The 56,271-nt window shown below is 37.8% G+C and overlaps 1 protein-coding gene across 1 annotated transcript; it reads left to right on the top strand.

Annotated features, from left to right (window-relative positions):
• The first annotated feature begins 1,338 nt into the window (after positions 1 to 1,338).
• On the top strand, positions 1,339 to 45,655 carry LOC146004604 (sialate O-acetylesterase-like). The gene is made up of 13 exons (XM_083143478.1): positions 1,339 to 1,367; positions 6,840 to 6,918; positions 7,460 to 7,603; positions 10,846 to 10,925; positions 12,636 to 12,722; positions 15,130 to 15,268; positions 19,671 to 19,839; positions 22,439 to 22,533; positions 24,775 to 24,902; positions 25,901 to 26,052; positions 27,689 to 27,788; positions 44,169 to 44,252; positions 45,357 to 45,655. The coding sequence occupies exons 2-13, from the start codon at positions 6,840 to 6,842 to the stop codon at positions 45,555 to 45,557; spliced, it is 1,458 nt and encodes a 485-aa protein (XP_082999604.1). The 5' UTR covers positions 1,339 to 1,367; the 3' UTR covers positions 45,558 to 45,655.
• Positions 45,656 to 56,271: the final 10,616 nt, after the last annotated feature.

The following is a 56,271-nucleotide window of genomic DNA, read 5'->3' as shown; positions in this document are numbered from 1 at the left end:
TGGCACTATTCTGTAGAAATCGTGATAAGGTTTTTGTCATGTGATGAGTGCGTGTTCCATTAGGAAGTACAGTGGGATCCATGAGTATTACTAAATTGTCCATCACCATGTTCGTGTACTTTATTCGACCCAATAAGAGCTTCAAGAATTAAAAGAAAACTCAGAACAAGCTGTTGACAAGTTCTGCACCAGCATACATAAAAATCCATCGCTTAAAAACACAGAGGATGTAAGAAAAAATATTGAAAATAGTCATCGTCAATTTGCACGGTAATACTCATGGATCCCACTGTACATTTGCATGAAGAGTATGTTTTCTTCTTCAAATATCTTATAAAAATATCAATCAACTTTTCTTGTAGACTAAACAATGCAACCTGCTTAGATCAAGATTAAAGAAATCAAAGAGGAGCCACTTTTGTTTTATATTTTATCTTTTGTATTATTCATGATACTTTGAGAGATCATGCCTCCTATTTTTGTCCTACGTTAATTCATTTGTAGCAAATTCTTATTTCACATGGAAGAATGTACAACAAACAAACGGTCGAAATATTAGTTCACTAAGCACTGGCGTACTCAGGATTTATTTTTCGGGAGGAGCTGAAATTTTATGGTGCATGCTCTCAGTGGTGCCAACTTAAGGAGCCTGTCGGGAGTTAGCGCACCTAATAATTTATCGTTATTATTATTATATTTGTTATGTTATATATTTGCGTTTTGAAATCAATGAATAACAGATTTAAAATAGCGAGTATGCTGTGCATTAATATTACAATTCATGGAGAATTTAAGATTTTTAAAACTTGTAAGAACCCAATGTTTTAAAAAAGTTGTCACCCCTGGCCGCTTTGTAGAGGTATACACAATATTTCATATATTTAGAACGTTCCACTCTCAAAAATGGCCAGTGGGGGTTATTTTATGGGGCTTGCGCTTAGTACTGGTTTTACCCTCGTTTTTATAGTGTTTTTATTTGAAAATGTTGATTTTTCATCATTTTGGAGAGGGCTGTAGTCCGTTCTGCATACGCGGGTGTCACTAAAGTATTATAAAATAGCGTTGTAATTCCATTTGTGTTTTGTGTCTAATAACCATTCCAATGTTTTGTATAACCGGCCCTTTACTATCGCTAATCGCTTCCTGAAACTTTATTTTTAAACACTGGTAATTGGAAACTGTTTATGTTATTTGAAATGAAGAAAATAGTCAACATGCTGATTAACTTCAACCGAATAAAGTCCTTCCATGGAAACAATGAATGTAATCTTGTTGTTATCTCCAGGTCAAGGATTATATTTATGGAGAAAACAGTATAAAAAGATCGAAAGGTCTGTCATTTGAAACTATTCTAGTGATTTGCCAAGGTGAGTATTCTGCACAAGACGTACAGAATAGATCTTCTGCAATGAGATTTTGCACATTTTAAAATTGATTTCGTCATTAGTTATTTAGCGTCGCTTTTGTCGCGATTATTAGGATGAGTGATGATTAGACCTCGGATTTCTAGGTTCTAAAATGTGTGCTTTAAGGTTCCTAAAATAGGCTCTGAAAATCCGAAAATGGGTTCTAAAAATCCTAAAATAGGTTCTAAAAATCTTAAATTAGGTTCCAAAAATCCTGCAAAAAGACTTAATTTGGTACAAAATTTCTGAAAAATACAGTTTACTTTATCTTAGTAGGCAAGGCTTAGAATTAAGAGTCTATAGTGCAGGGGTAAGAAAGTATGGGGGAACTCTCCTCTTTCTGATCTGCAGATAACAGTGACGTCAGACATTTTTTGTTTTGTTTAATGCTTTGATAAAAATCGTATACTTGGAGGGAAGGAAATCGACAGAAACCATGTTTCAAACACGCCAGTCATTGAATTATTTCACCACGAAACCTAGTAAATACTTCTGTGAGATATAGAAATCCTGTAAAACCTAAAAAAATATAAAAACCTAAAAAGATTTAATTTAGGCACATAAACCTAAAATAGGTTCTAACAAGCAAAATAGGTTATTTTAGGCACTATACAACTTCTTCAGTTGATTCGTTTTTTAATGAAACTGTGATATAACTTGTTATTTCTTATTTACCTTCAAAGAAAAAATAGGTTAAAAACCTAAATTCCGACGTCTAGTGATGATATGATATGAAGAATCAAGAATCTATATATTTTCCTGCGAGTTTGTCTTTCGGTCTTCTATTAGAAGAAATGTTTGTAAATAATATCAAATAGTGCCATTTTTTACTTATTTTTTGTTAATTTTCTATTCACTTTTGTGTTATTTTGTTACTTTTATTATTTTCAATATTTTTTGCTTATTATTATTATTATCATTGCATTTTCATTGTTGACAACTTCAGTGTAAAATGGCCACCTGTGCTGTATCTGGAATTTTCTCAATAAATAAATAATGTGATAAAGTTGATGAAGCAGAATCTACAAATAACGCTCTTGCCCATGCCTCTTGAACCCGGGAACTCGGTGGCGAGATCGAAAATTGACCACCCTACGTGCTCGCCCACTGGGCCTGTCTTTTAGATTCGAAGAACTGTAATTTACGTAGTTAATATCATGAAGGAGGGTTTCCGCAAGGTTCTTCCCTCGGCGGCAGCTGCGGAGCACTGTTGTCAACTTAGCTCTTTTGGAGCCCGATCTGGCTCTTTCGTGCACTAGTTTGACTGTGAAATGGGACGCCCGCTCCTTTACCCCACTGGCTCCGCCCAAATTTGCCATAAGTACCTATACATTTTGCAAGTGAAGTGATATTTTTATATTACTTGCCCCACCCCCCCTCTTTATAGCGCCTTGGCTGACGTGAAGGTGACGTAATACTGTTATCGGGGAGGCCAACATTTTTTATTTCGTACGACCATCGGTGGATTATTGAGATGGGTGATGCCGCCAGATCTGGACGGTGAAAACTAAGAATAAATTGTCATCACTTTGATAGCAGCGTTCCCCACTCCTCTGACACCTAAAATTACTACAGGATGCACTTTATCCATCCTTCGTTAATCTAGGTCCTTGAAAGTCAATTTTAGCTCTATTTAAGATGAAATGTATCTCTTATATGTGCATTAGTTTGGCAACACTGCCAGGATGGCCTCATCATTTCATTTGTTATTTTGAGAATATCAAGTATCCAATGGCGAACAAAAGTACTTTGGCGGAGAAAGGAAAAGTTGAACAATTTCTTGGTCGTAGGAAAAGTCGAAACTCCCATTTGATTAGACGTAACTTGAAGTTGAAGTTGATTTCCCATAAGGAATACATGCGATTCTGTAAATACTTATCATATTTTTCAAACATCATGCCTAGCTTAATAATCAACTTAAAGCAACCACCTCCACTTGAAATATGGAGGGAAATTCATACTCTCTTGTCCAGCCTTTTTTGTTTTTAAGTAGCAGCGCACATTCCAAGGATATTGAAATAAATGCACAACTGGTGTGAAACTGTCACTCTTTCCCTTAAGGTAAGGCGTCAAGCAGGATGATGTTTTTCTCTCATCTACTATCTCTCCATTCTAATGTCATTGTAAAATTAACATAACGGTGCGTAGGTAGGAGCATCATCATGCATCCTGACGTAGACAACTAATACCCTGAAGAAGATCACTTTCTTCTTAAATGGATTTTTTTCCACGCTATTGAATGGTTTCGCCTGAACAAGAATTTTTAGAAGGAGATCCACTCTTCCCCTTTCGTCCACTTGTTTTGACGAGATGACACTTTGGCTGTAGCAGACTCGACCTTGGACAAATTTGCGCATTGTCTGGATTCTGATGGGTTTCATTTGTAGGTGCTTTCTAGAGAGGGCGGTATAGACAATAAATTATTTCGAAATTACCAATATTTCGCATGTACCACTTTGGTTTTCCCGAGTTTTTACTGCTTTCATTTCAAAATTTTGATTTTCTCAAAATTCTGGAGTAGGTTGGAGCCCCATGAGCTCCTCCTGCATACGCCAGTGGTCTCTAGAGAAGCGAAATGGGAGACAGATTATTTCCTGTAAGACAGCAAGACATTTGAATTCCAGCTGACATTTAGAGACACTTGAGAAAGTCATGTATGAAGACAGTTCTTGTGTCTTAACATAAATTTGTTATCCTTATTACTCGGAAACACGTAACGTGTTCGTGTATGCATAGCTTTACATTTACTTTACACATACACAGAGTGATTCATAAGTGATGCTTCAAACTGTGAGGGCGAAAATTACTCACAAGTAGAAGCAAAGCATTTTCTGTAAACATGGGTCTGGAAATGAACCGTTTGCGAGATAATAGGAAATTCATGAATGCATTGTTAGGTTCTGCCACTCGTGTGGCTTATGCATGATGGTGAAGCAGCACATTTTGCTGTAACTGTGCGACGGCTTCTAACTCTGGATTATGGTCAGTCAACAATGGATCGGTAGATACAAGTCGAAGTCCTGATTCGAATGCCAGGTCGGTATCTTTGACATAGTTTCAAGAGAAAGCCGACCGGACGCGTATCTGGTTTGGAGCCAGCACCTGTTTGAGAAGCGCTCTTGTCGCTTTTACCTGCAGTGTTTAGAAATCCAACACGAAATGCGACGGCGTTACACTCCCAAAGTATCCACATTGTACAAAATAATAACACAATTTAGCAAAGAACACAACCGCAACCTTACGTTAAGAAATCTCTACAAAAACTGATTTGGTAACATCTCATTTACTCCACGTGGACTTGACAAGTACTGTCCGTTCCTAAAACGGACGCTATTGGTGGGAAAGGTTTGAGGGAATGGGCTCCAGGTGGACTTGGCATATGATTGTCAGAGGAAAACTGATCTTTCGGAACTTCCTTTGAAGTAAAGTGGCGTCAGGACTTCAATTACACCTTGGCCTCCAAGATCACCTGACTGACTGCGTTCATCTGAAAAGCGTAGTGTATGTACAGCTCTCTCGTTGAGACAATTTCAGAATTCCAGCACTGAATTGAGGTTGTTTTCCATCAATTAAGTAATTAAGCGGACGTGTTGTAAATAATTTGAAACTCAATGCTGAGAAGAATACAATGTTACATTGTAATTTCGAACACCTTTTGTAGCACGGTGTAACATATAGCCCTAACCTCTTGCTTTGTACAAGTTTGTGCACTTGATTGATTGATTGGGTGTTTTAAATCCACTTTATGCACGGTAATGCTAATCGGGACTGGACCTACAGTTTAAAGTGGGATCCGAACCACTATGTGACTAAACGGGATAGAACACGGGACCCCTTGATTACAAGGCGACGACGCTACCACTGGGATGGCCTTTGTGCACTTGAAATCGCACGTTTAATAAACACCGTTCTTAGCGAAATGTAGCATCTCTATATGGATTCTCCCAGCCAACACGCCAGTGATGGTAGTTTTTTTTTTTTATATATTTGGGACTCATCTAGTGCTAATGGCATTACTACAGCACCTAGCGGACACCTAGTGGGCAATTGAACAAGAAGAACAGCGCTTAATGAGCATTGGTGTCAACAAACATGAGAGTGCCGGATCCTAACAATACTTTCATACATTGTTAATTATTTCGCTGACGGTTCATTTGAGGACCCAGGTTTACCGAGACCTTTCTTACGTCAACTAGTGCGTACTCATCACCCTCAAAATCTGGACAATCGCTTGTGAATCGCTCTGTATAGATAGACAGGCAGAACAAAATTAATGTCAGTGTTAACCGTGAATAGGACAGAAAAAGCTCCCAGCTTTGTAATGAGGTCTTATTATGAGCAGAACGTTACTAACAAAAGTTGTTACATTGATATTCTCTATATGCTGTATGTATGTATATGTGCGTGTATCAAAATTTGAATGAATATCTATATCAAAGTGGACAAAGACAGCACATTTTTCATACTTTATTTTTTTATTATTGTTGTTGTTATTATTATCAGTAGTAGTAACAGCAGTAATATATCGATGCAATTTCGTAGGGGTCGAAACTATAGGCGAACACGGGTGGTGTCCTTCCAAAAATAAAAATGTAGAAACAACCATTAAAATAATGATCATAATAGCCTACTCGTGTTAAAAGAAGTAAGGAATTTCGTTTCATTTGAGATGCACCGCTCTCTCTTCCCACAAAACAATATGATAGTGTTTACTATAACAATCAATATTCACGTAGTAAAGAAGATGTTTTTCAATTTATAATCGCACAGAGCTCTTCCGCAAATCGGCCCTCACTTATCCCTCAGTAGTTGATGCAACCTTATTCAACTCTCAAGGCTCATTGTTTATTTACATTTATACATTACAAGAAAATTTCAGTGGCAATCGAAACTGCACCAACGAGAAAAAGAGGAGTTGGCTACTCTGTATCAAACTGATTTTCAATTGTTTACATTCATTATTTAAATTATATAAATATCGTTACAATGATAGAAAGCGTATTCTAAAGTGATAACTAAAATGTTAAAATTTCATCTTCATTTATCTGTAGTTTTGGTGAAAAAGATAAGACACTTCCTTGAGTGATAAAAAGGTAAAGGTAAAGTGTTCCCCTGTGCATAGCACCACGCCATGAAGGCGTATAGGGGGTGTGGGGGTAACGCCCCACACTTTCTTGATCCGGTCGTGAGTGGGGGTGATGTGATCAGCATCACGCCCCTGACCGCCTTTATCCCCCAGGGTTTCCCACAGGTACCCATGTTATTCGACGCTGGGTGGGCGCCGGGGCCGCTTCCATAGTTAGAAAAGTTCCCGGATTTGAACCGGCCGGGGATCGAACCCGGGACCTTTAGCATGGTAGTCAGACGCGTTACCGACTTAGCCACCGCGGCCTCCTTGAGTGACAGCAATCTAATAACTTTTTCCTTTTCTAGATGAAGGAGCAAACAGTGTTGCTATTGACTATTGCCGTCGTGGTGGCCACTGCCGGCCAAACGGACAAACAATCTAGAGGTAAGTGTACTAAAACCTGTTCGTCCCAGATACCCAGATGTTTCAACATTTCAAAATTAGTATGATGTAAGTATCATAAATAATAACATAAGATTAATTGAATTGTTCTTTCAAGTTCACTTTATGCACAAAAAGGCTGATCAGGACTGGACCCACAGTTTAAAGTGGGATCCGAACCACTGTGCCCCACCGGGTATCGAACCCGGTATTCCTTGATTGCAAGGCAACAACGTTACAACTACGCCACCGGGGAGGCCATCATGACATATGAAGAAAATATCGAAGGCGCTAAAATATCTAACTACGGGGCTGAGCATTTGATTTAAATATTGAAACATAAAAAGCGTGGAATAGAAAGCTATTTTTGCGGATTATGCTTAATATTCATTACTATTTCTCGGCACGCTCCTGAAAATTCTTAGTAGGTGGTTAATATATTGAGCTGTATGTAACGTATTTCATCAATATTATGGCAATTGTTGTATTCAACACTTGCAAAGAGATAAGAAAGAAAGTTAAGTCAACTCTGTGTTTCTTGCAGCTGCTTTTCGGCTGGCATCCTCCTATGCTTCCAGTATGGTCCTCCAGATGGCTCCAAAGTCTGCCAATGTCTGGGGCTACGGAGAGCCTGGCGCCACAGTCACCGTCAGCATAGATGGAGCAGACAACCAGGGACAGGTCGACAGTAAGTATCAAAAACGAGTTTCGATTAACTTTGATTAATCTAACTAAAACATAAATACAGTGCGATCAATTGAAGTGTGGACCGCGGCGTCGATGTTTACGCAATCGACAAACGAGGCACTAGCGGCCGTTTGTCGACATTGTACACTGTCGATGAAGCAAGCGCACAACGGTTTCCCTAATTATTTTAAAAGTTATTTTCTTACCAGATTTACAAAAGGAGGTGTTCGAACTAGTCGCATTCTATGCGCACATATTTTTAATACACAGCCACTAACGTAAGCTGCCAAGGGGGCTAGAAATAGGTTTTAACGGAGGTCCTTAAAGTAGACATGAAACTGTGAAGTGATAAGGGTCCTTGCTTTGTATTGTGCGGCCTGTTTATTAGTCTGACGTCTGTGAAGTGATAGGGTGCTTGTTACGTATTGTGTATTTTCTAGTGTATTCAATTGCAAAGTGTGTTATGGCTCAGCAAATGTTTTGTACTGCACAGCGTGTATTTATTTGTGATTTACATATGTTAACTCAATCGGCACGTGAAGTTCAAAGGCGATTTGAAACAAGATTTCCGGGTGTAAAATGTCCATGTCGTAAATAAATCAGTCTTTAAACTAGTTACGGAAACTTGCGTGCTTGAAACACAGTCTACAGTGCCGACATACTGCCGCAAGCGCCTCGCTTTGCCGATAGCGCAAGTACTGACGCTCTGTATTATGTAACTAAAACTAAATATTATATAATGAATATCCTAGTATTCAAGGGGTATTTGCAAGAGAAAAAGGGCTAAGTGTAATCAGTGATGAATGAACGACTTCCTTAAAACTGGAAGGAGGAGTGTGCAAGGGGAGGCAACCTGGATTTCTGGAGAGGGGCTTGTGCCCCCTGGCCTCCTTTATGTCGCCACTGAGCAGAAAAAGCTATTGATGCTCGTGTTTGTATATCTTATTTCGGTGTTACATAAAAATGTCTAGTCACTGGCTCTACTGTCTAGCATGGTGACAAAGCTTGCGTATTCGTTATTGTGTGTACCCATTGTGTGAAATGAATAGGTATTACAATATTAACACGCAGGACAAAAAAGAAAATGTTTTATCGCAATCGTGCGTACGCCTACTTATAGTTTTGAAATATACACATAAAAAATTCACCCTTCCTTCTTTAGTACGAGGTATCATTTTCTTAAGTTGTAGTTATAAGCTGAAATATCTCTTTAGCAGTAAAGCAGTGGTTCCCAGTCTTTCCTGTAGGCCAGCCATGACGTCCCAGGGCACCGCAGCGCACACTTTGGGAGCCACTGAACTGTAATAGAATAGCACTTCATTATCTCGTGTTAGCCACAGAATTCGTTTGAAACACTAGTGTGATGCTCGACGGCGACTATATCCCGGCTAGCTCAGTCGATAGAACACGAGACTCTTAATCTCAGGGTCGTGGGCTCGGACCCCACGTTGGGCGCCACGTTGTGATGCTCGGCGGCGACTGTAGCTCAGTAGACGCGCCGGTAGAGCATGGATTGATAAGCGAAAAGTCGCCAGAGTTTAAACAAATTTGATATGCTCGCCTACCTCACCAAGTCGCCAGCCGATGCCCACGACCTCTGCAGTAAAATAGGATGATGCATTGAAAAAAAAAAAAGCAAGTCGTCGACTTTGAATTTGTTTCAAACACTAGCTTCAGCGAAAGCATTATGATCGCAGGTTTCTTTATTAGTTTCATATGTTTTCCGACATACCAACATGAGCTCCAATTTAAATTGCATAGAAATGCTATTAATCTTGAAAGTCAAGAAGGCGATTCAGAAATGTGCACTGTTTGAATTTTCCGTAAAATATATAATATTATATTGTTAAAGTTTAACAGTGTGCATGTTAATTTACAACAGGACGCAACCGTTTTTATTTTAAATTTTAAATGTAAATATCATGCATAAAGATAGATAACGATTATAAATTACAGTTGCATGCACCATAAATGATGAAAAAAAGTGAACCCTTAAAATTACATAAATTAGGGTAACCACTATGTAATTGCCGTTAATTCTTTAAAAACGGTCATGAAATTTGTGTGTGGTAGTTGGATGGAAGTTGAAATTGACGGTCTTACACCATTATTTTTCAAGACAATTTTTTTACAGTGTAAAAATGTAGGAACATTATGAAAAATAGAAAGATAAAGTATGATTTGTGTTTTCTCGCGTATATGTTTTGATAATATTTAGGCACATGGTGCTTGCGTCTGCTGACAAAATTTCGACCTGCTAGTGTTGCCAGCTAAGGTGACATGTTCCTAAAATGGTAATTTTTCACTTAGCCCATATGATCGCCAGTCATAAATCCATGAAATGCTGCACATGACAAATATTGGTCGCAAATGACAGTTTGACATGTCATCAGTCACCAGACTTCTAATCATGACCCTTCGATAATTTCTTACATCTTGTTTTTCTCACCGAAAAGTGGCATTCTGGGAACGTTTTAACACCTTCTTCCGCCAGTTATTAATTTATGTAATTTTATGTATGAAGTAAACTGATAATGTTATGAGTTGGAAAATATCTCAATGGATGAGGCTTGATAATGCAAGGGAAAAAAACAGTGTAAACGTCTCTTGCAGTTTTGATGATTTAAATTTTCTCTAAACTTTCATTTCATTTTCAAAATGTTACTCATGATTTAATTACTTTTTAATGAATTTTAAATTTCATGGATTCTTGAGCTTGGAATACAAGACTCAAAATCCTTCAAAATGGCACAACAAAATTATATCCCACTTCCAAAAAGAGGTTAAGAGTAGATATGAATTTGAAGGGTACAGGGGAAAGAACAATCAAAGTCCACTTTTGGTGAAAATTGAGATTATGATACCATGGTATTATAGAGGTGGAGTACTACAACGTCACATGCCTAATTTTAGGAAAAACACTCATTCTCCTGTACAAATCAGCATTGAGAAATCCTTTTTCTGCTTCATTTTGTAGCATTTACAAACTTCAAATTGCATTCGTGTAAAAAGTTAAAAAGTGGACACTGATTGTCCCCCCACCCCCCCCGTACCCTTAATTTCATTTTGAAATATTTAAGATCTCTATGTGGCTGAGTCTATTAATTTTGAACTGTGATTTCATTTTTTTTACATCAGATGTAGAAAACAATTTTACATGTGACTTATTTAATTCAGTATCAACTATATATGCGGATTTTAAGACAGACAATTACATAATGTCATTTTGTTATTATTTACTAGGTAATGGTGTATGGAGCGTTCAATTAGATCCCCATGATCAAGGGGGACCCTACACACTCACTGCAGTTCAGGATTCAACGGTACGTTTATTTCTATTTTCATTATTGGTGTCGCTTTTCTGATACTTTTAGATTAATCGCGACGATGAGGATGACTGTTGATTTGAGTAAATTAATGAAGTAACAGAAACTTCGGTGATGTGTTAGAAAGTCGACTTTGCTAAGAATCCAGACCCAGTAGGTTTGTTGGCTGTAGTTTCTAGATAATAATAATATGTTCTATTTTTTGGATACTTTCAAGAAAATCTCTAGAATGCTGTGGTATATGGTTGGCTTGTCTATTTTATTAATGGTGATTAGATAAAGTTAGTTATTTCTGTAGGGAGGCTAATAGCAATCACTAGGCTTTGGATAATTACATGCACTAAAACATGGTCTTAAAATGCTCGAAATATGCTCTTTAAATGATCAAAATATGCATTTTTAATATTAGAAACTTACATCAAACTAAGAAAATTTAGCAATAGCTTGTAACTATTTATTAATACCATTGTTTACATAAGTAAAATAAATATGGTTTGGCTTACCTTATTGACAATTGACCATATTTTACATATGGTTTTTGTATACGTATCTATTATAAGTCCACTAACTGTTTCTGACTTCACTGAACGTCACGATTAGCAGAAGGTGGGATTTCACCAGCTGTCTCTCATTCTACTCAGCATTAAAGGTTACTATTGCACTTAATAACTACGTTGTTTCAGATGCTCAAAGTAAACTTATGCCTGCTATCCACGAGAATACTCTTTTACCCTGAAAACACTCTCTCCCCATCAAAAGAGACAACAGGCACATGTAATTTCAACAAATCGGAAACATGCAGTTCACTTGGAATGCCGTCCACATTTTGTTTCCCCTCATGAATAGAGCAAATGTCCTTTAGGAACGAGCTTGTAGCCAGAATTCTTCGCGAACACATCCTGAATCATGTTTCTGAATTGCTCCAAAGGAAAGGAAACTACAAATTTTCAGACAGATACAGCAAAATATGCATTTGTAAGATAAAATATGCAATATATCCTGAAGACACTGAAAATATGCATTTGCATATGCCATATGCAAAATGCATAACTATCCGAAGCCTAGTAATCACAGTTCGTGCAGTTTGATCAAGGTCAAATTACAAACTATTTATACGGTAACAGAGAAGACTTGTTCTGGATACCAAAATGTGTCTTCATATTAATACATATTCAACTATTATAACATAAAATATATCATAACTAAATTATATGAGTAACATTGTTTTTCTTTTATTTTGTTATATGTATGTAATTGTATATTATAAATAAAGAATATAAAGAAATGAAAATTGAAATGAAAATAAATTCGGAGCAACTGATGTCCACCCTCATACTCTCCAATGTCTTTCTCTTTATTAATTTTTTCAGTTTGATCAAGGATGTGTTTCCGTACACTCAACGGCAATAAAAATGACACACATATAGGTCTCAAATGCTCGCTTCCAATCAAGGCGTTATGTGGGTTGCCTAACTCAGCGGTCGAAAGTGGATTTTAATAGTAAAATTTCGATGGCAACTTCTACCACCACCGTATGAGTTATGGAAACACACATAACTCCTCGCAGGGAAGCGAACATTTCAGGATATAGGTGTCCCATTTATTATTGCCGGTGAGTGTACATGGTTTCGAAACTTTCTAATACAATGACGCTAAAGCTCAATTTCGATTATGTAAGAAATATGAAAACATCTGACTGTCTTTCAGGGAGAAAGCGTTGAGTTGCAGGACGTGTTGTATGGAGACGTATGGTTGTGCAGTGGACAAAGCAACATGCAGTTCTCTATGAACGACGTAAGTATACTGATAAATATTGTTTCTTATATTGTAGAGCTTTTGTTTTATATTCCCGATTCCCAATACTAAAATCTGTTCTACTTACGAGAAAATATCCTTACGTTAGAACTCCGTTGCAGCTGCTCACAGACACTCACACACTGCTTTCTGTATGTCATCTGGTAGCGTTGGCCTCGTAGCTGTTTCTTTACAAAACCGAACAGATGATAGTCGGAGGGTGCAATGTCGGGACTGTAGGGAGGGTGAGGCAGAACTTCCCACCCCATTTTCCCAATTTCCTCCCTGGTGAACTGAGTAGAGTGCGGGCGTGCATTATTATTATGTTGAAGGATGATTTTCTTTTCAGGACGCTTATTCTGCAATGTACGACGGATCTTGTGAAGGGTTTGGATATAACGGCGAGCATTTATGGTTTCCCCAATTTCAAGAAATTCAACCAGAATGCACCCCTCTACTTTTCATGTTGCATTCCGTGGAGGCAATTTGTGGACTACTGCTCCAAGGCTGATATTTGATGCTCATGTTTTCTTCTTTAAAATATTATACCCATTTACTAACACTGCTAGCATCCATGCATACATTTCTGTACGCACGCTGAAGTCTATTGTGAATTTCAGCAGCAGGAATTCCCTCTTTAACAAGGAATTCAATCACAGCACGTTGTCGAAACGAAAGATCACTGTCAGCCATTTTTAAACAACTGACTGCGCTCTCGCGATTGAAGCTAATGACGTCACACTACCTCGACGCGTTCAGTAAAGTCTATATTTTGTGATGATTTACTTCGTCTGCGTGTATTGATGGATTCTGATTTTCTTTTTAATGTTGCTCATTACTTTCAATGTACCCCTTGACAATAGAGATACGAAGGGAAGTCATTAAATACAGTAAAACCTCGTTAATCCGGACACCGATAAGCCGGACTTCGCTTAATCCGGACAGGCAAAAGGCCAAAAAAAAAAAAAAAAAAAAGCAGAATGTAAGGTTTTGAATGTGGCTAGAAGTCAACAATCGCATTCGTCATATTGCTCCGTAACGGCCAAGAATACGTACATCCAAGTATTGCTTTACATTTTACTGCTGTAGGCCTATGCCCTTCAAATGCACCATATTAAACGTGTTTTGTTGCTATAATCGGAGTTTTAATGCACTTTCTACTGTTCTTTTAGGTTATTTCTGTTAATCCGGTCTTTCGATAAACCGATCAACTTATCCCCCCCCATGAGTTCGGATTAACGAGGTTTTACTATAGGTCACAAACTGATGTGGAATAGTTGAAAATAGTAGTGAGTAGTTTCTAAAGGTGTCGTTAGGTGGCAGCACTATCCACCTTGATGAGATTCAGTTAGCAGTCGTAACAGACGCACGCATGGGCAGCTCCGCTTAAAATGGCGACCGTGCTCGAGGAGTGTATGTTAGTACATCAGGCGTGCTGTTGTGCGTTTTTGTTGTGGACTGTGAGTCCATTTTAAGAGGATGTTCGCTTCAAGGTCCTGCACCTTTCGAACACGGCCATAGCTAGAGGAGAAGATCTAAATATGGGCGAAGGTTTAAATATGGGTTTTGGAGTTATCAGCGCTCCCGGGTGTTGCAGCCTGGCAGAGGCTAAGGGAACTGATTATCTATCAAGGACAAACGTTGCGGTGCCAATTCGCCAGAGAAAGTGGTGGTTAGTTTCGGCCTTGGACGCTGCTATAGAATTGCGACCTCCGAAAACGTTTTGCAGGTATGTTTTAACTCAGCGTTTTCTGAATTCTCATCTTCTTTGTATAGGTTATGATATTAGCGGTACATAAAACAAATGTGAGATTCTATAATGCCATGATTTGTTTGTGAAATATGTACCACAGAGAGTGAAAATAAATTGAAGAAGAAAAAGCGTGATGGTCTAAATATGGGCTATGATATGAGGTCTAATGTTGAGATCACATTTTAAACAAATATTTGGATGTTTTTCTTCATTTCGATTTTTCCCATTCCGCGTGATTTTCAAAACAACAGATTATTCATAAATATGAATTTTATAATTTTTTAGCAGTAAGTTACCGTTTTTTTAAAATTTTAATTCCTTTTTGTGATATTGCCACTAGTAGCCCATATTTAGACCACAATTTTGAAATACATCATTTTACCATTTTTTGGAAATTGCTTTTTTTTAAAAAATTGAGACCTTCTATACTTTAGCATGCTATTACATTTAAGTATATATTTCGTAGATATGCATTTCAAAGGCAGGTGCTTGATATATTAATTTTTTTCCTCCAAAAGTGACAGCATAAAAAAGGGGGCCCCATATTTTGACCTTTTCCTCTAATTGTATATGCGTTGAAAAACAAGAATTTTCCTTAATCTTACACTTAAAAACCAGTAAAATATTACAAATCACTTACTTGTTCATTCTTAGATCTACAACTCAACTGAGGAGATTTCAGACGGCTCGGCTTACACCAGCGTTCGAATCATGAACGTGGGAGAAACATACTCCGAAACTCCGTTGGAAGACCTTGACAGTATTTGGATACCATGGGCAGTTCCGACTGCAAGTGAGTCTACATTAATATACCTCCATGCTTTTGTTTATTATAATTTCATAAATACGCATACTTATCCATATTATGAAAGTACACAGATTTATCATCTAAAAAAAAAAAACAGCCATCTAACTTAATGAGTTGTCCTTATGGAACTTTTTTCTATAATACATTATTGTGTAGATTTGAAAGACGAAAGTTTTAAAGTCGCCTGTTCAGATTCTTACAAGTCCGGTACCGACCTTACCCCTGGTGAACTGGGTAAAGAGAGGTCTTTGCGCTGAATGGTCGTACAAAGGGAAGAAAACTTAGAATTACGCTTATGGGAATATTATTTTAGTCGTTCTCTTGGAAATTCGCGATTAAAATTACCACCTGAGCGCTCGAGTCGCTTTCAATATGGTCGTTCTATGTAGAATAAAGCCCGAATCAAACGGAACTGGATATCAAGTTAGTTGGCGCTGATGGCTGCTAGGCTGGCTGCTTGACTGGTTTGGAGGAATAGGACATGCTCTAATTGCTACTGGCTTTCCTCAACTGGATTCTGTGGAACACCCAATCAAAGCAAAGTTTGGCCATGTGAAGATAATCTGTGAGTTTGCAAAGGAGCGATTTTTGTCTGTGGTTTCCGAGTGTTTGCTGTTTTTGTTAGTTTCTCGATAAAAAAAAGGAAAGAGATGACGTGCAGTGCATTCGTATTCAGTTCATTAATATGTAGGTATTTATGCAAAGCGATGAGATGTGTACAGTCACGGACACTTCTGGCTTGTAACGACCCTATTGAAGAAGCACTGAAGCAAGCCATCCATGTCTGGCCACCAAGCGCCTTGTGACTAGACAACCCAACCAACAGTGCAATTCTGCGGTTTGTATACCAGTCACGGGTATACATCTCTGTAAATTAAGTAGTGATGCCAAAGAGAAATACGAGATGAAGATTGTCGATCGTAATGTCTCGTGTTCTCGACATGGAATAATACTCGGTCCACGTTACTTTCCATTATTTAATGTTGTTTGGGAACGAACCTGACGGACTGGGTTTATATTTTCACTCCTTGCATTACAGTAAATTCCATATTTTACAATTATATTAATGCTTTGAACGATAATAATACCCAGAAAAAACATCGAACCCACGTGCACACCACTCTTCTCACACACATGCACGTGAAAACAATCACGCAAAGCTAAGTATTAACTTCCAAGTGAATTTCCAAATAACAGTAAATGGAGAAGCACGATGTGCGAAACATGGGATTTTTCACAGAAAGAATTCGTCAGTTTTTGACATACGTGGTTTCTATTAATAGACAATGAAACAATTATGAGAGAAATTAAGATGCATTTTCCTCTTCAGGTGTTGAAGAAAGAAACACACTGACTGGAAAAAATTCAACGTGGTGTTATTGATAGAGTGTTGGTTAGCGTACAGAGCTTTCACCAGTGAGACCTAGTTTCGATCCCCACCAAGGACAGTTTTTTTTATTCTTTTCTATTAGTGAAGAAGTATGTGCTATTGTTTTCTAGGCATTTTGACGAAAGGATACACATCAAATTTGTTCGTTTAATCTTTATTTTCATTCTTCTAATAAGTTCTCTATCACAAGGGGATATAGAGATTCTCTATCTAGGCGATAGATATCTTCTCAATGGTTCCGTAGCTACGATTCTACAGTCCCTTCCACCCACTTGTCTTATTTATTTACTTTATTCATATCAACTCACGAAATACCATGAATCTAACGAAAACACACAGATATAGATAGAACAAGAAACACACCTCGCGTCGAAGGTTCCAGACTCGAGTTCTGGCTTTTTTGCGAGGGTGATTATTCCTGTGTGTGTGTGTGTGTTTATCATCTTTGTCTAAAAAATATTCCTCATTATTGCCGTGATTAACCTAGGGAGAGACCAAAGCGACTGAAATAACAAAAGTACAGAAAATGCAAGACACACCTGCCTAGGCATGTTATACCTTGGGAATTAGCAATCTGAAAATTAACTTGCGTTTCAGTCGGCTACTTGTGAACGACTTTCGTGTTGTCTCGTTTGGAGTGTTGATTATCGTGTCGGACTAGCATGCGCGCAACCCGAGTTCGAGCCCAGCGGAAGGGAAGTTTTTTTTTTCTGTCTAATTTCATCCAATCTTATTTTTAAAACTGAGGTTTCTGCAAAACCTTTTGAATTGCATGCCACTTCGTATGTTGGTAATCTGAAAGCAGCAAAGATGAAAATTTGATGTTCCGAAGCGACGATGTATTTGTGTATGTGTTGAAAAAGCGCAGTTATTAATTACTGAAAATCATGCAGCCACGTGATCATTGAGAACGCTTCTTAGTTGTCAGTGCTGATATGGCAGTAGCTACAGTCTGTCAACACACACCAACTTTCATGTTTCCCGTAAAATGATTACCTTTCCACGTTTAAAAATCATGAGTGCTGTCTAAAGCAATACTTTGATACTTGCGTTTGCATGTTCGCATCCAAAGTAATACCAGAAATTTTTCCCCAGCAAATGACATTGAAACCATTAATAACTGTTCGCAATGTGATATCGATATCATATATGGAAAGAATAAAAATGGAGAATTTCGCTTAAAACAACTTATAAATATATTAAATTATGTGGGTACCTGATCTGAAACCTACGATGCACGATCAGAGAGCCTGAATGTTTCATTGAAAACTGCAGAGAACAATGACTGACTTATGAACAGTGAAAGGTTTTTCCATGCTCCAATGGGATTTTATTTATAACTATAAATAAACAAGGCAGAAAGACACAGGTTGGTATGATGAACTAAATTGTAAACTAAAAGTTTTAATTGAAGAAACAAAACACGTTCGTGGTTAAAAATAGGGAATTCAATTTCAGGCACATTACACTAACTGAAAGACTATTTTCAAAATTAATAATATTTGGATAACCGGCAAATCTAAACTTGATGTTAACCACGTAATAACCCCTGTTAACCCCTGTGCATAGCACTACGCCATGAAGGCGTATAGGGGGTGTGGGGGTAACCATATCCAGAAGATATGGTTTTTCAGAATTTAGAACATCGTAGCGGTTTCTCAAAAGAAGAAAAACGGTCGAAACGTTCTTCGCTGTCGTAGGCGAAAGGTCCAGGGGAACGCCTATTGCATTGAAATGAAGCAATATAATTTTTTTGTCAGATTGGATTTGCCCTTTCATCTTTTGGCCAATATGCGCATGAGGCCCGCTGTGGACGGAAGCATATCCTTTTACATTCTTGCTAGCATAAATGCTATGTAAATGCTTCCAAAAATCTTATAGCATACAGTACATTTCATGTAACATTTCTGTTAGATTTGCGATTACAATGTACGTATAATCTGTACAAAGCACGAAAGGCACCATCTATGGTGAGTGCACGATGTTTGCAATTGAAACAACTCAAATATTCTTCCATACGTGTACTGTATACGTTATAGAGTATGTATTAAGCAGCGCCATTGCTTTGCACCTAAAACCTTATGATAGGAGACATTATTCCTCTCGGTTGGATAGTTATCGGTTATTGAAAATTGAAGTGATACCTGACGCGCTTTCCAGATTTCAACTGTGGACGGGCTGATGCACCGCTGATGCACCCTTCGGCGTTCCGTATTTCACTAGGGCGCACCATAGCTTTCACCAGGTAAAGCCAAGACGTCATCAATTTATACCAGCCTCAAGAGCTGGTGCGACTGGTGAATTAAAATGGCGTCGTTTGCCCTGAAGCTTCTTCCGATTCGTGAAATGCGTTCTGTGGGAAGTAGTACGGAATGTCAGGCTGATTTTGTTGCACTGAAGGCGAATAAAGTGGATGCAGGCATAAACTGTAGACATTTTAAATACTACTGCTCCTTCACTTGCACGCAAAGTTAAATAAATTACGCCGATGGATAAAAACATGCGTCCATCTTCTGCTGCAACATGCAGGAAAGCATCCATTTGGAATATTCGATAATTTTTCAAAAGAATACCACTTAAATTCGTACTGCACATGCAAAATAAGATGTCGTTAAGTGAAAATATATAATATTCATGACATTTAGTCACCGATGGTGAATTTTTCCTGATAAACGCAGATATGCGTGCGCATTTCGAATCTAACTTTCATTTGTTTCAGTATGAAGCTTTCCGAATTTCACCAAATTTGACGTCATTCTTGGTGCACCAGTCTGATGCACGCTGGTGAATTCTGGCTTGTTTACTTCTCACACGGCCGCCATTAGAGCTGCACACGTGACCTAGAGCTTGCTCCTCATTGGTTATGCTAAGAAAAATGCTACGGAAATAGGACGGATTCTACCCTTGAGAAATTCCATAAGATTTTTTACTTTACACGGTAACATTTTGGTCATGGCATAAATGTTAAGAAAAATGCTTTCTTCTTTCTTTACACAGGTTCGCTGCCCGGATTCTCAGCCCTGTGCTTTCTGTATGGCCGTCGCTTGTACGACCAACTGCAGAGGCCCATAGGGTTGGTGGAGAGCAACTGGGGAGGCACTCGCATCGAGGCTTGGAGCTCTCCGGAGGCACTGGAAGTTTGTGGAGCATCGCGGAATACGGAAAGGTGAGGACTTCATCCATGTAAGCCTAGAGTTCAAGTCCCGATTCCAAAGCAACTTTCTTCAAAGAAAGATCTTTCCTTCTGGTACAGGAGCATAAACAACCCTACCCGTCACGTCCGCGTGGAGCCAACTATATCATTCCCTCAAACCTTTCCCACCAATAGCGTCCGTTTTTGGAACCGACAGTACATGTCAATTTCACGTGGAGTAAATGAGAATCCACGACTTTTGCGACACCGTCGTATGCGACACCAGCATTTCTGCCGTCATATGCGACACTGTATGGAAAATATATTCCATGACAGTTGCGACACCGTCATCTGCGACACAAAGTGGAAATAGCTTCCCGTCACACTTTATGCAGGCTTAGGACTGGCACCATCATAGAAGATGGTGTGTTTTTTAAAACCTTTATTAGTTTTCCTTCACACTGGCATCATGGAAGCTGGGTGTTTAAAAGCTGGATGTATTTATCCTTCGTCACTGACGGATTTTTTTAGATCCCTTGTCAGTATAGGAGCAGACTGCAATCCCTTGTCAATGTAGAAATGTAGAATGCGTCGTTTCTCTTGTAGTTGAACCAACATCTTACTATTTTCATTCTAATTTCTGAACGTACGCCATTCTCCTCAAAAAGCGCTTAAGATCTCTATGCATTTCATAATCGGCAAACGCTCTTTGTATTCTCTCATCTAATGTAATGTACGGACGTCGTCTACGTTTCCCTTTAAGATTAAAGGCCCTTCTCTGACATAAGTAGTCGTTGTACACAGCTTCTAATCTTAAAGTCTTCACTAATTGGTACACGTTAGGACTTGACTTTTCCGTCAATACATTAACTGTATGGTTCCATCCCTCGACTGCATTGTTAGTCCTGTGCCGCTGTTGGGAGCAGTTTCACACGGAAATGTCGAAAACAGAGTTCTTCATTCACTGTTCAACGAAATAATCCAAAAAAAATTCTCAATTTGTCGTGGTTTGGCGCATCTTTCATCACACACAGCCATCCATCATCGACGTCAGCCACAGGGAGGTAAGCCAGAGCTGAACACATTCTTATACAGAGCCGCACGTCTGGATCTGTTTTGTAATCGTTTGTCAGTCCCAACTCCTGCACCTTCCGCCACAAACATTGGTTAAAGTGATAATTACAACCACCGATCTGAGCCTCGGGAAATACTTTCCTCAGAGACGCTATTGCTGCTGCACGTACGCAAATGTCGCTAATTCTGGTAAACAAATTGGAAATCGTAGGGGGAAATCCAAGCAGTGTCGCTTACGACGGGAGAATACCAGTTTTTGCCTTTGTGTCGCAAATGACGGTGTCGGAAATGTCGGAACTTCAGTAAATGATATGTAGCTAATTCAGTTTGTTTAGAGATTTCATAACGTGAGGTTATCTTTGCTATGTCGTTTTACTGTGTTGTGCTTTTTCTTTATGTAATGTGGGGACCTTGGGAGTGTAACGTTGTTGCAGTTCGTGTTGAATGTCATAAACACTACAGGTAAAAGTTAACAATAGCGCTTCTCAGAAAAACAGGTGCTGGCTCAAAACTAGATACTCTACGCGCCCGGTCAACTTCCTCTAGAGCTACAATCACAATTACGTCAAAGATACCGAACTGATGTTCGAACCAGGACTTGAACCATAACAGTTAATCCATCCATCGGGTGAATTTACTCAGAGCGCGCAAGGGGATGCAAAAGGGGTGATTGCGAAACTCTTGTATTTCAGTGCCCCCTTCTGCACTCCGTTCATCTGAATTGTAATAATAACAGAAATAATAAATGCACATGTACGGAAGCATATACTGTAGTTCTAATGCAGTACAATTATTTGCTCCTACAATTAAATTAGATAACGATTTGCATGTCCAAAGTGCAATCGAGTCTCTATTAAGCTCTCTATATAATATCACTACTCTTTTTTTAAAAAAAATATTAAAACAATCGATTTTAAATCAGTAAGGCCGGATTGGACACGACACGACTAGTAATTTTTTATGCAAACCAACTCGGGCAATGTTTAACATAGGGCTCTTATGGGTGGCCACTGGACGAAACATTTGACTCGAGTAAACTCTAGTCACGTTGCGACGGTTTGCAACAAAAGAACGAAGGTGCGGATAATTTGGTCTCGCGAAGAGCACGGTATGACAAAAACGCTCTGCGCAGGCGTGAGTCCATTCTCTTCAAGGCGTTCCTCATGCCTTAGGAGCCTTCTGGCACCGTTTTCTCACATCTGGAAAATGAGATATTTGTTGCAATCATGCAGCAGGATTTTTTCCTGATGAAAGATAGTTTAAACACACCTTCACCATTGCATTTCTCATGAAATTATAGCCTGAATTTATATTTAACATCACCCTCTTCTCATTTTGAGTTGAATTCAATATGATGGACGTCCACTTGGAACACACCAATATCGTTCCCCAAGGCCTAACCTGTTTCTATCATGACCATTTGAACCCAGCCTAACTACTTTGCCTTTTTTAAGGGATGTTGAGGGACTTTTGGATCACCCTGTAAATTTGTTTTTCTTGTTTTTTTATTTTTATTTTATTTTAATATATTGTTAATAATCTTTCCCACCTATTTCAGTACGCCCCGAGATGCAAACAGTGCGTCCCAGCTGTGGAATGCCATGATTAACCCTCTGCTCAAGATGTCCATCAGAGGAGCCATTTGGTATCAAGGTATGAGCTGTACGACTTACAGTTAGTTAGACACATCTAAGTGTTAGTTGTCAGCTTTTGAAAGTAATCGCAGTTAATAATAGCTATTATAAATTATCTTCCAACTGAATAAATACATTAATTAGAACGCCATACACAATGTGAAGTGTCAGGGTGTGTATCATTTCATAAAAACAAAATTCCCTGACTTTTCCAGGTTTTTCAAACCAAGAAACAAAATTTTCCAGACCAAGCCATTAGGATTCTTGCATTTAAATATGTGTATAAAACGGTCACTATATTTTAGCTAATAGAATTCAACTGTACCGTGTTTTTATAATATTCACTTCACATGTTAAAAGTAATGATGAGAAAAGAAACTGAACAGAAATTGACGGGAGTGAGCTTTTATGAAATACTTGCCATATTGACTACTGTTTAACAGCTTCGTTATAAAAAATCAAAACAAGTATAGCATAAATAATGCATACTACATAAAAATATACTAAAGTTTAGTAATATATGTATTAATCCTACATCCTAATATCTATCAAACACAACCCAAAAATTGCAATAAAAGAATGGTAAATTTCAATAGCCACTTAGTGTAGTAGATTTCTATTAGTTCAAAACATGACCCCTTTTCTTTGAGCGTTTACTGTAGAATATTTACTGCAACTACTGTTACATCAAACTGAGATATAGTGTGCACACAACCAATAAAAAAATTCTTGCTTGTCCTATTTTTCTTTGCTCAAAAACCAATTTTTAGTGCACTACTACAAAAATGTAGTTTTTTTCCAGAAAAAAATAAATTTCCCTGACATTTTCAGTCAAAATAAATTGCTTGAATTTTCCAGGATTCCCAGACCTGTAGACACCCTGAGTGTAATTCTAAGATGCTATGCAATTCATCTTCATTTTTCAAGTTATATACTTGTTTATTACATGTACACATCACATAACAATAACAGTAACAATAACGACGACAGTATAACCAGTATTATTAACTCTTCAGCTGTTTGATGTTTTAAAATTTGGTTGGAGAGATGGAACCCTGTATGGCCATTTTATGAATTGCATAGAGTTTCAAGGCTATAAAGAAGTGAATTGACCTATGTACCCTAGGGACAGTCTTGGTGCTTTTGTGGGAAAGAAGTTGTGGCATTTGGTGTTGATACGTGGGATCTGATTGTCAAAAAGTGACAAGAGTACACCTAGTGGAGAGTTGTCCATTCATGATTTTGAAAATATATGTGAAATCTGAAACTTGACGGTGAGGAGAAAGATCGTGTATGTGAAGAATGGATAGAATTTCATGTTTGAAGAGTTTGAAATATCTCTATTTAACTATAGATGGATAGAAATAGAGTTATAGCACAAGCCTATAACATGATTTTTTGTTGATGGAAGTAAGACATAATGTATGATGAACAATTTAGTTCTTCAAGCCTCGTAATTGGGATGAGAACAATTGGGGTGATGACAAGAAAAGTCTCGCCCGTATAGTGGTCGAAGACATGTTCATTTTGCTCCCAACTCTTCTATTAGGGAGAATAAGACTGTTATTATTACACTCTTCTAATTTACTATAAAATTCCTCAAAATGAGACATTTGTTACAAGCATGCAGTAATAACTTTTCCCTGAATAAAGATAGATTGAGAAAACATTCACCATTGCATTTCTCGTGAAATTCTAGCCTGATTTGATATATCACATCACCCCATTCCCTTTTAAAGATATTGTGTTGAATCCAATATGGCGGACGTCCGTTTGGAACACGCCAATATGGTTCCCCCCAAGGTCTAACCTGTTTCTGTCATGACCATTTGTACCCAGCCCAACTCCCTTACATTTTATAGGGGGTGTTATAAGATTTTTGAATCTCCCTGTATATTGTATGTATGTTTTGTATGTACGTACGTGTGTATATATAAACATTTTTTACTCTAAACTATGTTGTGTTTTATTGAAGCAAAGCATGAGAAAGTGATCTGAGTCCCTTTTTCCTGGCATAGAGAGTAGGAGACACCTTTGTGACAATATTGCGACCAATCGACCTATTGGACGTTGCAAATATAACAATAAAATTGCTTACAGTGAAAGAAATAGCCATTCCTTGTAACGGTTCACCAGATGCCTTGTAGAATAAATAAGTACGTAATTAGTTATGATTGATCTCGTATTGCTCATTGAATAGATAACAGGGCATTTTCCTCCATCATCTTGCAGATCTCTTGACCAACTTGCTTTCTTTTAGGTGAAGCCAACGTAGGTCAACCTAACAACTATACCTGCATGTTTCCTACAATGATCAACGACTGGAAGAGCAAGTTCTTTGGAGGAAACGATGGAGACAGCCCCACGTTCCCTTTTGGATTTGTTCAGGTCAGATTCTGACTTTTTTCTCTTACTAACATGCATTGAAATGTTGTGGAAGTGAAGAAGCCTGAGCCAGGTAAAGTAACTGAGCGGTCAGCAAGCAACATGATCACTCAGCTACAGCTGACCACTCAGGAGATGATCCCCAACGGAAGTGAAGTGACGTAACGGCAGGCGACTCCACTATTAGGGTTGGGGGAGTGCACTTTGGGTGAGAAAAACTCTGTAACCAGTGCAGCGAGACAAAATCGTTTAGGGTTACCAGACATCCTCTTTTACCCGGACAAAACCTCTTTCTCGGGTCCTAAAAATGATCTGGGCAGGTTTTTAGGAAAATTCGGAAATATCCTCTTTCTTTGGGATATAGACAGCTGCTTAACATCAAGATTAGTAACAGAATGTTATTTGTAAATAACTGTTAATATTGTTTCCGTGTTCAATTTCAATTTATGGGAATACAACACTCTCAGTTGGAAGCGCAAAGACAATAAACTTTTCTTCCAAGGAAGAAATATTGTTAAACTTTTGCGTCTCTTCTGTTGTCACCACCGTGCCGCATGAGGTTTTGATTTCAAAACATTTGTTACATCTACCGCACCAAGTTTCTAACAATAGGTAAGAATATGCCATACGCAGCTGCTTTCTTTGTTTTCAGTTTCACAACATTAGAATTCAGAAATGAACAGTAATTTTTAACTGCTGTTGTACTCTTAGTTGTTACATGGCAGTGCAGAAGTCAAGTTCTGTCTGAACCACGCCGAAACGCAAATGTGTTTTTAGTGACGACTGACAAACAGGTTCAAGTTCTTGTTTCAGCTATTGACTTCATGTGGGGTGTTTAGGTGCAAGCAGATCAAAATGTTGCTCGTTCCTGCACAGATCATTGGTGATGTTTCATCATCGGAGATAGTAGCAATGTACACAATAGTATCTATGTTCGTTGTTATTTATAAATTTTAAACAATATTTTGTAAATAATTCTTACATTCTATCTCTCTCGGCAGCTGGCGCCATACACGCACGACCCTTGGGACAGCTGGTCCTTCCTCCGCTGGGCGCAGACGGCTGACTATGGTTACGCACCAAACCCTGTCATGCCAGAGTCCTTCATGGCGGCCGCCTTTGATCTTCCAGACGACAACTCACCCTCAGGGTCGTGAGTACTTCAGTCGCTCTTAACAAATTCATTAGGTTCAGCAAATTTGTCTTATCAGTAGTCACCGAACACAAAGTTTTACTTGACCTTAACATAAGACATTTACTTTAATCTTTGGTACACAATTCAGTGTTAAAGCGACACAGACAATGTTCCCAGGAGGTCGAAACTACATTTTTAAAAACGTTTAACCTCAGTGGTGTTAGAATAACATAGATAAATGGTTGTAATCGACAATTTTTTAACGCCACTGACCAAAATGTGATGCGAACCTCCTAGGAGCACTGTCGCTTCAACACCAATGTTTTTTTCAGTATACGCTTTCATGAAATAGCTTTGGAGAACACCGTAAATTGTTTATTAGGCAAAGCCTTCTTTACATTTGCAAAATACTTATTTACACCTTTCTCTGTGTACTTTCTCATTATATTTTCAGGACTCAATATCACATTCATTCAATTCTGAAATCACTGAAATAACATATCGAAAGTTCTATACTTTTCTTTCCTTTTTCAAACATTTTTTTAACCGCCCCCTACTTAGGTACAGTTGGAAACGAAGAAAATACATATTTTTATTCTATGAAAAACCGCTACCACAAGGTCGGTTAAGATGAAAACTGAAGCTGTACTTTAAAAAGAGATTTAAACTGGCTTGAATTATTAATCCATGTAAAAATCAATGCATCAGACTTCATTCTGGATGGAAAATGGCAACATTATTTTATTTAATATTTTTACACGTAATTCTTATGAAACAAAGTGAACAAGTCTTAACCACAACTCAATCCAATTTTAGATTTGCAAATGTTCAATTTTATCAAATCCCAGTACAAGTATATAAAAATGTTAATTCACAATACTGTAAAAAATATAAAACATTCTTCACCACAATGTTAATTTCTAGACTTTTTTCTTGACTGGTAGACACCCTGTGAATGAATATGCGAGGGGGGCAACTGCCCCCTATTTTTTGCCACTTTTGCCCCTGCACTATACTAAACCTTGTCTAGAAATTATTGGGTTTTGAACCCAATCGCGGCCACTGGATATAGTTATATCTTAAATACAGGTTAGATGATTGATTTGGTGTTTTTTTTAAGTCCACTTTATGCATAGTAAGGCTAATCGGGACTGGACCTACAGTTTAAAGTGGGATCCGAACCACTATGTACCTCCACCGGGTATCGAACCTGGGACCCCTTGATTACAAGGCGAGGACGCTACCACTGCGTCATCGGGGAGGCCTCAGGTTAGATGAAAATTAACACTTTGTATATATATATATATATATATATGCTTCAAATATCAATTTAAATATTCGCAAACGCTTCTCTAAGAATGTCAGTCTGCCCGACCCTGTGGCCGAGTGGTTATCACATCGCGCTGAGACGCCAAGGGTCCCGGGTTCGAATCTCGGTCGGGTATGGTTGTTTGTGAATGTCCATTTTCATCCATTTCATCATTTCATCACTCATCCCCATCTTCGCAAATTAGCCAAGAGGCACAAAACGCGAAGTAAAATAAACTAAATCAATCAATCAATCAATCAAGAATGTCAGTCTCATTACATACACATTTTCAGGTATTTGTGAAATAAACATTTTGGTTTCTCTTAATTTCTAAATCCATTTCAGCATTCACCCGAGAGACAAGCAGACGGTGGCAGACAGACTGAGCATGGCTGCACTAAATGTTGTGTATCAGATGACCCAGTATCCTACGCACGGACCACAAGTAAGATTATGATTGCAGTAAAAGTAGTAGTAAATACAATACGGACAGTGCGAGAAAGGAAGAGCATCCCCTCAAGCAGCTTTGCTACACTTAAAACTTGCTTAACATGAGCATATGAGTTTTTGAGCAAGTGTGGAATCTTGTCTAATCCAAGATTTTTGTAAAAATGCCCTCGGGAATTTTTCAGAAAGGAAGAGAATTTTTCAGAAAGGAAGAGAATTTTTCAGAAAAGAAGTGTCCCTCAGATTGATTTGTCTACACTTACAGAAGGCACTTCTGTGAGATTGTTGTCCATAAACTTGTCAAAAATATGCCCCTCTTGGCCACACTTAAAACTAGGCTACCCACCCACACCCACCCACACATATTTACTTCCGGTCCACTTCCGGTCCACTTCCGGTCCACTTCCGGTTTACTTCCGGTTTACTTCCGGTCCACTTCCGGTCTACTTCCGGTCCACTTCCGGTTTACTTCCGGTTTACTTCTGGTTTAAGTTCAATTGGGCACCAGCTTCAATTTGTTTATCTAATATTGAAACAATGTAATTCTTCTAGAATTGCTCTGTGACTCTCTCATTTCTTACGTCATAAACATATGATTTTTCACCTATGAGAATGACACTGCATATGGTGTCATCGGGTAAAGCCTCGTGAAATTCACAGATAATTTTAATGTTTGTTCTGTCATTCACCACAACTTGTTTCCTTTTCGAAGTGTTAATTACAAACATGGGTCTCTGTGTTTTGAATTCATCTGGTGTGTAATACATGTCAGTATTGCCAGTAGTGACTCTTTTGAAAGCCGAAAAAGCCTCATATAATTTGAGGAAATCATCCTTGGACATGTCTAAATTGTAATTTTCTCTAGGAAATACCTCATTTCTGCCATTTTTAAGATATATGTTCTTGATGTTGCAGCTATCAAATCTACTCGAATTTTTTTCCTGATTATTGTGTCTCCCAGTCTGAAACAGTACCACCACAAAATCAGGCATGTCGTATTGTATGCTGGAGAATGAATTTGTAGCATCAAACTCATAATATGTGCCAGATGCGGGCTTCTGTACGCATTGATATGTGTAAAATTGCAGAGGAATCTGTGGATTTTTTAGGATATCAGCTTTGTATTTAAGAGCATAACTGGCCTCATATTCAACAACCGGGATTCTTAGCTCCATAGTCTGAATAATGCATTTGCCTGCATCAGGTAAGGTATTAGGCAAAGCTTCTCCTGTAGGGTTTAATGTGCTGTACCTCATCAAAGCATTGTTATCATTTGCAGCTCTTCTAAATGTGATTCTTAAACCACCCTTCCACATAATATCTTTGTAATCCGAGAAGAATCCTGGTAACAGGCGCATCGGGAACAGCACTGTGTGGTTCTTAGATAATATCTTATCACCAGCTTCAAATCCACCTATTTTGTAGTATGAAGCCTCGGTTTTGGATAATTTTAATGTAGCCAAAGCTGTGGAGGTAATGCCGGGATAATCTATTCTGTTTATAACAACACCATGCTTTCTGATCTCAATTTCAGAGAAGAGATGCGGCACAAAATTGTCTACAAGTCTTATATTTGTATTTGCCGGATAATCTGTTCCATCGAGCTTTACAACATCAAATTTGATGTATAGATCTGCTCTGTGGGGGTGTATAAAGCCATCCCCTACATCAAGATCAACCTCGATCTCTGTGTTGGGTTGATTTAAATTTGCAAATGTCCTCCTGTTTGGAGGGAATGATTGTAGCTCATAACTCTCAATATTTTCCATTGTATGTATTTTTATTTAAATGTTAATCTCTATGATAGCAGTTGTTGTGGCTCCAGCAAAATCAACTAATTCTTCTTTTTCATTAGTGACCATCAATTCAATGTAATCTATTCTGTTATGACACACAGGAAAATATAATGTTGGGGATGGATTGTAGATGATGGGCTCCATGAATTCGGAATTAGGTTTGAATGTTGCAATGATGCCAGTTTGTTTGTGAGTGCCTATGCCATTTGATTTGGTGATCATACCCTCGGCCACATTACAGTGAATATTCAGAGTCTCTATGGCTAAGAATTTAGGTATATTCATAGCAGTGTGTTTGATGGCCGCTTCAAGTTTTGTGTTGTTCTCAAAGCCTAACAGCTCTCCTATAGTATCCAGATCCACTGTTTCCGTAGCAGATACAATCTCTACTCTGTGAGTGACAGAATTTTGACTTAACACTACACCTCTGGGTAATTGAGCATTTAGAGTGGACAGATTATACTGCCCTGGAGTGATGACAATTTTTTGATCCCCTACTGCAATTGTATTGTTGTGGTGTGTAATATTAGGGATCAGGTACATGCCGTAAAATGCCCTGAGAGCTATTGTTTTGGGATACACTATGTCATCATGTAATTTGAGTTTCAATATTGAATTTTGGCTGGTGAGATGGAATACCCCCATGATGTTTCAGATACCACAAGGCTTTTTGAAAATTTTCAATTGATGGTTTATTTATTTGAGACATATATCTGAGAACGGATAAACACAAATGTCCGCAATTAACATCTTTGAAGTTTTGAACACGGGCATTATTGTAATAAATATTAGCTGATTTTAGATATTTTATTAAATTTTCAGGTGGAACACCTCCAAATGAATCAAAAACAAATGCCTCATTGTTTAAATATTTAAGATAACAGATCCAGTGAGTGCCCTGATTTTTGTACTCATCCAAATTAACAATGCCACACTCTTTGTTGAGTGGTTGCTCTGGTAAAGAATCAGACATGTACACACCTCTAAAATTTTTGATGCCCAGTGGCTTGATTAAAGCTTCAATATCTTGGTTTGTAAGCGGCTCTTGTTTTTTTAAACTTATTCATGGCTCTCTTAACACCTTTGCCTTGTTTCTCCATGGCCAGGTTATGGCGCCTCTGCTCATCTAATTCTGCCCTATTCTTCTTGGCATCTATTACTGTTTTTGCTATGGCAGCTGATCCCCCAGCCAAGCTCCCAACAGCCCCGAGAGCAGCTAAGATAGCAGGGATGGTAAATATGAATCCCCCTGTATGCAATTTTTTCCTGGATTGCTGTAATTTTTTTAATTGGGGGGTACTAAGCAACAATTTCATACCATGTCCCTTTGCAATACAAGAGCTTTTTTTCTTGCGCTGCTTTTTGGTCAAAAGACTATCAATACTTTTAAGAGATTTAAGACCTGCATAAGGTATTTGATACATAACACCCTTGGCCTTCATTCTAGGTTTATTATATACATATTCACAACCCCCACCCCAGTTTTTGTTTGGTGCTCATAGCTATGGTGGTTCCCAATGCTGCTATTTTTTCACTTAAAGAAGCATCTTTGCTTACAAATCTACCAAATGCAGCCTCTTCTAATTTCTTGTCTGCAACATGTCTCTTGTCAAGATCAGAATGTGTGTTGTATGCTATGTCATGGTCTCTGCAAGCAGCATCTAGGGGATTAACACCAGGGTCCCCTCTGTTTAATCTATGATCCAATTTTGTGCCTGGACCACAATACTGATAGCCTGGAATGTGTAGTTCAAATGGCAGCTTGTTTATAATGTCATTAACCAACCCCCGACCCTCAGAAACATTCCAAAATTTAGGTGGTAGAGTATTAATAATTTTTATGAGATATCCAATCCCCTTAGGGTCATTCACTATAAAATTAGACAATTTTGTGCTTATCATGTCCATAATTCCAACCTTTTCATTGTAAAAATTGTGGTTGCCAGCATTTTCCTCCCCAGCTATCACCAATAACCTATCTATAAGTTTCCTGACATCATCAACCCACACAAATTCTTTAGGCAGGGTGTTGTATTGTTTGATTCCACTGCCAGTCTTGATCTGTGACCATATGGGCTTGATTAAATTATTGTATTTTGCCCCACTGCTAGACTTGACTCTTTTTTGTGTGGGATCATTGTTCTGGTATAGAGCATCTGATTTTATTAATATTTCTTTGTAATGTTCATAATCTTGATCTGTATAGCTGCCAGGCCTTTTCCTAGTCATCAGTTCCCACAATCCAGGTGTGCCGGGGTACTTAACAAAAGCACCTTTTTCTCCGAGACGAGATTCTGAATAAACAATTATATCATCTCCCATAAAAGTTACTCTGAAATTACCAATTCTATGTATGATGCTGCCATCAAGCTCTGTGTCGGCATATAAGCCAAACACCTCATCTTTATTGTCTTTAGGTGTGGTTAAATATTTTTGAGCAAGAAGACCCAATTCAATAGGATCCTGTGTAGCTTCAATTCTTCTAGGAGCAATAGGACTAGGTGTATGAATGCTGGAAAGTGGGGTGAATGGATAATCTAATATGTTCCTAGCAGCTACAGGTACAAGCTCTGTGATCAAATTTTGATTTTGCTCTGTAACAGTTTTGATATTCTTACCTAAATTATTAATAGCATCAATTACAGGCTGTTCTGTTTGTTTGTGTTTTTCATAAATTCCCCGGTTCTCTGATTTCCATCCCTTAAATCTTTTTACAAGATAATCTCTTAACTTAAGATCATCAATGATTGGCCTTTTCATGGTTATTTATTTATGTCTCAACGTCTAGAAAATCGTTGATTTTATTTCTGTATTTGCCACTATTGGGTTTTCTTGTCATATCAATTGTGACAAACCCATAACTGTCCTGGTTCCAGCACTTGCTGCAAAACTTGGAAAAATCATTGTAGCTCAAGTCCCCACCTACATATTCATCATGTATGTGTTTGAGGTTGGTATGATCTTGATGAAACACACATATAAAATTGCTGTTGTCTCGGATCAGTTGCTTCGGTATTTTAGAAAAAGTCTGTGCCAGGTAGAAGCAGTCAATGTTTTTGTGCCGCCCCTGTGTAAAGAAATTTCTAACCTTGTTTTGATTATCCAATATAATGTCATCAAACACAACAACTGAATTATCGAAACATTCATGAAGTGGCTTAACATCTGGTTCAAAAGTGGCAATATCCAATCCATCATATAGTTTCATCAGCTGCTGATATTTTAATTGTTCCAAGCTCTTTGAGAAGATATACAAGTGCCTGTTTTTCCAGTCTAACCAGTTGGGTGCCAATAAAAAATTATCAACCATTAGAGTAGTTTTACCACAAGCAGATGGCCCAACAATAAGACATCTAATATTATCAGGCAGCAGCACTCCATTTATCTTATTCTGCTGTTCAGGTTCTGGCAGCCTTTTTATAACATCCCAGGTGCTCATATTATCACTTTGTCTGCATCGATCCAGCTGTTTTCCGGATGACCCAGCCATTTGACAAATAACTTGTTGCCTTTTCTGCGGATGATTTTTTCTATGAGATATGTGTCGGGCTGTTTAGTTTTGCTGAGCTCTTGTTCATAGAACCTGCCTTTGAGAATTTCTCCTCGGTGATCTTTTATTATATATGTGTTAAGGGCCCCGGGTTTAACTTGAACCACTGTAAATAATTCAGTGCTCCAGTTTCTCGTAAAGCCTCTTTTGAATAAGTGCTTATATTTGCTGATTCTTACTTGATCCCCCACCCTGTATTTGGCCTTTCTTGTTGTTGGCTGGTATCTAGGATAATAAACAGTCCTGATCAATTTTTGCTCATCAGATGAAGTTACTTCGGAGGGTTTCATGTTGATTGTGGAATGGACAGAGTTGTTATATTTATGTAGAAGTTCTGGAAGGATTGTAACCCATTTATAATTACCTTGGAGGGTAAATTGTTTATACATAAGATTTTTTAAGGTTCTGTTGAATCTCTCTACAATTGAGGCTTTGAGGTCACTGTAACTCGAATAATGTTTTATTGCCTGGCTTTTAATAAATTGTTGAAACACTGAATTATAAAATTCTTTGCCATTATCTGTTTGCAAATAGCGCGGTGATCTTCCTGAATGATTGATGATTGTCCTGAGGGCTTCTGTAACACATTTTCCAGTCTTGGATTTGAGTGGCACAGCCCAGGCAAATTTTGAAAATGTGTCTATCACAGTGAGTAGATACTTGTAGCCCTTGTTGATTTTGTCTAAGTTTTTCAACTGTCCACTTGACAACTCAATCAAGTCGCTCTGCCATAAATCATCTATGCCTTTTGTGACTACTGGCAGTCTCTTAAAATTATGTCTGGCCTGTCTGTGTAATTCATCAACAATAATTTTTCTAGACATAATATGTAAACAAGAATATTGCAACTATGGGGTGTTCAGCAGCTGATACTGCAGGATTTTCTAAATATAATTTGTCCCCTATTTGTATTTTAAATTCCAGAGTGCCATCATCTTCAGTATAGGCTGTTTCTAATGTATTGGGATCTGTAAAATCCTCCAACTCTACACTGGTGATTTTTGGTTTGTTGTCAGCATTTGTTATTGATAAGGTGGGGTAGTGATGTGCCTGTGGCTGATGCCAATATTTGATCTTGATTGGTCTCAGTGTGCCTCCAACAAAAAACTGGTAATAAAATTGTGCAGGGGACAGCATATATATTTTGCCACCTGGTGTAAATGGTGAATCATATTCTTTGTTGGGGATGCTGTACAATTCAAGAATTACTGTATGTTTTGGATTCTCGATTATGCCTGTTATTTCCTTTTCTGCTGTAAGCAATCTGCTTGTTACAGATTCAAGGTGCTCATTGATGGTCCTAACAACATCATCATGGCCTGGCTTGATCTTTACGTCCACAACAAGTTTCTTGTATTGTTGCACAATCTCTTGAAGCTGGGTGGCAAAAACAGACAGAGCATTTGCTTGATTGGATTCCATGGTCCCTAGCTGTTGCTTGATATTAGCTACAATTTGTTGCAAATTTTCAACAACTGCCAATTTTGAATTTTGAGCAGTAAGATCATGGACCTGTCTTCTGATATCCTCAAACAGGGCATGCAGTTCATTAATATGTTGATTGGTTGGAAGAGTGGCAACTGTCTGAGTGAGTTGTTTGATCTCTGTCTGGATATTCTTGATATCTTCTGATTTCAATATCCTATTCACAGCTCTCTTAATATTTTTAAGTTCCTGCGATGTGGGAAGATTTGATACTGTATTTTGCAAAAATTCAAGTGCCAATTTTACATTGTTTAATTCAGAAGCATCAGCCACATTTTGCATAGCATTTTGGAGCAGGGCTATATCTGCCTGAGAGGGTGTTGATTGTTGTAAAATTTCAAGCTTTGTTTGGATATCATCGATCAAGTGATGAAAATGAGATAGCTCAGATTCGGTGTTGAGGTTTTCAAGCTTTGTGATCTGTTGCTGGACACTGACAAGGGTATCTACAATCCCAGGCAATCTGGATTCTAGTACATTTGCCAAATCACTTTGCACTGCTGCTATTGTACCTTCAAGATGGGTTATGGAACTTTGAATTTTTCCAAAATCTTCATATGTTTCAAGTTGCAGCTTGATGTTTGCAACACTCCGAGTTATTGCATTCAAAGCATCAGAAGATGGCAAATTGTTCATAAAATTTTCAAGTGTCTCAATTTTTTCTTTAACCTCGGCTATGGCATTGTGCAGAGGATCCAGATTAGGTATCTGGAGTGACTGAATCTGTTCTTTTAGAGTGGAAATGACTAGATCAAAATCTTCTTGTGATTTTATGCTTTTGACAATTGTTTGGAGCTGTGTCTGGACATTATTTATCTGCTCTTCCAATTGCTGTTTCAATTGCTCAGAGTTGGTGGCCTGGGTCTTAAATTTGGCTTGAAGAGCTGCTACAGCTTCCTCTAAACTTTGAAAATTATCCAATGTTGCCAGATCAGTATATTTCTGAAGCAGCACTTTGAGTTCGGAATCAATTTTAAGAAGAGGGTCCATGCATTGTGATTGTAAATTTGTAATTTCTAATTGAAGACTGGCATTGAGTGTGGTCTGTAAAGCTTGTAAATCACTTCTCAATTTCTTGACTCTGACATCAAGCATCAGAATCTCATCACTGTGATCTTCATGTCTTGTATGGCCAAATATATCATTAGGCATTTTCTTTTACTGGTTATTTATTATAGAGTATCTGATTCTTAATTCTATAAAAAAGGGTATAAGCTTGTCATAAGATCCAGGGACCTCAATATATAAGCAGTCACCAGCAGAAACCGTATATACAGTGCCAGAAATCATGTTTGAGTGCTTAATTCTATAAATATTTCTCCCTACTGAAATCTTGACATCACCCTCAGGGGTTGTAATAAATTGCAATTGACCACCTACAGGTAATTGGTAATGATTTAAATTATTGTTAAATATGTACAATTTTTTGCCTGTTTCATCATCATTATCTGTAAGTATGCTGTTCAGATGAATAATTAACAAGCCACTCAGCTTAGATATTACAGATTGTAAATCAGAAGAGGGTTGTGGTGTGGGCAGGTTCATAATAGCCTGTTTTTTGAACCCAAATAAGTTCATAGGCATGTTTATTTATTTCAAATCATGCTCTGGAATTGGGCATTGTTTCCCATTTTTCAAATCACAATGCCCCCAAGGTAAAGTATGTATGTTACATGACAAAATACATCTCTTGTCATCATGTGGGTCCAGGGCCACTTTTGTTACAATATTGCTAGTCAACAAGTGATTCTCACTCTGAATTCTATTTTCTGATGTTCTGATTGAACTCTGTGATTTGATGCAATTTTTGTAATCTTCAAATACAAGCTCTTTTTCAACAGTTACTCTGCCAATGCCCTTGGCCTTTTTGGCAACAGCACCACTACATGTTTCAAAACTGTACATCTTGGCTCTTAACCCAGCAAATGCCACAATAACATCACCAAGTGTCTCATCTTTTAACTTGCCAGGCACTTTTTTGTTGTGGGGTTGAATTCTTGTATGTTCACTGGTATCAAAGTATTGAAGCAATTCAGGCTGTGACATATCTTGATAAACATCTTCTGTTTGAATAACAAGAATAAAACTATCCGTGTCCATGTACAATAATTTTACACGATCACCATAAAAAGGTTTCAACACATCATAATATAATATTAACATATGTAATTTGGACAATTCCAATATCACAGCCCCTACATAAATAGGTTTATCAAACTTAATCTTTGTTTTCATCATGTTGAAAAGTGCCATGTGCTCATCATAAATTCTTCTGTAATTGAAGTTGGGCTTTGCAGCCAATTTTTTGCTCCGGCTGGGGTCAGTAATTATTTTAACATCGGTATGTTTTCTGACATTTTCAATAGTTTTGCCATACACAGAATTCACCATCAATTTAAACAAGCCCTTATCAAATTCGCTTTTTGCAGATGTTCGAAGCTCCGTATTTGTATCAATGTATGGTTTCAACCATTCTGAGTGCCTGAACCTCAAAACTTTGCCAACTTTGGTCACTTGAACACCATGTTTCATCAGGAACTGGAGGTTTTTGTAATATATGACATATCCCTGTTTCGGCTCCAGGGTTGTCATGAGCTTCTTCTGTTTAGAGCCAGGTGGGCACCTAACCTCAGGAATTGGGGGCAGATCAGAAAATTTATTGTGCAAATCATCAGGAATTATCAGATCAGTCTCTAAGAACAGGCCATAGTCACTGTCATCAAAATTCTGAAGATCCTCAATATTGAAATCTTCGACCCATTCAAGCCCTGCATATGGCAATTTATCCATCATAGCGTGACCATAGAGGTTGTTTGCATCCCCATAAAGTATATAATTTGATGGCCGTGCTGGATCATAATCAGGCATGTATTTGTTATTTGCTCTGGCATATCTCTGAGAACATTGCACCATCCCTCCTCTTATACATTCCTCTATAAACAGATATTTTTCTTGATCTTGGATTAGATCCAATGGCTTTTTGGTGTTGAAAAACATTGCGGCCCATGCTAGGCCCGGGGCACTGTAAAAATACACTGGGTCCAGTCCATAATTTTGCATGGAAGATTTTCTGAATGCTTGCAATATATCAGCTAAGAGAGTGACATCAAGTTTCAAATATGCCATGTGATAATCACCAAATGTCTTGCATTTTAAATCGTTCCACATCAATTTGGCATGGTGATAATCTTCATCAGTGATTCCAGATCCTCTGATTTTGCTGTAAAATGCTTCTTGTGGTGGCAGGGAACACTCATCAAATTTAGAAAAATCTGAGACATAGTCATATGGATATACACCCTTCCGCCTAATTAATTTCAGCTCCTGATCTGGAAACGAGGCACGTGTGATTTTCAAGTCATCATCAGATAATTGAGAGGCCAGTGTATCCAGGCTAGCAGATAAAAATCTGTAAGAATCAAGAAATCTTATGTGAATAGGAACACCATCAACTTTAATTATCTTGCTAATAGATATATATTTCTCGTCATTTTCAGCTAAAATATTTAAATTCTGCTTCTCAAACCCCTCGTACCTGATCAGATGATGGAAATCATAATTGGATGCTCCGTGGCAGAATATGGGGATAAATCTTGGTCTCTTGATCTTAATATTACAGCTACTACACAGGGCCTGTTTATATCGACCATCTGTATGAGAATGGTGTTTCACCTTGATATTTGTATCTGAAAATTCAGAATCACATACCGGGCATTTTTCTGCATTGTTGAAATCCTCAATCTGTTCCTCTGTTAAAGGCAACATAGGCTTTGATATTAATAAGATGTTAGATGCTATGTCACGGCACTCATTTTCTATTCTATGTGCAAATATTTTGATGGCATCTTCTCCCATGTATGAATCTATTTTAATAACAACACCATCCTGTACAACCACATAACAAAAGCTGGAAGGTTCATGTAGCTGGTATGGTGTAATTGATGATTCTTCTGGATCTGGGCTACAGAATGCAAGAGATTTGAGATTCGATTCGAAATCACAGACAATATATGCTGGGTGTTCCAACAAGGCTTCATACTTTTTGAATTTGCAATTTTCACTTGGATTGGGCATCACCATATGAACAGGTTTATGGTTGCCACAGTATTTCAGATGCTCAATTAACTTGTTTTTTGCAATTTCTGCATTCACTTCCCGAACCCCCTTCACTATTTTTTGACCATCAAATACAGTCAAACATCTTCTGCACAACTTGAATATTGTATGAGTTTTGTCTAGTTGCGTTCTCACTAAAGCTTCAAGACTGTGTATCAGAGTATAATGGTGTGTATCATCCCCTTCAATTAAGAGCAGATCAATCGGAATAGCAGATTCATCATCAATTGTACTGATTCTGAGAGGTGCTATCGGACAATTGCCAGTAGAACAAATAAATACATTAATAGATAATTGTTTGCCATTGATGTGCTTGGCCCTTTTTTCAAATTTATCAATATTCTGAACTGACATTGGATATTCCAAACCCTCCATTACATCGTCAAAAAGATGTTCATGTTGTTTGTAATAAGTTATTCTCTCAGGATTCCTTGAAACTGGATACAAAGCAGCTAATATACACCACAAAAAGCATTTCTGGTCGGCATTTTTTATATTGACCACGGCTCTTTTATTTTTGATATTAGCAGGCAATGGTACATAAGTAGATCCTTGTAATGGGCTGAATTCAGAAATATTAACATATAACTTGTGTGATGAACCGCATAGGCTCCATCCGGACTCTTTTGCCGCAAATTCAGAGTGTTTGATATTTAATTGATCTATCAAATTGCCTATTATTGTGTCTGAATTTGCATTTGAATATACCGGTACAGTTTCTGTTATGTGGGGCTGTGTAAATTTTGTGCCATTTGGTTTCTTATATTGTACAAACAATTTGAGGGATAGCTTATAAGAGCCATTTTGTGCATTAAGAATTGCCTGCAGATCAGAATTTATACTGTTCAAGAAATTCTCAATGCCGCATCTTAGCTCTGATACAAACTGGTAATCCCTAAGTTGGGCATTAAAACTGCTACGGGTAGGTTCATGGCGTGGCTGTTTTGCTGCTCTGGCATTAACAGGTGCTTCGTGCCTTCTTTTCTGAGCAGATGTGGATGACTGTGCAGAGCAAGTATCTTTATGTTTATATGTGAAATATTCCATGTTATATTTTCTATTGCATTTGGGGCAAATTTTTGTGGGAGTTTTGTATTTGTCTGGATTACAAATTTTTTGATGTCTGGCCCAATTAGAGCTAAATATATTTTTATTGCATTGATTACAATATTTTTGATTCGGCATTTTTGCTGTTGTTTATTATATACAATTTCCTGGGTTTCAATTCAAAATTCTATACTGGATAAAAATAGCAGCTGGGTTCAGCACTGTGCTTTGTGTGTATGTATGTGTGTATGTGTATTAATATTTTTGGCTTTGGTATTTATATACAATTTCTTGGGGTTCAAATCAAAGCTTTATGCTGGATCAGTTGGGGTTCAGCACTGTGCTTTGTGTATGTATGTATATATGACCTTACTTGTGTTATTCCGCCAATCCAGCAATGGTGAAGAATTTGCACTGTGCCCTGGCTTTTATAGTTTTACAGAGCCAATAGAAACACTGTATGGGGTACATTCAGAAACATGAGCTATTCTCTAACATTTTTGCCGAAGTACTTTCTTCTGAGTGTATCCCGTTTTTCTGCTGAGCGTACATGCAATCCCGACCGCAGCGCCTCCACGCTTAGGGGAGCGGAATTGTCTGGAACTAACCCGGCGCGGCGGTGGACAACTCTGGAACTAATCGATCAGAATAAAACTGCCCGAGCTCGCTCTAATAAGACTCAATGCAGGCAAATAGAACTGTGCACCGTGCGGAAAGTATCGATCCCACCGCTTTGGGGCCGTCATGCGCACATATTGTTCAAGTATTGATCTTATATTTTCTCGGGGCTTGATTTTATATATGAACAGATTACAACAAATAAATTGAATATAACAAATGCAAAATATCCTAGTTTCTATTCAATCCATTTATCTGAATTGAAGAAACCAACAATTCACATATCCCCATATCATTGTATGCTTGTCCTATTATTTTACTAATAGGCAATGTTCTCGAAGAGTCCTAATAGGCAATGTTCTCGAAGAGGCCTAATAGAACAAGATACAGCGGTATGAGAAATATGTGAATTGAAAATATTTTAGTAATATACGACGTCTAAGAAAAGGAATATTCAGCTCCAAAGTACTTTGTCTAATGCTTGCTACCATTTCCCTATTACTGGCAAAAGAAGTTAAAAATGTTGACATAATGAAAAAAATGGACTTGCTCCCAAGTATTCACCGAGTTCAGGCATTTGCACATAGATGGGTCTGTTGTCACAGAGCAATTCTAGAAGAATTACATTGTCTTAATATTAGATAAACAAATTGAAGCTGGTGCCCAATTGAACTTAAACCAGAAGTAAATATGTGTGTGTGTGTGTGTGTGTGTGTGTGTATATGTATGTAGGTGTATGCATGTGTATGGGTGTGGGTAGCCTAGTTTTAAGTGTGGCCAAGAGGGGCATATTTTTGACAAGTTTATGGACAACAATCTCACAGAAGTGCCTTCTGTAAGTGTAGACAAATCAATCTGAGGGACACTTCTTTTCTGAAAAATTCTCTTCCTTTCTGAAAAATTCTCTTCCTTTCTGAAAAATTCCCGAGGGCATTTTTACAAAAATCTTGGATTAGACAAGATTCCACACTTGCTCAAAAACTCATATGCTCATGTTAAGCAAGTTTTAAGTGTAGCAAAGCTGCTTGAGGGGATGCTCTTCCTTTCTCGCACTGTCCGTATTGTATTTACTACTACTAGTAAAAAACATTATTTTTGTGATACTTGTTTGTAGCCGCTAAGTATTGTTTAAGGGGGAGAGCAACAATTTCGCACCAATGGTGCACATATTTTGATATCGTCGAAATGGGCACTGCTACTAAAGAATCCTTGAGTATTCAAGAGAATATGAATTTCTCTCCATGTTGTTTGAAAAACATGATCAATAAGTATACCAGAATCCCATGTATTTCTTATGGGAAATCAACTTCAAGTTACGGCTAATCAAATGGCGGTTTCGACTTTTCCTACGACTAAGACATTGTTCAACGTGACGTTTTTGTGTCCATGTACTTTTCTACGTCATTGGATGTTTGATATTCCCGAGAGAACGAATAAAATTATTGCTCCCATAAGCGTAATATATTTCTCCCATTCTTCCTGTGGTCATCCTTTCAGTATTGCCAAACCTAATGCACATAAAAGAGATACATTTATTCTTAGTTTTTACCGTCTAGATCTGGCGGCATCACCCATCTCAATAATCCACCGATGTTCGTATGAAATCGAAAATAAAGGATTCCCTGATAACAATATTATGTCATCTTCACTTCAGCCAAGGTGTAATAAAAAGTAGCTGGGGAGGTAAGAGAGTGTGTGGCAACGTAGACAATATAACAATACCACTTGCAAAATATATAATTATGGCAAAACTTGTGAGCCGGAGCCAGTGATGGCACCATAGTGGGTCAGGGAGGCGGGTGCTAAAGTTCACAGCCAAACGAGTGCACAAAAGAGCCAGACCTAGCTCCAAAAGAGCTAAGTTGGTAACAGTGCTTCCCAGCTACTACGGAGAGAAGAACCTCGGGGAAATTGTACCTCATCACCTGAAATGTGCAATTCTAAGATAATTAGGCTCTTCTCAGGTTTTCAAAATGTAATTTCAATTTTAAACATGATAAACATAATCCACAAAATACTAACTGGGATGCTTCCTAAATTGAACTCATTTCGAATTTAACATTAACTTTAAAATAATTCTTAACTACATAGATAATCGAGGTACTTCTTGGCATTATGAAGAAAATAACAAAAACAAGTTTAAAGACAAACAGCACACTGTTAGAAGCACTGGCATACGCAGGATTTTTTCTGTGGGCGCTGGAATTCTAAAGGTCGATAGTACATTGCTTTCTACGGGGGTGGGGGGCATACACAGTATAATATTCCATATCTTTAGAACTTTCCACTTTCAAGAAGACAATCAAGGGGCCATTTTAAAAAAGGAGTACATTTACAATTCTGATTTTCACGAGTTCTTCACTGCTTTTATTTGAAAATGTTGATATCGGTGTGTGTGTGGGGGGGAGGGCAGCTCCCTCTGTGTACGCCAGTGGTTAGAAGTTGCAATATTCCACCATTAAAATGTCACAGTGTTCCTGTTAAGTCACAAAAACTGGATTCGACCTTTTTTTAATAGTTATATTTTAAAAATGGTAAAAGTAATTTTTTTAGTAGCATGGCAGTGCACAAATTGACAGCGGAACCTTCCAAGGCATTCAGGAATGAGGCTGCTTGTGTTGCATTATGCTAAAAGCACTGACAGTCATTTACGATCTTCCGTCAAAGTTAATATAGCAACAAACTCTTAATACAATTACATAAGCTCGCATACATTAAAAACATACTATGTTTTCTAGTTCAATGTCAACATTACTGTACACAATGGTGGCAATCACAAGAAACAAATTTAGCTACATTATGTGAGAATAACATTTAAAGTGTGGAAAGCGACCTAGGTTGACCACAATGTATTAGTACAGTGGATGCATAAGTATTACAAAGCAACTTTTACGTAATAAAAGCATCAAGAATTGAAACAATTCTTCAACAAGTTGATAAGAATATTTGCACCAGATACACGTCTATTACTTAAAAACATGCAGTGAGGAAGAGAAAATTTAAGGAAAATGATCATGCACAATTTGCTGGACAATACTTGTGCATCTCACTGTACCTTCCTGTACTTAGTCATACGATAAATGTTTATCAGTGATGCATCCACACTCCCCTAAACACTCATAAAACTTTCTCAAATCTTTCCCAACCAACTCCTCAAATGTTACATCAAGGTCCAATTTAGGGCATTTTCGATGCTAAATTTATCCTCATTCCTCTAAAGTGAATGTATACCCCCTAGTCTCATAGTTGGATGGTGAAATTTGCAATTTTTGTTGTTTTTCCATGTCTGAAATATTTTTTCTGGGCAGAACCGAAATCTGCAGTGTCATATCACCGAAAAGCAAGTAAATGATGGTATCAATGGAACGTGTGCAGGCGGTAATAAAATTCTTCTATCTCCCCCAATAGGGAAATATAGTGGTGTCAGCAGTAGTATTAGTAGTAGTAATTGTAATGGAAGTAATTTATCAAAAATTCACATAAATTCCTTCTAAACGACAAGATCCTTGCAGAGCTGAAGTGCATGACCCAATTAGAAGATAGAATGGTACGTCCTCTTTAAATCTGTGTTGTTATCTTGACCTTCATATTCAAATTCACATGATTTAATAGTTTAAGATGACATCATAATGAAAGCACGCCAAAAGGTTGTCATCGGTAAACAGGCAAAACACTAACAATTTGCTGCTGTAAGCTAAAGCTTAAATTATGTGTATGCCTTTCTTTTACTAAGAGTTATTGACAGTGCTAAATCTGTCCTCTGCAGGTTAACAATATCCAGAAAGAGGACAACAATATTATTCTGACGTACGACAGCAATATTCGAGTACAGAACAATGACGGATTTTTGGTAAGTGAATATCTTTACGTACTTAGAAATCATGGTACTTGAGCCAACGAAATCCTACAAATATCCTATTTAAAGAGTGTACAGTGGTATTTTTTCTTTCCTTAGTAGGACTAAACATGTTGTACAATAAGTTGTAATATAGCTACAGAGAAATTCATCTTCAGGGCATCTTCCCCACTTTTTTACGTTTAAATGCCCCCCACCCCGAAATAAAATTCAGGCTATAGGCCTAATAGAGAGTCGTATGTAGATTTTATATTCTCTTTATGCAGCATCGCTAAAGTTGTTAATTATGGCATAGTGGTAACGCCATCGCGTTGTAATAATGGGGTCCTTATTTTGATACCTGGTGCAGGTATATAGTGATTTGGATGCCACTTTAAACTGTAATCCTAGTACCAATTAGCCTATCTGTGTATAAAGTGGATTTAAAGCAGATTTTTTTCTAAATGCTAAGATTTGTAAATTTGTAAGATTTTTAAATCTTACACTTGTTGTTGATGTAAGGTGTGTATTTTTATGTGTACTTTGCACGTAAGGTACACTATTAGAAATTAATATAACTTTTACAATATCCTAGTTAAAATATATTTTTGACACTGAATCATTAAATGTTACATTAGTTATGGTAAAAATGTAATTTACGGTATCACCACATATACTCTACTAACGGTCTTGGTATTTTTAACGGTAATTGGATGCTGCGATAATTGAGCCCTTATGTGTAATGTTTTCAGTAAACTTTTTAATACTCAATTTTTTTATCTTTCACGTAATTTCCCATCTATACTTACAATAGATGTCTCATTTTTACAATATTTTACAATATTCTAGTTTAAATATATATTTTTGACACTGAATCATAAAATGTTACGTTAGTTATGGTAACAATGTAATTTACGGTATCACCACATATACTCTATTAACGGTCTTGGTATTTTTAACGGTAATTGGATGCTGCGAAAATTGAGGCCTTATGTGTAATTTTTCCAGTAAACTTTTTAATACTGGATTTTGTTTATCTTTCACGTAATTTCCCATCTATACTTACAATAGATGTCTCATAAATTATCTTCCTAACCAACTTGTATGCTTTTATTTAAGGTATATTGCAATGGCAACGAGCAAGATGTGCCCATTGCCTCGAACACAGAGAACTCTGTGACGGTGGATATATCTTCCTGCCCCACAGCTTCTAGACTGGCGTACGTGTGGAGGATAACACCCTGCGACTACAAGCAATGCGCCATTTATGGCGACGACCAATACGAACTCCCAGCACCTACATGGATTTGGGACTTGTAATTATACCCAATAGAATTTTCTACTGAAAAATAGTAACTTACGTAATGAATAATGCAAGACAGAAGTGCATTGTACTTTCAGATCACATTAATAGTTAATAAAGCATTTTACCAAAATTTTAGTGATGGTTTCACGAAACTAGTTTTCTTCTTATGCTTATCTCAATAATAATTTCACTTTTGCTCTACCGTGTTACATGTATGCCCAAAGCATTTAATTTTAATATTATTAAATAATTTAATGGGCCACAACAACAACAACAATGTAACAACAGTTTTACCGGCAGAGACGACATACACTTTAAATTGGAGAGAAAGTGTTCTTGGCTTCTAGAATATACTAGTGACGCATTTTATGAACAGATGGAGGAGTTTATTGCATAGTGGTTTTTGAACACAAACGGATAATAGTGGTTAGTTCCAACCCTTGCTAGGATGCTATATAAGAAAACAAAATGAACATATTTCCAACTTGCCTGACTACATATGTAATGCAAATAGGACTACTCCAAAAGCTTGATAAAATTCAAGTAAAATTTCAGGTTTTCAGGGATCAATTTACGATAAACAATAACTGTTTCTACAATAAAATTTAATTGGTATTATTATTTTACACGAAATTTAGAGCTGAGTCAATACAACTTTTAACCATACCGATGTTGATACCCTTACCAATTCCAAAGCTTTAAAAATTGTAACAGAAGTTACTAAAAAATATTGATTAATTTAGTGAATTAGTATTCCATTCCAATTATCAACACCAATTCACCAGTTTTGTTTCAAAATATTCAATAGTTAAATTGGAATATTAAAATATCTATATTATCACAAAATACAGTACTTCACACTATACTAATAAAAAAAGGAAAGAAAGAAATAAAACTTGGATTTTCTACAAACTAGACTCTGCAACACTGTTGCATGGCATTGTTGTGGACCATGCAAAAGACCAAACTGTCAATAAACGATTGACCAGAATCAGTAAAGAAAATGCAATCAATTAGCCAAGGGCTACTACCTACCAACTGCCGGCCTCATTCACACATGCCCTCAACAGATGTGAGCAATCATTCAACCAGTTACGGCACAGATAAACATATTATAAGCAGATATTGAACTCGGGCAGCAAACCTTATGCACTATGAATTAATGTCTGCAAGTAGTTCTGGAATTGTCTGCTGGGAGGCGCCACTCTTCCTTTCTGCTAAGTGTCATGGGGAAAGCAAACTCACTGGGACTAAGTAAGAACATATTGATTTTCCCGCGTTATAAACACTTATTTTTCAGCATAGAAATCACATAGCATTTTATAAAGTTTCCACACAACAGAACCACAACCAACACCCAGCTGTCTTTCGAGTTCCATGATTTCAAGCAAATGAACAACAAGCTAGCAAAGGCCTCCCGATGTGGCAACGGCAGGGTCCTGTCCTTGATTCCCGGTGGAGGCACTTAGTGGTTCGGATTCCACTTTAAACCGTAGGTACAGTCCCGATTATACTTACTGTGCATAAAGCCGACTTAAAAGACCAACTCAATCAATCAACTAATCAGCAAGCCAGCAAGTGTGCATTGCCATTTACTTTGTACTGTGGGCTAAATTGCTCGTTTGATTGGCCCCGTTGAACTACACTAGGGGACGTCACTTCTAACAAGACCATACTTCAAGCCTTCTTTTTGTACATTTCGGACATAGAAGGCACAGCCATCTTTAGGCAGGGAATTACTTCTACAGAATCTTTTCGGGGAATTCTACAAAATAAATTTTGAATTAAAAATAACCATAGGCTTCCTTACATAAAAAAAGATTTATGTATGGATTTCGATAATTCCTAGGGTATCCGTTAGTGCACTTAACAGTAAAACAGAACTGTCACTATACTTCTTCAGCTTAGAAAAGTGTTTCAAAGCTTTGTGGAAGCATTCAGACTGTATTACAGAATACCTGTGTGTAACCAAAACACAGTATTAAAATCGGGATGCTGAAACAAATATCTGAAAATGAAAAGCAAAATATCGGAAAACAAGTGAAACCATCAAAGATATGTTTTATTTTTCAGTTCTTTAGTGTCTCATATTTTAGGAAAATTTTGAGACTACATCTTCAGTATTCTTGCAAAGGTAACGTCGTTACTCTATTTCATTGCCCTTATAAACATTCTATTGGTTCAAACACATAGGAGTCTTCATAAAAACTTTGTAGTAAAAGTATCATAGTCATGTACTGCTCCTACAAAGCTTAATTTGCGAATGGTATATTACTGTCTCATCGTATCCCATTCTTTGAGTCGCATATTGCCTCACTTGACATTATATTTCATATTATTGAATGACGTAATTATGGTACTGTTATATTCTTGTAAGGTATGCTATTGAAAACTGTCATTTTGTTATTCTCTTTAATAAAACGGTAATCTTTCACATCCATTTCCCGTCTACCTACAGTCCTTCCAATATTTGGAGAAATATAAATCTTCTACCCTAAACAATTCAAAACTTTGAAAAATTCAGGATGCGAATTAAAACATTACATTAATTAAATCTTCAGAATATGTTCATTATAATTAGTGAACCACAATCTAAGGGACTGACGACAATTTCCTTGTGTTTTCACCTACAGTCTAGGTTTTCTTCCATCTATTTTCTTTTTTGCATTGTTGAACCTTTCTTCACCTTGAAGGACAGAGATACTTCTGCAAAGAAAACCGCCAAAGATACAGAGAAACCGAAAAATATCAGCACAAAAGCTGCACTAATGTCAGTAAGCGAGAAAGGATTAACTTTATCAACTTCGTCTTTATTGTCCAGTGCAAAAAAGTGCTTGTAATGTGTGCCATCGGGATGTATATCGTTCCACTTCTTGATGATGCCTGTTTCCGTTACGCGATCTACATAAAAATTGAAGATTCGAAAAAGTGGAGATCCTTTTGAAAACAAAAATCCGTTCTGAAAGCCCAATGCATCTTCCCTCATCATCCGCATTTTCCGCAGAGTATTGTCATGGATTGTATCAACAAAACTCAGATGACCGGATTCTAGTTTCTCACCGACTATTGCCAACCTACCTTCGCTTGATCGTCTGTTGAGCTCGTCAACATCTAGAAAGATGCACCTTTCTGCTATTGCACTCAGTGGTTTTTCGGTGACTTCTTGTATCAGTTCTTGGATGAATAAGTCCCCTGTTCCCCAGCTTAGTTCTGAATTTAGAAGATCATGCAAAGTGTTGATTGGGGTTCCATAGAATGGGCGTGACAGGTATGAAGTCAGATTGCAAGTGTATGAAGTAATCAGCAGGGTGGATGTGCAAAAAAGCCAGACTATTAAGTGCCTCGTCATTCCATGTTTTGCTTTCCTTATGGAAATACCTATTGCTATACTGATGGAATCCAAAACACAATGAGTATATTTCAGATACTTTTCTACGTGATGTGGGTGAAAATTATGGTCGAGACTGGCAAAGAATCTGAGCAAGAGGGAAGAAAATAGAACAAAACCAACAACAAACAACCACGAAGAAACTTTGAAGGGGGAAACCAACGACCAGAGATAACTCTCCCTACTTGGTTTAGGAGTCAAGAAGAGGAGACTGGACCGATACGCAAAAGAACTAATATCGAAGAAGTCAAGATTGGATTTGGTGATGAAGTCTGCGGGTACAGATACCTGGTGCCTCATGGACTTCAACTCCCCATAGAAAGAGTGGACCGTGTCGTTGTCGTCTGGTTGCCCCCAGGTGGAATTTAAGAATGCAATACTCCATCTAAAATTGAATTTTCTCAAGAACTCCACCATTGTTCTGTAATCACTGCCATCAAAACCAGTGTCTGAAACGAAGGTAACGGGTTTTGTGTGTTAAGAAAATCATGTTCAGCAATGCTCCATTAAAATCTAACTTTTTTGTTGCTTGCAATCCATGGACTTCACCACATTCCCATGTAGCAGTCACTTGCAATGTTTTCGGTTTTAGAAGGTCTCCTACATCATGAGTAGTTACGTTGTATATTGTAGAGTTATTTACATCGAAATTTTCGGAAGCACTAATAATATAAACGTGAGGAAATACTGATATTCAATCGTAGAGTAAGAGATCTACATACTCCTCTTCATTCTCACACAAGACAAGGAAGTTTATTTCGTTCCTCACTGTCGCTTCTAACGTTGCATTGTAAATGAATGCAAAAGCTCCTGTTATATTGCTGGTTCGAAGAACAAAGGTATTACAACCTACGTTAATCCCCCACTCGAACGCTTCCTTTGTTGCAATAGTCATGTAAACAACAGGAAGAAGGGCCTTTGTGCCAAACCATATTTCATAGTCCCCCAATTCATCGTGTGAATCCTGAAAAACAAGTATGCAGTTCGTTTCCTCAAACGTTTCGAAGATAAGCAGCTCTATCAGTTTCTTGAGATTACTTCTCTGGTCCTGAGCGTATCGCAGAACTGACTTTGAAATGCAAGTTAAACAAGAGATCAATATGAAGATCACCAACAGATTGCCCATTTCCTGGAATAGTATAAATGTAAGAAAAATTTAGTATTCTTAGCCCACATAACCCAGACAGCATAGAAAACTTGCTGCAAGCCTGAAGCAAGCTTGCAATGCGAAATGAAGAAGCTTCCAGCAAGCTCTCCTTGACAATCCGTGAGTTTGCTGCAAGATTGCACCCAGCTGTATATTACCATAAGCTGAAGTTGCAGCAAACTTACCAAGGCAAGTCCTTATGAAGCTTATCTTAACTAGCTGTAAGTTTTTGACAGTGGCATTTCTGAAAAATAGAAGTGCTTGTTAAAGTTCACTGTCGAGTATTACTTACATAGAACTTGCATTAAGCTTGCCGTATACTTTGCCAGGCTATAATCAAGCTATCGTAAGTTTGCCACAAGCTTACATGCTATCTAGGAATAACCATAAAATATTAATAGTAGCCAATATATATATATATATATATATATATATATATATATATATATATATTATCTAGACATACAAAGGCATATTTACTATTAGGAATCTCTGCAATAACATTCTATATATCAAAGATAAATGATAGTGTGTAATATGATTCAAATCTGCATATAAAGAGTATAAAGCTGTAGTTCTCTGCCTTCGTTCTTTTAATGGCACAGAGATAAGCATGTTCAAAGTTGTGAAATATCTTCAGGACAATGCCCCTGGTCATTTACAAAAAGTTAGCAGCTACTTGTGGTTATGAAATAGCATCCAGCATACGCACCCAATCTTGCACCAACCTACTTCTCGTTGCCTTCACTCAAATTTCTTGTTCACAGGGCCCACTTCCTTGACAACGAGACACTCATTTCTGCAACAAGGCTTGCTCTAAAGATCAAGGTCAGTCTTGCTGCTACAACTATTTTTCGTCATCTCCTCCTTCTAAGAGAACCAAACCCAACAAGCCTAAACTAAGACCAACGATGTTTAAGTTATGTCTGATAAGTGAGACCCCATAAAGCTACCAGCAAATGGCAATGTTTTAAACAGTTGTAGCAGAAATCACTATCAAAGATGAAATCCACGGCTTCTACACAAATCTCGTCGTCGTCGTCGACGTACGTACAATGCTTACTTTCATGCTTTCTATGTACCTCTGCAAGTATGTCAGATTTCATTATGGAATCACCCCATGGCAAAAGTATAACACTTGGACAGGTACATTTGGATATATTAAGATACTACGTGGATACGTACAGGACACACAACAATAAATTACACAATTATAACGGGGGAATATCAAAAAGTAATTGATCAATTTTTTTACAGGCAAAGGGAAATGTATTTCGCCACCTTTCCACGAGACGCACGCCAAGAGGCAGTTGTTTCAAAATGGCAGCTACGCTTGAGACGTTCGACACAGTTGAGCTGCAGAGTGTGATTCGGTTTCTGTGGTCAAGGGAACAGAAACCACCTGAAATCTATTGTGAGTTGTGTGCAGTGTATGGTGACACGTGCATGACATTCACAAATGTCTGTAACTGGTGTGCAAAGTTCAACACAGGGCGTATAAATGTCTTCGATGAACCTCGTTCTGGTCGTACTCGCACATCCCACACACAGAGCAATGGTGACGTTGTGGAGGCATTGATTCAGGAGGACCGGCAGTCAACAATTCAAACAACAGCAGATGCAGTGGGCATTTTACATGGCAGTGCATACACGATACTCCACGAAGAACTTGGGTATCGCATAGTGTCAGCGAGATGGGTCCCCAGACAGCTAACACCACAGCATATGGAGGACCATATGGGATACAGTCTAGAGCATTTGCTCCGGTACCATAGGGCTGGAAACGCATTCATCGACCGCATTGTTACCGGGGACGAATCGTGGGTTTTTCATTACACCCCTGAAATAAATCGACAGAGTATGGTTTGGAAACACGCAAACTCGCCCCCACCCAAAAAATTCAGGACAAGCCCGTCTGCAGGAAAGGTTTTCCTTACCGTTTTCTGGGACAGCCAGGGTGTCATTACTGCTGATTTTGTGGTTGAAGGAGCAGTGGCGCAACCACAGGGAGACAGGGGGCATTGTCCCCCGCAACATTCGACGGAAGTCAATTCTAGGGAGCAAGGAGGGGCAAACGTTGAAACGTTGACGGCCAAGGGCATCTGAAGGGGGGGCAGAGAAATTGCCCCCATCGATTTAAAATTTTATGCAAATAAAAATACATTTGGTAAAATTGCTCCCTTTGCTCGCTGTATGGTTGTTTTCAGTAATGTATTTAAATAATATGTGTTGTATATATGTATTGAATAAACTTTGAATACGTACACAATTTAGTGTTAGCGTGTTTCACATCTATGTTCTTATTTTATGTCGCTCCATGTTGCATATGTGAAAAACATATCTTGTACATGAAAGTTATACATGTTATATGTACTTACAAGAGGAATTATCTTCGGAATGCATTTATCATTCATGTTCTGCCATTCAAAAATACAGTTTGTGTGCTTGTTTTCATTATTAGCTAATGTGAAATTCAACGTGTTCAAAAATTATTTCAAATCGTTTGTTCCAAACAAATGATTTAGCACCGACTTCTACCCCCCTTTTTGCGTAATTTATGAGGATAGTAACGTCTTTGACACTACTACTAACACTTGTAATAATAATAATAATAATAATGTCATTATTATTATTATTATTATTATTGGTACGTATATCCTGGTTCCTCCCCCACCCCCACCCCCAGATAAAAATTGTGGTTGCGCTTCTGAAAAAGATGCTGCATATTGTGCCTCACTGGACCGAGCTGCTCTGCGCCATGAACGTCCACCAAAATCTGTGAAGGAGGTCATCATGTGGCTGCATCAGTGTCGCAAAAAGTCAATTCCTGGTATTGGGAAATTCTCAAGCATACAGCGTACAGTTCAGACCTAGTTCCATCAGACTTTCATCTGTTCGGCCCTCTGAAGGAACACCTTGCCGGCAAAAACTTCAGCTGCGACACGGAAGTTGTGACAGCCGTGCGTCGTTTGTTACGCGTCCAGCCGAACGATTCCTACCGCATGGGCATCGAAAAATTGGTGTCACGATGGGACAAATGTATAAATGTGAATGGATGTTATGTGGAAAGTAGCGTTATGTTCAACCTTTAAAATGTATATTACAGTTTTTGTGAATATATTTCCGTTTAGCTGTAAAAAAAAGTACTCAATTACTTTTTGATATCCCCTCGTATATTTGAAAACCAAGGCAATAAGTTAATAGTAGGTTAATACTTGTTCATACAATAGAATATAAATGCAAAATATTCAAATGTGAAATGTGAAATAAATACCTATATTACTAGTAGGGTGATCTCCCAATTTCACATATACGTTTAATAGTGTTTCAGTACACCATTTCTGATTATAAGAATTCTTACAGCATCATAGTGTCAATCTTATATATCGGTATGTTACCAGCCAGCAAATTCAGTGAATAAGGTAGGTGAGCCAAAGGTGGCTATAGCTAAGCTTCTAGGTCAATTTATAAATTTCTAATGAGAGATAAATTTCTGAAATAAAAGAAATAACTCCTATAACTAATTAACAACGTGTACCAAAGGGATATTTTTTACTTGTAACTTTAAAAAAAGAATTACAAAACCATTACATCTGTTCCCAAAGTAGTCCATGGATCTCAAAGGTGGTCCAAGGTTTGTAGTTGGCTTATAAAATGATGCCTGTACTTAAGAAAACATATTTATTCATGTTCCTTCACGTTTCTATATCTTAATAGAGAAAATTGTTGGCGTCAAACTTTTGATTGTTGACATGCAGTAGAGTATAGAGTGACGACGAATAGCCCACCTCCGTGGAGGAGTGGTTAGCACAGTCACTACGACGCCAGGGGGTCTACAATAACTTAAATAAAATGGCTGCTGGCAACCCTAGACAGTTCGTTTTCTGCATGGTGCACCTGAGAAGAACTGGATATGTTAATGTAGTACCACTTGTTAGCTGCGTTAAACACGGAAATGATTTTCGTAGACCACCTTTGGCTCACTTACCTTATTCATTTTGAATTTTGCCTACATCTCTAGTTTTCACAACTTCACTTCAATATTATTAGTATTAAAAAATGTAATGCTTATAAAAAACCCCTACAGTTTGATTTACAAAACACTGATGCGTTTCACTTTTGCAGAAATAAAAAATTTGATGACAGATGTATTAGATGCACTTAATTTCAAATAACAATATGCTATGAGCCACAAACTCTGGAAATTATCTTCATTGGAATTGTCACATGGTGTCCGTGCAAGTTCGTGTAACTGGACACTTGTTACGAACCTAGAAGTATTCCCAAAACATTTTCTTTGTTTCGGAGGAGGCGATAATATTCTCAAAAGAATTTTTTTCACTTATGCTATGCTTGCTTTAGAGAGAAGATCGGTAGATTATTTAAAAGATACAAAAGAAAAACTCAGAAAACATGAAATACCCCCGCTCTCCCCTCACCTTTGCAGTCTGATATCTAGCGTGACAGTAGAGAAACAATTTGAGACTGAGAAGCAAATAGTTGAGTGAACTGCCCATAGATGTTGCTAGCACAGCCAGTTATGAACGAAGACCACAGAATATAACACGGAGAGAACAAATCTCTGTAGTAGTTTACAGGGCTGAGCCGATACCGATACCGATGTACCAGTGGTATCGGTATGGTATGGGTAAGTATCGGTTGAAATTTTCCCATACCATTGTTTTTGAGTCGCTAGAACAAGAGCAAAATTTGTCCTTTTCAAAAGTTCGTTCACCCTTCCTTGTGGCAGTTTGGAAGAAGTTGCTGGACAAACCACCACCGTCCTGGTAAGTAGATGATTGACAAGATCAAAAGCATGGGCAAAGAAAGGTAAAGCTGTGCCCAAACTTCTCGAAGGCATGTTACTTACTACCTGGTAAAGAAGGCCTGTGTGGAACTAAAAGAAAGCATTCATTTCCAATTCATGCTCGCACACTCGTGGGGTAATCAGATGGACAGTTTTAAAACCAGCATTTCTCTCATTTGATTCAGGACCAGATAATTGCCGAGGTTTTGAGAAAGACAAATGAAGATCGCTATTGAATTACTTTTGTTTATCTACATTCAAATGGGGAGTGAGGGTTGTGGATTCAACAATATCTTCTTGTACTCTTCTCTTCTGTGCAAGTCTCTTATGCGACTGTTGGTATCGGCCGATACCACAACGATTTGTTTTTATTGAAAATGACAGAGAAGGATGAATAGGATGGCCGTACGTACCGTTTTGACCGGGACAGTCCCGTTTCCGAGGCATGTCCCTGCCGTCTCGTTGATATTATTAAAAAAACAATATTTGTCCCATTCTATAGAAGTCTAAGGAGTTAGATTGCAAACCAAATCTAAAATTGAGCTAACTAACTAACTAACTCCCTAGCCTTCTTAAACCCGAAGGTTCATGACTGCAGCAACACAGGCCTTCCATCTTTCCCTATCTTGAGCAAGTTCTATATACTCTTTTCCATCCCTACCGATTTCCCTTAGGTCCATCTCAACGTTGTCCCTCCATCTTCGTCTTGGCCTTCTTACAGGTCTCTTACCATCAGGTTTCCCAACAAGAATCCTGTAAACTCCTCTTTCCTCTCCCATTCGTGCCACGTGGCCTCCCCACCTAAGTCTTCTTGATTTAATTATTCTAATAATATCTGGACATGAATACAAATTATGTAGTTCTAAATTATGTAACCTTCTCCACTCACCTGTCTCCTCATCCCTTTTATGTCCAAAGATTTTCCTAAGGATCTTATTTTCAAATACTCTCAATTTATGTTCCTCTTTCAATGTAAGGGACCAAGTTTCACATCCATATAATACTACAGGCAAAATTACTGTTTTGTATATTTTAACTTTTAGTTGCTTAGATATTAAACGAGAAGACAAAAGTTTATGAAGAGAAAAGTAACATGCATTTCCTGAATTAAGCCTACTTTTTATTTCCTCTTTAATATAATTTTCATTTGTTAATATTACTCCTAAGTATTTGAATTTGGAAACTGGTTCAAACGAGTTGTTATCAATAATTAGATTTTTATTATTATCAAACACTTGGTTTCGGCCTGTAAGCATATATTTAGTTTTCTCTTTGTTAACTTCCAAACCTATCTCTTTAGCAGTTTTGAAAAATATTTTAGCATTATTCTTAATTGTATTCACATCATCCCCCAGTAAGTCTACATTATCTGCGTATGCTAACAAC

Source organism: Lepisma saccharinum, chromosome 22, assembly GCF_977018435.1.
Source record: "Lepisma saccharinum chromosome 22, izLepSacc3.1, whole genome shotgun sequence".
In the NCBI taxonomy this organism is placed as follows: Eukaryota; Metazoa; Arthropoda; class Insecta; order Zygentoma; family Lepismatidae; genus Lepisma; species Lepisma saccharinum.
This window is presented reverse-complemented; position numbering and strand designations above follow the sequence as displayed.

Bases quoted from the DNA above. Each gene is read 5' to 3' on its own strand.
- LOC146004604 (XM_083143478.1), top strand. From the start codon at position 6,840: ATGAAGGAGCAAACAGTGTTGCTATTGACTATTGCCGTCGTGGTGGCC. The intron at 6,919-7,459 runs GTAAGTGTACTA...TGTTTCTTGCAG, and splicing joins AACGGACAAACAATCTAGAG to CTGCTTTTCGGCTGGCATCC. The intron at 19,840-22,438 runs GTGAGGACTTCA...CACCTATTTCAG, and splicing joins GCATCGCGGAATACGGAAAG to TACGCCCCGAGATGCAAACA.